We start from the raw sequence: 71,225 nt of genomic DNA on the forward strand, positions 1-71,225 counted from the left end.
TACATAAATTAGAAATCATTTGGGCAACAGATCATCCTCTCAACACCAAAAGAATAAAAGCATTTCGTCTGTTTCGTATTTTAATTTTTATGAGTGGGGCTCTCCTCATCTCCCGACCCGAGCTTAAATATGAACAAAACTCAACTGAGTACCAATTCAGCGCCTGCCAACGGAAAACACCTCGTGCTGGCTACAGGCTCTTCTACAAAACCCAGGCCTTGGCCCCGCCCACTACAAGTCCCTCCCCTTCCCCAACTTAAGTATGCAATTGGCGCAGATCAATGACGTAAGCCGTAAGTGCGTAGCCAGGCGTGCAACCACCGCCTCTGGGAGTTGAAGTTTCTGGAGGAGGACTGAGGCGTGGAGCGGCGGGCACTTCCGAAAGGCTGTCTGACCGCACCGTGGCGTTCCCCAGCGGCCCCGCGGCTTGGTAAATATGGCCCTGCGGCTGTGGCGCGGCTGCTCTTCGGTATCCTTTCGGATGCCAAAGGAACGCGAACCACGCTGCCCTCCGCTGCAATCACGGCTTCCGGGGGGAGAGGGCAACAGCCTGGGAAGTAGTTGCCTGGTCTCCGAGGAAGTGACGTCAGGTGGCGCGTCCCACGCGCTCCCCCGCGGCCTTCCTGATTGGTCGGCTGCGTGCGTCCGCCGCGTCCGCGCGCGCACGGCCCCCGGGGGCGCGCACGCGGGCCTGTGTCTGCGCGTGCCCTGGGCCCGGGAGTTTCTGGGTGTCTGTTGTTCGTGGGGGTCCGCGCCGGAAGTGGGACAGGAAGGGAAATGTGGCGTCTGCGGGTCGAGCGTCGCCGCGCTGCGTTGTTGTTAGCGGGCCAGGCGCCATCCCTGCCTCTCCTCGTTCCTCTCCCCTGCGGCCGATGGGCCCGGCGGTCGGATGTAGGGAGCCGAGGGCCGGTTGCTGCAGATGCGGCCGAGCCTCGTGGTGAGCCGAGGATGAGTTTAAGATCCACGAGTTGCCTGATGTCACTGAAATACTTTGTGTTTGGAATGTGGCTATATGTGCAGAAGTGTAAAGAGACTAGTAGGAGATTATCACTTAAAATAACAAAACTGCCCTTTAATATTTCCTCCCAAGCGAACCCTCTGGCAAAGGGCTTTGACAACTGAACAAAAGGCTGTTTTTACTGCAGAACTCAGCAACATGTTAAAAAACAAAACAGAATAAAACCTGTTACCGGCAGGCTGTTGATTCCATTCTGTCGGTATTGCAACTTGGCAGTTCCCGAAAACAAAACTTGAAAGCCACGAGGGTTTTGTTTTAGCCGATGTAATAACAGCTGAGGTTTTTGTCTTTGGCCTTCGATGATGTATGCTTTCTGCACACCAAATACCATTAGTCATCGTTCAGTTCCAAATTTTATAATCCCATCTATAACCTATATCCATAAATTAGCCATCCATTTTTAAAAAATTGTGCTTCAGTAAAATTTCACACTTTGATTCTATAGTTTCTATAAAATGTTCTTAAATACTTGATTAACTTGTCTTCGTGGATGAAAATGTACCGTGAGCATCACTGCCGGTCAGGGAGGATTCCCATGCTCTGCCATAGAGACTTACGTCATGACCCAGACTAAAACAAAGTTTCCTTAAAAGTGCCATGTTTTGCATAACAGATAATTGCAGCAGATTCGTACACATGTGTTTATTGTGTAGTAGACAGTCGGAGCGGAAGCTATCTTGGTAAAGTCTAGCCAAAATAAGATTTATTTATGATGCCTTGTTTCATAGGAATGATTTAGTATCTTTTCAATTCTGAATAAATCATCTCACGATGGCTTGTTTTTAAAGTAAATCTAATTACAGTCAGCTCTCATGAGGTTGAGTATTAAGTTAGGTGATACACTACCAAACACAGGAACTATTTGATAATACTCTCATTTCCATATCTACTCATTTTTCCTGTCAGTATGAAATAAGAATCAGCTAAATCTCAACTAGTGTTCCACTGTACTTTGAAAGAATGTGAGAAAGGTGTCTCTGGTTTACTGTAGATCACAGTTCATTATTGAGGGAGGTCATAGCAGGATCTCCAGCAGAAACCAGAGTATGCTGCATGCCGCCTGACTCCATTGCTCATGCTTAGTTAACTTTTTTATGTGGCCCAGGACCAGGCTTAGGGATGGGGCTACCCACAGTGGGCTGGCCCCTCCCCCATCAATAAACCATAAGACAATTTCTCACAGATCTGGCCACAGACAAATACCATCTGGGCAGTCTCCCCATTGATCCTTCCTCCCATAACCCTGGGTTATGTCAGCTTGACAGCTGAAGCTAACTAGGGTAGTATCGGTAGATTACAGCTCTCAAAACACAACCTGTCTCTGGAAAGACTGTGCTGACCTTAGTAGTATATGTAAACACCACTTCTCAGCCCTTTACCAGTGCTGCCAACAAATGGTATTTAACTCATGTTTAACGCAGTAAAAGATCCTTGCCAATAAATGGAATTTTGCTATCTAAATTGGTATTTTTTTATTACTGATAGAGTTTGACATTTGTTGGCATCTGTTGGCCATTTGGGTTATTTTGCTTTGTGTTTGTAAATTATCTGTTCATGTAAAAAATGTTGCTTTCCCAGTTTTCAGAAACAACAAATATGTCATCTGAAATGCTGCCAGCAACTCTCGAGAATCCTAACATGGAGAGAAAGCCAGGTGTGAGCGAAGAGGAGGGGCAGAAGCCAAGACTAGACGCGGGGACTGAGCCAATATCTAAACGACAGATGAAGAAGCTGCTGAAGCAGAAGCAATGGGAAGAGCAGCGAGAACTGCGCAAGTACGTACTTCTGAGCAGGCTGCCTCTCATTCAGCAGCGGGTACTGCGCAAGTACCCTGCGCAAGTGCGTACTTCTGAGCAGGCTGCCTCTCATTCAGCAGCGGGTACTGCGCAAGTACGCTGTGCAAGTGCGTACTTCTGAGCAGGCTGCCTCTCATTCAGCAGCGGGGTGTCAGTTCCTGTGGTAGCTGTCTTCATTAAAACCGAAGCCATGAAAACCTAATGTTATGCGCTCTATTAGCCAACACTGAGTTGCTGTTAAAAAACTGCACATGCTTTGAACTGTGACTTCATATTTTGCAATACTGATAATGTTAGGCTCGGCGTCTTTCCTCTCCTTAAACTGCCTTAACACAGGACACCTGTTGGAATAGCTGAGACAAGAGAGCCCACATCCGTGTCCTAGATATGGGTTAAAAGAACAACACAGGAAGGTCAAACATTGGCCCGACATAGATGTGGCTAACACAGGTTTTCATGAAAGCATCTAGGCTATAGCCATTGTCTAATGCCAAAATGTATAAGAGATTAGAAAAACATTAGTCTTTTATTTTTGTTCATTTAGTAAATTTAGTGAAATTTTCTTTTAGTATTCCCAATTATTGAACCAGATTATTGTTTTAGGGGATGAGTTATGAAAGTAAAATTCTTCATAAATCTTTAAGTTTTTATTTTTTGTTTTTTTAACTCAAGTTTTTTCTTAGGCATAGTATATTACGAGTAATGAAACTGTTGAATAATATATTTAGTTATTCATTAGAGAAAGCTTTATATTGTCTTTAGAAAGTCATTTCCTCCATGTGTAGTTATTGCATGCAGTAAATAAAGCAAATAAAGCTGCTGATTCTTGTACCCATAGAAGAGGTGTTTTCTAGAACCATGGCTGTTTACAAACATAATCAATCTTTTGTTTAATCAGAAGTCTTGTGAATGTCTAAATACACAAATAACAAAATGCTTTGTTTACAAATTTTAGGGAAAGACGAAAAGAAAAGCGCAAGAGAAAGAAATTAGAACGGCAGTGCCAGCTGGAATCCGGCCCAGATGGAAGTGACAGGAAACGCGTTAGAAGAGACGCTGTTCACAGCAGGCTCCGCCTCATCATTGACTGTAGCTTCGACGATCTGATGGTGTTAAAGGTGTCACAAGGGTCCTTTATGTGAACTAGGAGGAGTCACTCTGATCCTCATATGTAATATTACACATGTATTAACTGCATCTTAAGTTTTTCAAAATTTCTTATTCCTAAATTAAGAGCTTTGATATGTATATGCATATTTATGTATATGTTTATATATGCATAGGTACACATTTACCCATAATTAGATAGTAAAACATTATAGCTATATTTTAGTTATAAAAATCTATGGAATTGCTGTGATGGCACATGTCTGTAATCACTTGGGAAACTGAGGCAGGAGGATCTCTGAGAGTTTTAGACCAGCCTAGGGTATATAGCACATTTGAAACAAGCCTGACCTAGTGAGATCCTGTTTCAAAATTTGTTTTAAAAAAGTCTGTAGCATGACTGGAGATAGGGCTCAGTTTTGTTGACAGAGGTTTCTGTCCCACTTGGTCCTGCAGCCATTCAGTCCCAAAGAAACACACAGAAGCCTACATTAATTATAAACTGGTTGGCCTGTTAGCTCAGGCTTTCTTATTATTCTTTTTTTTAATAGATTTTATTGAGCTCTACATTTTTCTCTGCTCCCCTCCTTGCCTCTCCCCTCCCCTTCAACCCTCTCCCAAGGTTTCCATTTATTAACTAATTCTTACATCTTACATTAACCCATAATTCTTGTCTGTGCTAGTCATGTGGCTTGGTACCTTTTATCAGTGAGGCATTCTCATCTTGCGTCCCCTGTGTCTGGGTGTCGACTGCAGAGTGATTCTTTCCTCTTCCCAGAATTCTCCTATTCTGGTCGCCCCACCTGTACTTCCTGCTTGGCTACTGGCCAATCACCTGTATTCCTGCCTGGCTACTGGCCAATCAGTGTTTTATTGACCAGTACGAGTGACAGGTCCTTACAGGGTGCAAGACCATCGTCCCACAGCACTTCCCTCCCACTTTTTTTTTTCAGAACAAGAACTCTGAATGGAATCTCCTTTGTTTAACTTTTTCCTGACCATTATCCATAACAACTTGAAACCAAAACACTCTAAACAAAGACAAACATCCATAATTCATTTTTTTGGGAATGTGGGCATAGTTTTCTAGCTACTTCCTGCTGCTTGGGAGCATTTATAATCTTATTCGGACCTAAAGAAAATTTAGGATTATGGTTAAGTCCTGACTGAATAAATGAATCCACAGCCTCTCGTTTCCTGTAGGAACAAAAGCAAATCCTCTTCTCCAGAGTAACATATCTTTTGACTTAAATTTTGAAATCAAAGCATTTTATATATATATTTTAAATATATATTTTATATATATTTTATATATATATAAAATGCTTTGATATATATATATATATATAGTATTAATCCAGCAGCATTTGTAATCAGATATCTTTTAGCAGCTGTTGTTCCTTCCTCAGCCATCAAACAATTCAAAGAGAACACAATAACATACAGCATCCAGACTCTGTGTATTTTCCATCTTTACATGGCTTTATTTTTAAACTCTATTTCTTTTATTTTTAATTTTTGGTTTTTTGAGACAGGGTTTCTCTGTGTATCTTTGGCTATCCTGGAATTCACTCTGTAGACCAGGCTCTTCTTGAACTGACAGAGATACCCCTCCCTCTGTGTTCCAAGTGCTGAGATTAAAGTTGTATGCCACCACACCCAACTACTCTCTTTCTTTCGTCTTTCTTTTTTAAAGGATTTTATCCTTTTTCTTTTCTCTCCCGAGCCTACATTTATTTTTAAACACACTGTAAACCGTTTAGAGGTTTTTTCCGCCTGAATCTATCTTTACTATATACCTCTCTTTTTCTGACCACATGGAGTCTTTGCTAAGCAGTATGGCTAGGATTAAAACCGTGGCTTTGACTGCTTTATCCACCCCATTCCTTAGCTTTCTGAGAGTCTAGCTTCAGGCCAGGGTACTTTATTGCCACAACTCTAAAGTTTAAAGGTTTCTGTCACCACCAAGAAGCATGCTGTTGGCTCTTCATAAACACTATTGTGTTTGGTGGCAGGGACTCTTAAAAGAGCTGCAAGGTTTTTTCAGCTAAAGCTGAGTCAGGAAGCCTCTCTTAAATGAGACGCACTTGCCTCTAGCAAATTGCGCCCACCTGAGAAAATGCTGGTCTTAACTCTGTTCTTTGTGTCTCGACTTCCTTCCCAAACTCTCTCAGGTTTTAGGTGGATTTGGTTGTCCATGTTGGTGCTGTTTTGCTGGTGTTGCAGAGGACTCAGGTTTGGTTCCCAGCATCCATGTGGTGGCTCACAGCCACGTGTAACTTCAGTTTCAAGGCATCTGACCCTCCTCTTCTGGCCTCCTGAGGCACTACATCTACCTGGTGCACATACATATACCAAGCGTGCAAACACGCACAAATTTTGTTTTAAATCTTGAATTTTACCAGCGATACTGGGGTAAAGAGTGGAAATAGTATGGTCTAGAAAGAAGGTATTTTTGTTGTCTGTTAAGACAGCGTCAACTAGCATTTTGAATAGATAGAGACTTTAAAGGACAGGACACGTTAACTTATAGCAATTTTTTCAGTATGTAGGAAAATCAAACGAAAACTATTCACAACAGTGGTACTTTGAGACAAGGTTTTTCTGTGTTGCCCTAGCCGTCCTGGAACTAGCTTTATAGACCAGTCTGGCCTCAAATTCACAGAGATCTGCTTGCCTCTGCTTCCCAAGTTCTGGAATTAAAGCCATCACCACCTCTGTGCCTGCCTTTACATTTTAAAAAAATATTTTTGCCTACCTAGTCATTTCTTCGCTTATTCTGTTCCTGTAATACCACAGAATGGCCTTAGATGATTTTGATAATTGTTTTTTAAATTGTGCTATTTTATAGGATATTAAGAAGCTTCATAAGCAGATTCAACGTTGCTATGCAGAAAACCGACGAGCATCACGTCCTGTGCAGGTGTGTACAGAAGGGGAAAACGCAGTCTTCTTTTCCATCTCCCATGACAAGAGGCATGGATTGTTCCAGTTGCCCCTACCTGAGAGTCTTAGAGGTTTCTTGTATCACCAGTCTTGTACATTTTCAGTGTGTGCTCACTGCTGTGTAGTTGGGTATCTTTGTTTTAGGGCACGTGTATGTTTTCACACCAGTTTCTCAGCTTTGGACTCCCTCAGCCGGGGGGAGTGGGAAAGGAGGGGGGGTAGGCTGCCCCTGTACTGATGTGTACAGCTGGGCCTCTTAGCGGTATGTTTGTTTTACATTTCCTTTTGAGTCACTGACAGTTCTGAAAAGGATTTCTTAAACTTAGTTTAAGTGATTGTGGAGACTTTTTGACTACTGTTGTGACAAGCCAAAGAGCTGCCCAAAATGCTGTGCTCGTATGTGTGTCTCACCACGTGGGAGCAGTGTGGACTGTGTTTTCCTATAATTCTCTACCTAGTTCAGTGACAGGCTTCACCTTTTTTTCCTTCACAAGGCCCTCAGCATCCTGATTCAGGTATAAATTGGGTGTCAGGGAAGGCTCTACAGCAGCAAAACTAACAACTGTAATAGCGGCAGCAGCACCTTCCCCCGGGGAGGTGGCTGAGAACCTGATCAAGGCAGGGAGTTTGCAGGGTGGTCCTCAGTGGCAGAGAGGGAGGCAGAGGTGCTGGGATGCTGCAGCCAGTGGGTTAGCACACGTCCTTTCTACCACCTATTCCAGGGTTGCTCAGGGTTGATCACAAGTTCTTTTTTTCTAAATCAGTGAAAAATATTTTGCCTTCCACTGGTGATGAGATGAGTGATGAGGGAAGTAAAATATTGAACTAATCGGATCATTTTCCTTCTTTTTCTCTTACCAATTGCTCATCAGTTTTATCTGACAAGCCATGGAGGTCAACTGAAGAAGAACATGAATGAAAATGACAAAGGATGGGTTAACTGGAAGGTAGTGGAACAGTCCTCTCTCGTGTGATTTCAGTTGCTGCTACCCTGCTGGAAGGCCTCTGTTTTATCTAAGTAAATGCCGTGCTTCAAACCTGTGTGCCATTACATCCAGGGAGAAGTGGAGAGAAAGAATGACATGTCTGCTCATTAGTAATCACTCTCATAAGTCATGTCTGCTAGTTTAGAGCTACTTCCTTATAAAAGAAATATCTCAAAACCTTACTCTAAAATTAGAGTGTCTCTACATCTAAATCCAATCACCAAACGCGGCTGTAAACTCCTCAGATGTGAACTTCTGGCTTGTGAGTTGGCTTGTGCTGTAAATGCGAGATACCTGCTGGATCAGGAAGCGGGGAGCAGGGATAGGACATGGGCATAGTACGTTAAAATATATTTTTTATTTTTTACTTTTACTTTTTACTTTTCTAGCAGATTTAAAATTTATTTGTGATGTATAATTTTCCTGTTCTAGGTATTTATAAAAATGTGGTCAGCTTGGCTCAGCACCAGTGTGGCTAGCTTGGCTAGGTGCAGATGTGGCTGCTTGGCTGGGTGCTCTTCTGTTGACAGGAGTGCTGTGCTATGCCTGTACATGTTTGCTTACTGTTGGTTTTCAGCTCTCGGGGTCCAGCTTTCCCTCCTTGTGCCTACTAATCTAATAGCTGCATTCATTAAAAGCATATAATATGGACATATGCAAGATTATCCTTAGCAAATCTTTTAGACGCTTGTCTCTTTTTCTATGAAATAATGAATACATTAGACAGGCATACTTTATAGTTTGTTTCTTGCCAAGCTTCTATTTACATCCTTACTTTTCTAGAGAAACACAGACTCAGTGGCATCTAGTTACTCAGATGCTTCTCGAGGCCACTGTTAAGTGCAGCAGTCAGATTCCTCGCATACTGTTTCCAGAAAAGGAATTATATTAATCAATAGCATACAATTTAAGTGTCTGTGTCAGTGGATTTTCTTTAAGATTATTGTATAAAAGTCAGGGTCTGGTAACATATCGTTTAGGCGATTCATGTGACTTGAAAAATCCAGGCTGGCAGTTCAAGTTTGTCTCCTTATAGAAACAGACACATTCAGTTGATTAAGCTGGCAAGCGTTTCTGTCTGTTGATTCACATAGGAGATGTTATCGGAAAAGGCATTTCTTGTCTGGAGAACACTGTGATCAAGAAGGCAGGAAAACACATTTTTATTGTTTCCTGTTGGAACAGAGAAAATGAGAAAACTAGGCTGGTGCCTTATTCAGGAAAGAGTTCCTGAGTTGACCCTCCAGGAGAGGGCTGCAGGTGACATTTAAGGAACTTAGCTTGCCATCAGTGTGTGGGGTTAGTTAGGGACTGAGGCCCAGCCAGAGAACTAAGGTTAGTAGAGTAGGTCGGTGCCTGAGCTGTGCGGTGAGGACTTGGCTATGAATTGTAAATGCTGCTCTGGCAATAGCCTAGCAGACTCTCAGATGCTTTTGGACAGGTTTCTCTTGGGAAAAGAGGATAATTATTTTTAGTCAGCTTTCATCATATCCTGCTTCTCTTTTTCTTTTCGAAGGATATCCACATCAAACCAGAGCACTACAGTGAACTCATAAAGAAAGAAGACCTGGTTTATCTGACGTCAGACTCTCCCAATGTCCTGAAGGACTTAGATGAGTCAAAGGCCTATGTGATTGGAGGGCTAGTGGACCACAACCACCACAAGGTGCTGAGCCCCGCCCCTGCCTCCGTCTGTGTTTCACAGCGACAAAGCCCAGGAACGAGCACCTGTCACTGCGGTGGTTGGTGACCTAAGCGAAGCAAGGGCTTCACGCTACCTTCTTGACCCCACCCTGCGGCTCAGAGAGCTCAGTGCAGTTGCTTTCTACATTCCACACATGTAGGAACAAGAAAATGAAGCCTAACGCCAGCCATGCTAGGTGGCAGAGCAGATTAGTGGAGATGACGGATTGCTGCCAAGCCTGCGTGTGTACGCTGTGCTATGTCACTAGGGGCTCTGGTATTAATGATGTGCTAAGCCATTGAAGTTTTTATCAATTTTTTAAAAAGTAGTTTTTATCTTATGTATATGAATGTTTTGCCTGCATGTGTGTCTGTACCATGTGCTTGCCTGATGCCCTTGAAGGTCAGAAAATGTCATGACCTCTGGAACCGGACTTGCAGACAGCCGAGAGTCACCATGTGGGTGCTGGGAAATGAGCCCAGTCCTCTGCAAGAGCAGTTATCTCTCCAGCTCTATAGTAGTTTTTAAATATATGATTTCTACAATTATTTTTCTCTCCTATCCTCCTTTCCTCACCTCATGTTTTTATGGAGATAAGAAGTCGCATAACTCCGCTTTCTGACGAGAGCGTTATTGTGTATGTGTTCAGTCCATTCTTTCTTTCTAAGAAATAGTGTCAGCACAGCATATGAAGGACTGTGTATTCTTCGGCAGCAGTGTGTAGATCCAGTTTCTGCCATGTCACAGGTGCCATGACCACATCTGCCTGTCCAGCAGTGGCTGCACAGCTATGGAGTACCACAGTGTAATATGGCAGAGATTTTTTAAATTATAATCTTGAGGTTGCCAGGTGTGACTTGCCATTGTGTGAGCAACTCTAGAATATCAAAGGAACCCTGTCTCCAACCTTTCTGTTGTTCTCAGTGGAACATTCTAGCTTATAATTTTTGCAGATTCTCTGCTCACGTTGTAATAAGCTAGTTTTCTCCCAAAGCCCCTGGCTCCTCTCATCTTTAACCCTGCCCCCAATATGCTAAGTACTTGTTAGAAAATTCAGCTTACCTTTCCTGCATGGCCTTCTGGGAATTTTCATCTGGGATAGACATATAGACTTCAAGCATTTTATGTTTGAGAAAATACAAAATTCCTATCTGTTTGTAGTTGATGGAAAGGAAAAGAAACTATAAGGACAGTTGAGATGCTTTCCAGTCAGGATCCCATTTCACTGCCGTCTGTGCCTCAGTGTGTGGGTGAAACTGAACTTCCTTTGTACATTCTACTCTCACGGAAAGAAGGATGGTGTTTCCCTCTGAATTCAGTTGGAGAGTTTAACTCTGTGAGGAATGGGGCTGGGGCTGGGAAGATGAGAAAACAGACCTGCTAGGATTCCTTGTTCTGCCACTGAGAGGCTTCTAACTGCTGGGAATGCCGTTTTTTTCTCCTCTGGGAAGTGAGGTGGTTAGACCTGGGTCCTCTTACTGTCCGCTCTTCAGATAATGTTTTCTACACTGAAGTCCTGCAGAAGCCGTGCACTCTCATAGACTGGATAGCATCTAAGTCCCAGTGTCTGTATTGCAGGGACTCACGTTTAAACAAGCGTCCAGTTATGGGATTGAACATGCCCAGCTGCCTCTGGCTGACTTTGTGAAGATGAACAGTCGGAAGGTCCTGGCGGTCAACCACGGTAAGCCGCAGAGGTGGCTGAAGGTGGAGCTGAGGGAGCTGGGAAGGAGACCGTGCGTCTCCCATTGCAACAGTAGGAACAGGAAGTCGGTTTATTAGAAATAGAGTGAGGACTTTAGGGATTTTTGAATCTACCAAAGTGTAAAAACAACAAGCTCTATCTCGTGACGCGCAGATACTTGTTATTAGCTTATGGGGTGCTTCCTCCCAGATCTTTCCTGTGGCGGGTCTCTCAGCATTGCTAATCCGGGGACCTGTCCTGTCCCTCACTTGATCATAGTTTTGATGAAGCAGTTGATCATTAGTGATCATGTGATATTCCAGCCACTAAATAGATAATCATGTAATCATTCTCCCATTGTTGAGTATTTTAAACTTGGATTGATTTTTTTGAATAGCACTGTGATATACCACTGCTTAGATATAATTCATTGCCTTAAGTTTTATTTAAATTATAATTAAAATTTTTTTTGAGGCAGGGTTTCATTAAGTTGACCAGGTTGGTCTTGAACTCAGAGAAATATGCTTGCCTCTTCTTCCATCTTGAATGTTGAGATAAAAGGCATGTGCCACCATGATACCCAGCTTCAATGATTTTTTAAGATTTATTTTTATTCTCTGTGTATGAGTGTTTTGCCTGCATGTATGTATGTATACCAAGTGCATGTCTGGTGCCTGTAGCAGCCAGAAGAGGGAATTGGATCCCCTGGAACTGGAGTTAGAGGTAGTTGTAAATCACTATGTGGGTATTAGGAAATAAATCCCAGTCCCTTGTAAGAGCAGCCAGTGCTCTTAACCACTGAGCAATCTCTCTAGCCCCTTTAGTTCATTTTTTAAAGGAACAATTTTAGTCAGTACACAACAGTTAAATACTTTTTATGTAATAGGCTTTATGGGATTAGAAAAAATGAAATTACTTATTCAAGGACAAATTTCTTTGAAAACCTTTGATACTTAGTGGAAATTACTTTTCTACAAAATTATCTAGAGAGCCCTCTCATAGTGTGGTGAACTTAGGGACGGTGTGGTTTCCTTTCTACTAATGTGAAAGCAAAAGACTCCTTGGAGTGATTCTCTGTAGGGAAGACAGAGTAAATGCAGCTGAATGCCCAGCATTTGTCTTCGAGTTGTCTGTTTAGTACATAGAGATGGAGAATAATGGGACTTCAAAATGTCCTCTCTTGATTGTAATGGACAACCAACCTAGTAAGTTTCTGGAGCTTAAGAACTGACTGAGAAAAGCTGGAAAGAACATAAGGACTAGAGAACTGTGGTGCAGTTTGTCCCTGGTAGCCAAAGGGAGGAAGGAGGTGGCACAATTAATAAAAACCCAGAGACAAATACTGGGGGTTAACCTGAAGATCAGAAAAGCAAAGCAGCCAGCCACTGACTCTTACCTCTATCTCAGAAATAGCAGTCCTGCCTCCAGGAATCTCAGAATGAGATTGAGCCTGAGAGCTGTCTCTTATATTCCTTATATTCTTTTCTGGGCCTGGATTAAAGGTGTGCACCACTATCACCCAGTTTCTATGGCAGACTAGTGTGGCTACTGGGATTAAAGGTGTGTGTTACCACTGCCTGGTCTGTAAGACTGACCAGGGGCTGTTTTACTCTCTGATCTTCAGGCAAGCATTATTTATTAAAATACAAATGAAAAATCACTAAAGGAGGAGGTAAGAAGTTGGCAGTAACTAGGGCAAATCAGCACGCAGCACAAGGGTCGCATTGTAGACAGTCTGCAGCATCGTGGTGACTGCGATTTGTCCTTGTTGCAGTGTTTGAAATTATCCTGGAGTTCTTGGAAACAAGAGACTGGCAAGAGGCATTTTTTACAATCTTACCCCAGCGGAAAGGAGCTGTTCCTGCACACAAAGCCTGTGAAAGCTCTCCTCAGGACCAGCAGCCCCGGCCAGAAGGATGGGACAGTTCCAGCGAGGGAGAGCATTGCGGGAATGACCCCGACTCACCACAGAAAGAAGAGCAGGACCAGCAGGGCCAGCAGAGCAGCCCAGTGTCCTCAGTGAGTCCTGTCCCACAGTGACCAGTTTCCCTGGCTGACCTACACTTTAGGAGAACCCAGAGAGTGTGATACCACCAAATGCTCAGATTACAAGAAAATCCATTTTCTCTCATCAGTGTTGTGGAATTTGAAATCTTGTCAAGAGTCAACGATAATGAAAACTCTTTAAACACCAAGAAAGGATTGTTTGGTTTTCTGTGAGAAGACTTAAAGGTATCATTTCAAAATTGTTTTAAGCCTCAAATCGGAGTCGTGGAGAATGTTACCGTAGTCTTTGGCCTTTATTCTCCTTCATTTGCTGGAGCATCTTCTTCAGAATGTGCCTTTTGACCTTCAGCTTTGTTGGTTTATGTTCCCATCAGTGACTGTTTGTCTGATTCTATTGGAGCAGATTTCATGTGCGTTCTGTGTGTCTACTACAATGTTGAACTCAGAAGGCTGCCCTTCTGTGTGTAACTTTTGTGTTTAGTATAGTTTTTTCTAAGAAATAAGTTAATTCTAGGAGAAATACCAGTTCTTTGCTGGTCTCAGTAATTCATTCATTTTGGATAGTGGAACCTATTCTTGTGCCTCCCTTGTGATGCCTTCTCATACTTCTGAAATAATTACAAGAATAATCTTAAATCCCTTAATGACAGTAATTAATTCAGTTACAAAGTTAAATTTTTTCTGAATAGATTATTTTACAATATTATTTTTTGAAGGATCAATTTGTCTTTACCCCAATTTAAAGCAAAAATCTTTTCTTTCTATATATTTTTCATGTAAATAACATATCTCCATATATGTTAGCTTTTAATGTGAATATTGTGCATCTGCCTCCTACTATACTATCCCAACTAATGTAAATGTGTGTTTGTATAAACAACATAAGCATATATGAAATGTGCACGTTTAGCTCTCATGTTTTAGTCCACAATTACAGCCCTGTAATCAATGTATCGCCGTGGAATAGTTGTGTTGAATGCACTAATGCCCAAATCCAAAATTAAACAGGAGTTTGGAAACTGATGAGGAGGGAGCAGAGGGGAGCTGCCCAGCTTCTGCATGGTGATTCCAGAGGCGTGTATGCACAAGTGCAGCGGGAGCTCCCAGTTTATTATATAATGTGTATGTGTGCTAACGTCACACTTAGGTGGAAGCCTATTAGATCAGTAGTGATGTTCACTGTCTCTTTTGTTGCTGTTTTCTTAGTTATCTGTTGTAGCTAGTTATTTCAGAGCCTATAAACAATGGATGTAAATATCCATACTACAGTTCTGAGAGAATAAAGTTCATGTTGTTACTGTATTGTCCAAGGTTTGTATTTTGTGAGAGTTCCCTGTGCCCGTGTTTGAACACTTGGTCTCCCCTGATGGCGCTGTTTTGGAGGTTGTGGGAACTTCGGGAGGTGAAGCCTTGCTGGAGGAAGTGTGTCACTGGGGGTGGGCTTTGAGGGCTTATAGCCAGTTCTATTCTCGTTCTGTTTCCTTTGTTCAGGTAAAATGTGACAGGTGCTTCCTAGCTGCCAGGCCAGTTAGGCATGCTGCTGGCCTGCCCTTCCCCTGCCTTTTGTCAGGGCATCATTCTGTCATGCAGCCAGAGAAGAGTAACTACTACAGTGCCCCCCACTGTATATGGATTCTATATGGAATAGAACCCTATTGAATGAAAGTGAAGGAAGTAATCTCAATTTCCATGTGGTTTAGTTTTTATTAATTGCAAAAGCTCTGTATAGGTTTTTGAGGTGTACTGTAAGGAGTCAGCACAGGCCGAGTGAGCTAAAATAACCACAGCTTAGTCTCTATAGCTTCAGAGGCTGCATCTTCAGAATCAAGCATGGTAGGGCCACACTCCTGCCTGCCAGTATTGCAAGGGCACCCGCACACAAGTGGCACACACACACACATTTAAAACAGCAGATCTTCTTTCAGCATCAGCCAGAAGACAGTAATCAGTACTCACTTTCAAATAACCAATTTCTGAATTATTTAAAGATTGGCTCTAAATATAGCATTTAAAGACCATTGACAAAAATCTTAATGTGTCCTTTTCTCTCACCTTTTTTTGTATGGAAACAGGTAAGCAATAAAAGGAGAAAAGAACAGGTAGAGATGACTTGAACTAGTGAGCACAGAGGGCTAGTCAGGGACTGAACCAACCCATGGAGATATCCGTCCCTCTTTCTCTAGCTCACTGGGAGCATGTGCAGTGGGTTAAAATATTCCCAGGAGTCGGCGTCAGGGTGAAGAGTTGGGATCATTGCTGGGAAGATTAGGAAACTGGATGAGGTTTGAGCCTTGGGACTCATATTTTCATTGTAAAACACCCATGCCAGCAAACTCAGTGTCCTTACTTATGTGACTGTTAGCACATTTACCCTGAAGCAATGGGAACGTGGCGATGCCTTCTCACACTGGCTTTCTTCCTTGACGTTGCCCTGCTCTGAAAGAGCCCTAGACCAGCTGCAGGAGTTCCTTTGGAACACAAGCCTTGACAAGATTTTTAAAATGGACTTTCTGCCAGCACAAATAAATATTCGCAGGGCAAAAAAATATATGTATCATTTATGGAAGCCTTTATTAAAACAGTAAAAACAATGCTAACATAAACCACAGTCAGGAGAGAGCAAACCTTTGTGTGTCTTCGTCACACCCAGCGCTGCTCTACCTCACAGCACAAACTGAGAGATGACTCGGACGGTCACATGAAGTAGAAATACATCACTATAAGGAAACTAAATCATTTTCCCTGTGCCACGGCAGTGAAAATATCTAAAAGGTAAATATGTGAGAAATCGGAACACCATGTATAATTAATAACAGGTGTATTAGATCAAGATCCATATGTTGAAAATAAAAAGAATTTAATTTGCGTCCCATCATCTGTAGGACATTTCTAAAAGTGATTATATTGGACTATCATGGAAAGTACTTAAAGGTATCAGGTTTTCTGGTTATAACAGTGCGTCAAAACTTGAAGTCTGGAGAGACGGATCAGTGGGTAAAAGTGCTTGTCATGCAAGCATGAGGACCTGAGTTCAAATCCCCAGAACCCACATGAAAAAAGCAAGACACATTAGCGTGAACACCTATATGCTAGTGTTCCTACTGGGAGATGTGAAATGAAAACAGAGTCCCCAGGAGCTTGCAGGGCAGCTAGTCTGGCACACAAAGGGGAAAATTCACAGATACCCCATCTCACAAAGGTAGAATAGGACTGTTACCCAAGGGCATCCTTTCACCTACATGTGCAGAAGGTGCCTGTAGAATGTGCATACATGAATGCACACACACATATGCTGTGTATACAAGTACATGTACATGTGTGTATGCACACACATAAAGAGAACTTTTGAGATAAGAGAAAAGCCTCACTACAAAAAAAAAAAAAAAAAAAAAAAAAAAAAAAAAAAAAAAAAAAAGCTAAGTGACCGGAAAGAGGAAATCAGACCTGAAAGTAATCACTTTGCTCATGGAACCATTTTCATAGACCCCCAGTGAGATGATCTGTATTAGTCTGGAGAACAGGCCCAGTGTGGTCTTTAAAAGAAGCAGGCAAAGAGTGTCTGACTGATTCAATATAAGAAGTGAACTACTTGTTCTATTTCAAGATAGAGGAAAGCCATGGATGAAGGGGTGTGGATCACCTGTAGAAGACAAAAAACCAGACTCTTCCCAGAGCCTCCCAAAGGAAAATTATTTCATCTTCATAATAGCCCATTCCACATCTCTACCTCCAGAATATGATAGAATAAAATCATGTGGCATTAAATCACAAAGTCTGTCATGCTTTGTTACAGCAACAGTAGAAAATTTAGTACTTTTCTCTGGTCAAATTCTCTTTGGCCTGCTGAGTACAGTTGGCAGTGATACCCTAGATGATTATTGAGCCACAAGGTGGAAGGATCCTGGGCCTCTCAATCAATAAGCAATGCAAAGGGATCCACTGCATATGAAAATTAGCCCTGAACTCTTATGTAAGAAGTAAACCCTGTTATGGTTGAACCATAGCATGTTACAAACTTTTACTAAAAATAATTGATGTGGCTCAAAAATAGTTAATTTAAAAAACACAAAAAATCTATATTGATTATTAACATCCACCATTAACACTGAGTGGAAATAAACTTTCTGGCTTATGAATTAAGGATAATTTTTATACTTTCTTCTTTTTGGAGAGGAGATGAGAATTTTTCCATAATAGTTTTCAAACATAGAAAAGTTATAGGTTGCCAAAACTGGCTCAAATGTTAAAATTCTTGAGCAATTTCCCCCCACTCTGGATTGAGATTCAGCACTCATCCTGATTACGGATGGCTTTCTGGTATTACCGCTAGGCTTAGGTACTATTATTAGTACAGGACAGGAAATGGCATTTAAATAAGAATTTCTTTGATGTGTATTAAAACTAAATACAAATAGAAATAATGTCTTCATTAATATTTATTTCTAGCATTATATACACGTGTTTTTGAGACTTACATTGTCACCATATGGAGGACCGTTTAGTTATTTTTAAAACTATTCTGGATGTTCTGTCAGTGTGAAGCTCGCCTTTGTGAAGGAACTGGCCAGTGCTCATCTACTTTTGGTGTGGTTAAGGGGTAGATTGCTATTTGAGTGCTGTGTCCTCGCACACTCCTCGCTGACACTGGTTTTGCTGACCCACTGTCCTGAGTAGTGGGCCTGAGAGGAGTCTTTGGGTTGCTGAAATAATCTGTAACAGGTATTTTTGTCTTGTTTCTTCTTAGAAACAACTGGCTCTCAGCCCCTGAAATAGGAAAAAAAATGAATAAGACTATAATTGAGAGACTGAATATAGCTCTTGCCTTGTTTTATTAGTGAGTGGTGTGGGGTTAAAAATAAACCAAACATGAAGGTTAGAGAGTCAAAAACACTCCAAAGTCACAACAGAATCTATCATTTGTACCACATTCACCTTCAATGAGAGATTTGTGCTAACATACATGATCTGTTTTCTCACTCTTAGAGGTTATGGTGAGTGTTGTAGACTGTTAGTTAAAGATGTGTTGTATTTATGCTGGGGAACATTTGTTTAATGATACAAAGATGTGTTGTGTTCTTTTATGTTGCATTTATTTAACTCTGTGAACTGTGTTACTTTGCCTGTCTAAAACATCTGATTGGTCTAATAAAGAGCTGAATAGCCAAGAGGAAGGCAGGAGAAAGGAAAGGCAGGGCTAGCAAGCAGAAATAATAAATAGGGGGAGATCTAGGAATGGGAGAAGGGGGATGAGAGGTAGACTCCAGGGAGCAGTCACCTAGCTGAACAGCAAGCCACAGAGTAAGAAGTAAAGAAAGGTATACAGAAGTAGAAAAAGATAAAAGCCCAGAGGTAAAGGTAGACAGAATAATCTGAGTTAAGGAAAGCTGGCTGGGAACAAGCCAAGCTAAGGTTGCACATTCCTAAGAAAGAAGAAGACTCTGTGTGATTTATTAGGGAACTGGGTGGTGGGTCCCCAGGAACCCAAGAGCAATGAGTAAAAACAATCAACTACATTTTGGCGTGCCAACGTGAGGCTCATATTTCTTAGACGGCCTGAAAAGCTAGAAAATAAAAATAAAAAGATGATACAGCTGCTTTAGGAGTTTCTGCCAGGCAGTGAGCCCTTGAGCACATTAAGTAGGAACCAAAAAACTAAATAGAAACACCTGCCATGGTACAGGGCATTGGCATTCTAGAGTTGGGAGGTCACACGCCTCCAGCAGGACCAGGAGCTTCAGACATGGCTCTCAGGAGCCTAGAAGTGGGCACAGCCAGCCAATAAGCTGTAGCTTAGTAGTTTAAAGTTTGCTCACAGGGTCAAAAAAGACTAGGGATACGCCGTAAAAGAGGCCCAAACGGAAAAATCCTCTAAATGGGTTCTAGCATGTTTTACAATTTGTCTATGCTTAAGAGAGAAAAAGGGTATGGAAAGTCATAAAAAGAAATGAATAGTTTAAAAATAAGAAAGTAAAGTCTTTAAAGAGAGAGTAAAAGTAATATAAGCAAAAACAAAAAGCCACGTAAGATGGGAAATACACAGGGAGTCTGGATCCTGTATGTTGCTATATTGGTTTTGAACTTTTTGACTGCTGATGGACAGAAGACAGCTGTTGGGAGACATGAGATTGTGTGCAGAACTGCAAAATTGAACCTAGATACTTTAGGGCTATCTTAACTTTAAAAAAGTAGTCAAAATATATTTGTCAAATGTAAATAAAAAATGCTCTGGGAAAGAGGTTTTGCTTTTGTTTCCACAAGAAACAAAAGGCTGTGGATTTTTTCCAGGTTAGTTTGGATCCGGTTTGGTCAAGGGAGACCTCCTGAATCTTTTGTTTTGTTTTGTTTGAGACAGGATTTCTCTTTGTAACAGATTTATCTTATGCAAAATTGAGCAGAAGGGCTTCAGAAGAGTGGGGCTGAACACACCCTCACAGCTTCCCTTGACTTGGCTCTAGGGGCATCTGATGCCCTCTTCTGTTGCAAGAGAAAACAAGAAAGTGTTAAGTCCGGGGCTGAAAGCCACTCCTAAGCCTCACGGATTGTCCTTAGGAAGCTAAGATCCTTAGCACTCGTGTCCCTAAGTAGTCAGTACCTACTGATTTCCTTATGCCGTCTGCAATCACCACAAACTGTACTTACCTTGTGAGACTGCCCTATTGCCTTCAGATCCTTGACTTGACGTTCTAAATCAATTGGAGAAAGAAAAAGAGTTGGAGAGATAGCAATAGACTATAGTGTCAGTAAACTATTGGTGTCTATCTTAAACACGCTGTTCCAGCCTTGGTTTAAATTACGTGACAATGACTGTTTACTATGAGCAAATATCTAGTGGGACTATAATAAGCCACTAACTGAAGAGGAAGTTGTCAGCTCTTACCAGGCCCTGCTTTCTGACTTCATGGAAATTTAACAGGGCACACAGTTAAAATGTATACTTTTAAAAGTGATATTTTTATCATATTATTTCTGTGACTTGACATTTAATCCAACCTTTTATTTTAAACCAACAGAATTTTCTCCCCCAGCCTAACAAACATTCCTTCAACATGTTATACATAAATAAATATACATGTGTTTCTTTTGTTTGTTTGTTTGTTTTGCTTTGGAGACAGGTTCTTGCTATCTTGTTCAGGCTAGCTTTATATTTTAAATGTTCAAACTCTTGCTCTAGTCTCCTCGGCACTGAGATTACAGATGTTTACTGTCATACCCAGCTGTTTCTTCTTTTGTTATAACTGCATGGTTTAAGAAATGCTGCTCCTAAAATAATTCCCAAATGGCTTAGTGATTATTTTCTCTCTGAAACTTTCCAGGAATATATCAGTGAAAATCAGTTGAAGTGATTTTATTTTTCTCTTCATTGCTTTACATTTAAATCCATACCTGTATAATACTAGCATTTAATAAAATATACAAAATACGTGTAACACTAATAATAGTTTCAGACTCTTTTATGGTTTGCATGCTTAAAGGTTTTTAAAGCCCTTGGAGCTAGAAAGATGGCTCAGTGGTTAAGAAAGCTTACAGTTTTATAGAGGACCCAAGTTTGGCTTTCAACACCAAGAGGCTCACAACTTGACTTGGCTATAGGGGCATCTGATGTCCTGTTCTGGCCTCTCTAGGTACTGCACTTGTACACACACACACACACACACACACACACACACACACACACAATTTTAAAATAACCTTTAGAAACCCCTTTAAAGCTTTATATTTTCTTAGATCTCTAGATATACTTTACCATTAGAGGAAAGGGAATTTTCTTCAGAAGAGAAAGGTTATTAGCTATAGAACATACCCTCTGCAAAAAATGGAACTGAGAACAACTTTGTTATTATGTGTGAAAATGAAAGAAAACAATTTCATACGTGTGGTCTCTTAGTAGGTAGAGTTGAGACTTAAAACCTCAGCATGATTAGCAGTTGACAGATAAAACAAGAAAGTGTGACGTCTTTCTGTACAGAGGTACTCGGGGTGACCTCCACATTTAATCACCTGGATGGCTGGTGTCCGTCTCTGAGTCTGGTCCGCACTTTCGATTGTGCAGGTGTATTTTGCATCGATTTGGCTGTGGCGGGTGTTACAGTCATGGATTGCTTCCTGGGCTCTGCCATTGGTTCTGCTGGGGTATTTCTTCCATGCCGAGTCACCAGGTTAATCTCAGTTAGTTCAGAATGAACCAAAGCTGATAACCACTCCTTTTCTGATTGGTGGAAAAGAGGTTGGAGAGCATGAAAGCTGCTATTGTGGTATTGACCAGAAGAGCAGGTTTGTCCCCTTTTAGGTCAGTAATGGGTTCATTATTGCACCGTTGTACATTTCTGTCATTTCAATTTGTTCTTTCTCACTCCCCTTTCTCCTCCCATCTCTCCTGCCTACCCCTGCTGGTTCACTGTGTACTATGCATGGATGCACTTGCTTCCACCTCCCCCCCACAAATATATACACTTACCTGAGTAATAACATCTTTTGTAAATGTGTGTAATTTATTAAATGTCACATTCTCTTAAAAGCCCAATACTACAAGTTGTTATGGATAATGGTCAGGAAGAAAAAAACTAAACAAAGGAGATTAGATTCAGAGTTCTTATTTTGAAAAAAAAGTGGGGAAATGCTGTGGGATAATGCTCTTGTACACTGTAAAGATTTGTCACTCAACTTAGTTTAATAAAACACTGACTGGCCAGTAGCCAGACAGTATAGGTGGGACGACCAGACTAAGACAATTCTGGGAAGAGGAAAGACAGCGAGTCAGTCACCGGTCAGACAAAGAGGAAACAAGTTGAGAATGTCTTACTGAGAAAAGGTGCCAAGTCACATGGCTAAACACAGGCAAGAATTGTGGATTAGTTTAACTTGTAAGAGATAGTAAAAAGCCTGAACTAATAGGCCAAACAGTTTATAATTAATACAAGCCTCAGTGTGTTTCTTTGGGATTGAATGACTGCAGGACCGGCTGGGACAGAAACTTCCATTTACATTCATGTTTCCTACTTCTGTAATAAGTTTAGTTTGAGATACACTAATTGTTTGAATGACCAACATAAATGTAGGTAGGTATACAGGCTTAAAGGGACTCTGGGCAAATACTTTTGCCATATTCATTTGCAAACCTCAGGTACGAGTCTTCAATTTGTCACATTCATCAGGTCAGAGCCTGCAAATGCTCATTTTAACCTCACCTTTGGAACTTGCATGAAGCAACCACTGCAGAACCTCTCCCAGAGAGTCAGTGTGTAAAATGTCACAGAGCTTTGACAGGATCTGCCAGGGAACAAAAGTGAGGACGTAAATAGCACCAGGCTCGTAAGGTTTCCTTCTCTTTCTTTAGAATTTCATCTTCCCAAATGTCACTCTAGGTACGTGATACTTGGGTCTGTTGGGCTCTAGTTTGAGAGCTCCATTCGCAACAGCACCAAGGGGAGTCTGTACAAACATCGCCAGTCCAAGTGTTGTTTGCTGTTTGTTGTGCCATTTTCATCCTACCATCTGGCAGAAGCAGCTCACTTCAGAAAATGGACCCCTTATGCAGGTTTTGGGAGGCTCTAAGAGGAATCTGCTAGTCACAGAAAGTCATCCATCTGGCTGCTGCTCTCCTTAGGCTAAGAAGGATGTCACTTGAGCTGAATGGTGCCTCAATTTTTTGAATACCGTGTTGGGCCTACTGAGACAGTGAGACAGGAACCTAAATCCCTTCAGTCAGTGAGACTCCATACTAAGAAGTCAGCAGTCCTCGTAGCAAGGTATGTGGTGTGTCTTCTTTCTCTGGTCAGCTGGATTTTGATGCTTAGAAGCAATTTACATTGATTTTATCTTTCTTAGGCTTAAGTTTCTGTCAGCTTTAGAAGAACATTATCTGCTAACTCTCCCCATAATTTGTATGTTCTAATCTTTACTACTGAGACCCCAGTTAACAAATATTAGAATACTCAACATATTCTTATAGTACAATTGGCTTATTTATCTTTTATATCGAGTTTAGATAGCTTTATTGCTGTGGATTTAAATTTGTTAATATTGATCTATATGGTGTGTGTGTGTGTGTATGTGTGTGTGTGTATGCAAGCATGTGTGCACATACATCCACATGCATGTGGAAGCCAGAAGTTGACATTGGGTTTTTTTTCAGTCACTCTCTCCGGTTGTAGGATTAGAATGACTCTATTCTTCAGGGGTGGAATTTCTGGGTCTCGTCTGAACTATTGGTGTATTAAACAGCTCTCTGCAGTCTGATATGTGTGAATGACAGACAGCAGCTCCCAAGAATTGTTCTTTTACTCTGTCTTTTCTCCAGGACCTCTTCAGTTTGCTCTGTGCATACAAAGTTTAACACTGGCCCAAAGACTCAGTGGGGTCCTGTGCATATTTTCGAAGCTTGTTCTCTCCATAGAGGTTTCTTCTTCAGCATCTTACTTTACAGATCCCAGCCACCTTGGCATCCTCAAACTGTAAGCCATTTTCCCAGAGTGAAGCCCACTGCACTGTTATCAGGAATGTGCCCTAGCGGAAATCTGAATGTAGTGATCATCCAGTGTCATGTCATGGAGCTGTACCGTCTGTAGCCAAATACCGAAAACCTGCTCGTTCATATATTCTTCCTCTTTCCGGGACGGCTTCTGAGGGAGGCTAAGTCCTGAGTGAATCTACCATTTTATCGTCTGTTATCCATCAGTACCACACACTCGTGACATTGCTGCTCACTATCCTGTGTGTGTGTGTGTCTGTGTGTGTGTGCGTACTGTTTCCAAGCCATGGTTTTTAATAAACCATTCTCTTACTTTTATCTCCTGGTCCAGATAGTTTGGTATGCACACAGTGTTTTCATTCCCAGCCATCTTGGTGTTCATCACTGGTGAGGGCAGTGAGCCAGCAGCAGAGCACGTCCGTGGAGCCAGTAGTGGCTTTTTGGCTTTAAATTCATCCTATATCAAAGAGACAGTATGATTGGCATGCATTTTTGCACTTGTAATTATTTACATTTTTAACTTACATTTTTAAATTACATTTATTTGGCTCTCTCTTTGTGAGTGAGTGTGTGTGTGTGTGTGTGTGTGTGTGTGCATAAAAGCAAAAACGATGTTAATAATTTTGAGAGTCCTTTAAACTCTACCAAACATTTGTGTCCAGAGACAAAGCCGATAGTGACGTATTATTGACTTTGGTTGAAATCATTAAAGCCCTTGATGAAACTCAAGATAATAATCTAAACAGTGAACATGAAACGTTTTTGCTTATGGTTGTTCCAGGCAGCAGTCAGCTCTGACCACATGAAGTTTGTGCTGCACTGGGAAGAGTCATTTAACCACCAGGAAGGCAGTGAGAAGATTCATGCTTTGTCTGTAACGAGGCTTTGTTATGTAAGCTGTACAATGTTCTTCTCTTTATTAGCTCAATAGGAAATAAAAGGGCCTGTTGTGGGGTGGGCTGGAAACACGGTCTGCAGTGTAAGCAATGGCAACAACAAAAAAGTATGGGAACTTTGAGTCCAAAGTGCTACAAACAGCCTTGGATCTCAGTGCTTGCTCCAGGTAAGGCTTATCAATCGCCCTCAGCTGTGGCCAGTATTGACCAACACACCAGGCTACTGAGGAAACGAGTTGGCAGGACTTGGCCAGAGCGACAGAAGAGCTCTTAGCTGCTGGCAGTCTCGAAAGCAAGGCTGTGTTACATTCAGACCCATTCTATGAAAACTTCTCATGCATACACTACTGCTTCCCTCCAATTCTCTCATTGAACATAACCGAAATACCTGGTGGGAATTTTAAAAAATGAAAGACTCAGAATGTATAGCACAACAAGGAATTAACAGGTCAAAAGTAAACAGGAAGTAAGAAACATAAGCTCATGAAATGTAGTAAACATTTTTGCCTTGAGATCATTGTATGATAATGAAAAATAAGAACTTTTCTTTTTGACTACCTGAAACTGTCTGAAAGACAGATCTCAAAGCTCAGAGCACAAGGACAGCCACCTAAGAACTATGTTGCCAAGAGTAAGGTGACTTAGCCATGTAACAGTCCTTGAATAAGATCAATGAGATAGAGAAAAACCTAAAACACTGACGATAACTTATGGAGTTAAACATTTATTCTTGTGGAAGATAAACAGAACTTGTAAGTCATTGTGCTAGCTGGTTTTATGTCACCTTGACACAAGCTATAGTTATTGGAAGGGGCGATCTCAACTGAGAAAATGCCTCCATAATATCCAGCTATAAGGCATTTTCTTAATAAGTGATACATGGGGGAGGGCTCAGCCCTCCCTAGGTGGTAATCCTGAGTTCTCTCAGAAAGCAGGCTGAGTAAGCCATGGGAGCAAGTTAGTAGGCAACACTCCTCCATGGCCTCTGCATCAGCTCCTGCCTCCAGGTTTCTGCCCTGTTTGAGTTCTTGCCCTCACTGTTTTTAATGAAAACTGTTATATGTAGTTGTAGGTGAAATCAACCCTTTCCTCCCCAAGTTGCTTTGCTTTTGGTCATGGTGTGTCATTGCAGCAATGATAACTAACTATGACACACAGCAAGGATGAAAAGTCATGGATTACCATTATTAGGGACCAGAAGGCAAACAATTATGCAGGTATAAAATCATGTAAAAATATTTTTTGAACAAATGTGTCAGTAACTCTTAAAAGTTAAATGAAATAGAGCAATCCCTTGAAAAAATGCAAGCTGCCTGTGCACACTAAAGAAGAAACAAACAACACATAAAGCAAATTTCTATGAAAAAATAAATTGAATTCTTATTTTAAAACTTGTAACTGGAGGGAAACATCAAGTCTAGATGACTTAAAGATTCTAGTCATTAACTCTGTATAAAATCCCTCAGAGTATTAGAGTTCCCAACTTTTATATTGCTCACATTTTATATTATAGTGCTTACATTGTTCTGAAAGTAAATCAGAAAAAGATACTATAAGAAAATGTTTTGTAATATAAATATTTGAATATATTACATGTAATATTTAACATTATATCAATAAATATTGACACCATTAATATAATGTGACAAGTATATTATATTCTTTTTATAACAAATATTTCTCATAAATTTTATACAAATATTTGTTATAAACAAACTTTACAGCAAATGTTGCTCACAAACAAAAACATACGAATATTGAACAATATTTTATAAAATGTAGTACTGAAAATAATAACACACTTTACTAAGTAGCATCTTGAACCAAGAATGCAAGGATGGTTTAATACTGGAAAATGAACCTATGTAATTCACTATGCTAATAATCTAAAAAAAATCATAGTATCATCTCAAATGCTAAAAAATTGCTTGGCAAAATTCGTCCTCCATGTCTAATGGAAATAGAAGGAAGCTCCCTCAGTCTTCTGAACATGAGCATCTGAACAGAGAGAACCAACATGTACTTAGGACGGGCAGCCTGGATACTCTCTCTCATGAGCGTCAAATATAAGGCAAGGCAGTCGGCTCCCACTGTTTCTAGTTAACACTGCACCAGAGGTTTGGCCACCACAGTAAAACACAACAGAGATGGGCAGCATACAAATTTGAAAACATAACAAAAAATTAGAAATTTAAGTCTTGCCCAAAATAACATTTTTAAAAGAGATCTTGAAACAAAAAGGCAGGGTTCAGATTTAAACAAAACATCTGTAAAACACTTGTAGCAAAAGATTTACATAGATTGTAGGAAGCTTTCATATCATAATCGCAAAGAGATCAACAACTCAACTTCAAAGACAGGCAAGAGATCTGAACATCCACATCCCATAAAAGGTTACCTAAATGACCGGGAAGTCATTTAGTCATCTTCATCAGTTATGAGAAAAAGTCAAAACTAAAACCATGCAAGGAAAACACTACTACACCCCATCAACCCTGTGTGTCTGTGTTTGTTTTTTTCTAATTTTTAATTGTGTGTGTGTGTGTGTGTGTGTGTGTGTGTGTGTGTATGTTTGAAGGCAGCAGTCAGGATTCCACCTCCTTCACGCTAACATGACAAAACACGAGTACACTTCACTTCTATTAGCTGAGAACAAAAACCAATCATTCACTTTCCAGGAGGAAGTGGAGAAAGGAAACTCTGCCAGGTACTACGGAAATGGAAAGAAGAAAACAACTTGGCCATTCCTTTAAAATGTTGACACTAAAGCACTGCTAAGAGTCAGCTATTGTATTTGTGGGGACTGACCAGGAGGGATGCACAGGAGCACACGAAGACTTGTGTGTTCCTCTTAGCTTTATGGAAACGTGGGCATGGCCCAGATGCGCCTCAACATGAGCCCGGGTTCGCGGCTGTGAGACAAGCAAGCCCTGAGTCACTTGGCATTCAGAAGAATCAACGTAGCAAAGGAGTGGATTTTAGAATAATCTTGCTGAGTGAAACCAGATTTTGAAGGAAACTTGTATGTGGCCCCATTTACATAAAAATTAAAAGTCTGTGCCACTTTATTGACACAAAGCCCATCGTCATTTGTCTTTGGTAGGGCTGGGCTCCCGAGGAAACCCATGGAGGTGGTAGACGCATGCTTACTCCTGACTCGGTTCTACTTTGCCAGGGTGTGTAGCTGTCCTTGTCAAAATCCATCTAATTGTGCCTTTGGGATATAAACATCCTATATCATAAAGCTATACTTTAATAAAGCTGTAGAAATATTGTGAAAGAGACTTCTCAGAAGGATTGTAAAGCAGCGCCATCTACTAGAAGTCAGTCAGCTAGCTGCAGACAACATTGATTAAGTCAATCAGTTAGCTGTAGGCAGTGTTGATTAGAAGTCAGTCAGCTAGCTGCAGACACCATTTGTTTACCTTCTTAATCACTAAGGGATTGTCGATGGAGGTTTTGAAGCATTCATTCATAATTTTACATGGCTCTGAAAGAGATTAGGGAAATATATTTAAATATCAAAGGAATTTCAATACATGCTTTAAGTATTAGTTGCTGAAATAAACGAGTCTATTCGAACCTAAATTGAGGTCATGTCAGGCCTATGTATAGATAGGAGGAAACTTGTGATGGAAAACTGTACTATAATAACATTATATAAGTGCATTTATGTTTTGAGAAAACTCTGCCTGCCTGCCTTCCTCTCTCCATTTCTTCCCCTTCTCCTGTCTCAGGCTCACACCACTACCCAGGCTGGCCTGTGATCCCCCTGACTCAGCTTCTCAAGTGAGTAAGACTGCCGGTCTCTTTCAGCAGCCCTGGCTAACCAGTTTAATTAATGCAATTAAACTGCTTATAAAAGTGGACTCTTATGGTATGTTTCTTATCCATGTGTCTGTCACTTGTGTTTAATAGACAGTTTGTGTGTTTTGTTTGTCCTAAACACAGAAGATATGCACTGGGTTGGAATTGTAGTTTTGATTTTATTTCTTTCTCAGCCTTAAATCCCTCTTGGCTTGATGCAGTGGCATTTCCATCTGTGTTTTAAGAAGTAAATATTGCCTGAAAATCAGAGAGTAAAACAGCCTCACTGGTCAGCCTTACAGACCAGGCAGTGGTAACACACACTTTTAATCCCAGTAGCTACACTAGTTGCCATAGAAACTGGGCTGTGCATGCCTTTAATCCTAATGGTGCATGCCTTTAATCTCAGCCCTAGAGAGGATCATAAAACAGGAGGAGACAGCTCTCAGTCTCATTTTGAGATTCCTGGAGGCCAGATCACCATTTTCAGACTGAAGTTGAGGTAAGAGTCAGTGACTGGCTGTTTGGCTTTTCTGGTCTTCAGGCTGAACCCCAGTATCTGTCTCTGAGTTTTTATTAATCATGCTTCAGCTTGACATCAGCCACAGCTTTGTTCGGCTTCCTCTCTACTTAGTGGGTTTGTCCTCTTGAAGCCTTGCTCCTTTACCAAAGCTGTAGCTGTGCACCGTTTCTTCAGTACACAACCCCTATAGTAGCTAAATTCATCAGTTCTGTTTGAAAAAAGATTGTTACCTTCTGATAATGAACACAACATTATGGCTGGTGACCATGTTCAGGAAATGAACCCAGTGTCATGACTGGTGACCACATTCAGTTAGTGCTCCCGTGCTGGGAACAGAAACTAAGAAAAAAATGAGTGGTACAGGGAACTGAGCATGGGGGAGCTGGGGTGTAAACATTAGTCTTGAGGTCTAGAAATCAGTGACAGCCTGACTCAGCCAAGGGAATTGTCTAAATCAGGTTGACCTGTGGACGGGTCTGTGAAGGAGACTAACTTGGTTGGTGTGGGAAGACCCAGCCTGAAAGTAGGAAGAACCTCTCCCTGGCTGGGTCACTGAACTCTTTCACAGTAAAAAGGGCTAGCCGAGTACTAGTTATGCATTCTGTTTGCGCTTGACTGTGGATGTCACGTGACCAGCTGTCTCCAGCCCTTGCTGCCTCGATTGATTTCCCCGCAGTGATGGACTGTAACCAAGAATTGTGACCTAAAACAAACTCTTTCTTCCCTTATCAGAGTATTTCATCATAGCAATAAAATGAAACCAGGACAGGAATTGGGACCAAGGGAGTGAGGTCATTACTTTCATAAAGCCCTGGGGTCTGGAGAGATGACATCTAGGGTAAGAGACCTAGATGCCCCTGCAGAGGACCTTGGCTCAGTTCCAGCAGGCGCTTTGTGGTTTACAGCCATCTGTAATTCCAGTTCCGGAGGATTCGATGTCCTCTTTTAACCCCTTGTGGCACCAGGCATACATATGGTACCCACAACATGCATACAGGCCAAACATTCATACATATAAAACAAATATGAAAACAAAAGCTTTAACAGAGTGTCCTGCTTTTATACTTTTGGACCGTTTTGTTGGAAGAATGTGGAAGCTTTTGATGTATTGATCTAGAAAAGCCACTGCATGCTGGAGACAGTTTGATGGGCCAATCTAGTGGGATCTTGGAAGACAGTAAGCATCTATTAATTTATTTAATCAACTACTAAAGACCAGAAATTGCATGTTGTATGGACTGGAGGGAAAAATAAGTGGGTCACGATCACAGAAGCCCATGCCATCAGGGCATGAACTTATGGAGGTGACAGTCCCAAGGGAAAGAGGAACACACATTCCCATCCTCATTGTGTTTACTGGACCCCCCTTTTGTCTGTTTCCTACCAGTGTTGGCTAGCCACTCACAGCTGATATCTCTTAGCAACTTTGTTAGTAATTTTTTTCACCACAAATATCCGACAGAAGCGTATTAGAGGGGGACAGACTCATTCTGGCTCATGGGTTGAGGGTCTACAGCCCGTCTTTGTAGGGAAGGCTTGGCAATGGAGTGCAAGATAGCTGGAAATCAGGAGGCAGAGAGGATGGCTGTCTATGCTCAGCTGGCCTCTCTCTCCCCTCTTTTTTGTTCAGTCTGGGACCTCTAGCGGTGTGGAGTGATGCCACCCACACTCCCTGCCCACCCACATTCTCCAGAAACAGCTTCCTCAACAGGCCTCCAGGTGTCTCCATACTGTTTTAAATCCAGCCAGGAATTGACATTTGACATCAGTCATCACACATACCTTTCTAATAATAATAGTACGTGCTGTTCGTGTCTTACTGAATTGTGTGGTTAATGGAACGTAAATTGTCTATAGTGAATAACCTATCTTATCAGTCACTGCAGCTATTTAAGCAATCGGAGTTTTTTTCCCCCCAATCATTTGCAAGAGGCTTAAGAACATATTCCATTTCTTTATAGGGACTCACCAGACTGAGGTCTTGCAAGACCTTTGTTTCGGACTGGTGTCAGCCCTCCTGCGGGACTCTGCAGGATTGCGGTGCTGGGAGGGTTACCAGATTTGGCTAAAGGCATCTCGTTCCTCTCTAAGTGGCTAACCTGGCCAGGGCTCCACAGCATTCTAAGTGGGATCTCATCATCATTCACAGTGCAGATTGGGATGTTGTTCAGACCTGGAGGAATAAGGATAACCATTTATTCATTTGCAGACAAGCCTGTCTGGATCATACCCCACGGTTCGCTCCTAAAGCCCTTACCACTAGTCTAATTAAATCTGTGTGCAGCTGCTTGGCAGAGCTGCATTAGAATGAGAGCCTCGTGGATGGGCGTCTTGCCCCTTTGTTTACTGACTCTTGCTAGTACCTACATCAGAGCTGGTGAGCTCTGATGGTTGAACGAATGGCTGGTTAACACAACCAAACATAAGGCTTTTATTTGGTTAAACACTTCATACTTTACTAACAGTAACTTCCTAGATAGAAATGAGAATTCTTTAAGACACTATCAGATGTTATCATTATATTTTAAACAATAGAATGGTGATTGGCTCAGATACACAGTAAGGAATTACATAGCAAATTAAATATAGGCAACCTTTCACACAAATATGTGTATTGAAACTCCTGGTTTCTCTTTTAATTAGGATTTTCGAAAGAAAGCATGGTATATGTATTGTGTATGTTGAGGACTTCACAGGGGAACAGACGTCTCCATTCCTACCCTGTTTCCTTCTTATTATTGCTTGGCACTTTTCCATATTCACATACAAATGGACACACCTGGTAATCTTGTACCAGACAGAAATAAAAGGGAAGAATTCAGATTCCAACCATCCAAGAGTTAGGTAAGAGTTAGCCAATAAGAAGCTAGAGTGAATGGGCCAAGCAGTGATTTAATTAATATAGTTTCTGTGTGGTTATTTTGGGTCTGAGCTGCCGAGTGGCCGGAAGGACCAAGCGGCCCACTTTACAACACACCTTAAGCTCCCTAAATGACTTCCCAGGCTCTGAGTACCCCCTGTCCCAACACAAGCAATCTACGGGCTAATGTCTGGCGGAGAAGGTACCCACAAATGTCTACAAGCACTAGGATCTGACTGCTTGTCTCTTAGCCCCTGCTCTTACCAGTGACCAGATACTTTAAGCAAACATTACAGATGTATACAGGGAATAAAAATATTTGAGTAGATGAAGTCCCATCACCTTTGATGTGGCAAACTCGTCTGGGATGAGGCGTGTGCCTGACTAGGAAGCAGCTTTCATTTCTCGCCATTGCGTGGCTGCCCTTGCCCTCCGAGTGCTGAGAAGATGCTGTGGATTTGAGGACCGGGTTCATGGCTTGTTGGTTTCCCTCTCCACAGGTGCCGCAGAATTCTTGCGATCTAACTTGATTGACTTCACTCATGGATGGGCCAAAACCTTAAAATCACAGAACGATAATCATCCTGAGAAGACATCCTAGACATTCACTTGTCTATCAAATATGTCTCCATTTTTGCATTAAAACAACAAACAAATGAAAAAGAACAAGGGGGGGGGGGTCTGTTCTGCTGACAAATCAAACTTTTATAAACTTTCCAGGCCTGAATACAACATAAGTTCCGGGGGGAGGTGGGGGAAACATCAAAGTACTTGTGAAAATGATCTATATTTTACCTTTTAATTGTATTTAAGATCATTGTTGATTTATGAGCAAATATTTACATGGTTGTTGTTTCTTTTAATGAAGGAAATTTAAATTAGACTTTTAAAATACTATATCTACAAAATGCTTTACATTAAATTGGTTTTAAATAAGGAACTTTTATATTGTACTTTTAAGAAACCTAAATTTTCAAATTTAGATCATCCTCCGAACAGATAATAATGCCACCTAAGAAAGTAAAGATGAGGGAATGACACAACACATCCAGCTGGCAAGCTGCATGACATTTACTAAATCGTTTGCAACACCCAGTATATTAAATGTTCTTTTGATCACTAATTAGCACCAATTTTATATCGCAGGTCTAGCACTTTAAAATGTTATGATTCTTGATTAACTCACAAACCAGATAAGGGGAAAAATCTGGATCCAGAATATATCAAAGAATTATTTAAACCTTCTGGAAATGACATACTATCTTGGAGCTGGAGAGAGGGCTCAGAGGTTAAAAGCACCCGCACCTTTTTCAGAGAACCAGGATTTGATTCCCAGCACTCACATGGTGGCTCAAAAAGCACCTATAACTCCAATCCCTGGAGTTCTGATGCCCCCTTCTGGACCCTTCAGGCACTGTATGCACATGGCACACAGACATAAACCCAAGGAAAACACCCACATGCATAAAATAAATAAATTAACACAGCAATGCAACTTTAAAGACATGCTGCTCTTTAAATATAATAAAACCATTTTTGATAGCTATAGTATATTTTCTATGCTCTAAGTAAACCTTATTCGTCACATCAGAACAGGCATGGCAAAGAAACATTTCTATTCCCATTTTTTTTCTGGCCAGAATCAAGATGGCTGTCAGCCATCTTGTGCAGCTGTCACTCGGGCAGGAACACCACACTCCCACTCCTCTATCCCGGAACACACACCACAGCTGCCCCATGGTGCCTTCCCTTGCTGGATTAATTTCTCCGGTACACACTTTCTCCCAAAGGTGCCCTAACTCCTCTCTTATAGTTGTTTTCATGGTCCCCAGCGTCTGTCACTTTCTCTTTTGCTTCTTGAGATCATTCTCAGAGTCCCTCCCCCTCCCTGTTTTTTGTTGTAATGTCCCCTCCTCAATGCTCCTTTCAGTAGAATGTCTGTTTTCCCCACCACGATTTAAATGCTAGATGGCCACATGGAAGACGTGTTCCCACCACAGGGGCACACATTTCAAATCATGGGAAAGCAAAATAACTATAAAACTGCCAACTGAGCCGCGGTGAGGCTTGCCAAAGCGGCACCCGTGGACCCCAAGTTCAATCAAGTTAGCACTAGCAACAGAGAATGTTCTGGAACTTAACCTTCTTTTAAATAATTTCTACTGAAATGAGATAATTTGTAAACATAAGAACATAAAGCATGTCATCAGACACGCCTTGATCTAACCTGGTTTCTCATCTTTGTTTTCCTACCTTGGGCACGCACCTGCTACATGGTATAAACTCAGTAACTGCCGTTCATTTTCCCACAGAATAAATGTCTCTAGTCTATGACCAGGGCAGTGCTATTAGTATGAGCTCCTTAAAGATAAGTGACTAACTTTAAAAGATGACATCCTTTTCCTCAAAACGACTTACTTAGTTTTTGTATGCCTTAAAAACTATATTTGAATGTTTTAAGTAAAGCGTACCTAAAATGTTAGCAAATTATTCTAATGATGAATAAAAGAAAATTGTACCTGAGGACAGTTTTTAAAGCAGGTAAATCAGGTCTGTTGATGCCCCTCCAACCTCATATCAGGACTAGACTGAATATTTGTTACTTACAAGTCTCAGGACTTAAGCTAAGAAAATTTTGCTGGCGGAAACAGCCGGCTAATACCCTCAAAAGAGCCCAGCTGTGTCCCCCAAGTTTCTCCTACTCTCACTCCAAAGCGCCCAGGCACCTGCCTGGTTGTTATGTGATAACACACAGCTTAGCAACCGAATAACATTCTGGGAAAATTTGAGTTCCAGAACCCTGCACCCTTGCTCTTGGGCCTCTAGTTACCACAGTTTCAGTAGCATAGCCCAGAACGTCTCTTCCGGGTTTAGACGTCTGGTAGAGGTGCTGTGGACCTAAGAAAAGAGAAAGAGAAGGGGGAAGAGACGACAGCAACACTGCTCAGCGCGTCTCACGGTTCTGTTTGATGGACATGCGCTATATGACACAGCAGTAGGGAGGCTGGGAAAGCCTCCCCATCATTGGAATAAAGAATCCTGGTGATATTCCGAGGAAAGAGGATGTCTTAAGGGATGGCGAGGCAAAGAGGAGGAAATGAGGAGGAGGAGAACTAGCTGAGGAAGGAAAGGGGACAGAAACGGGAGAGAGAGGGAGATGGTGGGAAGGGGATGGTGGAAAACATACACAGAGCAAGGTTTGTATAAAAACCCTATAGTGAAATGTATTGCTTTGAGTGCGTAATTTAAAATAATTAAGGAGAGGAAAATCAGATGGAGAAACTGGGCATGGTGACCCATGCCTCTAGTCCCAACATCTGGGAGACTCACAGGGGTTGCTGTGAGTTTAAAGCCAGCCTGGACTACAGAATAAAACCCTACGTCAAAAACCAAACAACAGCAAAAACGGGTAGAGTTCCCAGAATGCTAATAAGTTTATCAGTGGTGAGAAATCAAAGGCAAGAAGCGCAGCTCTGGCGTCCCGTGTTCTTCTGGAGCTGGGCTTCCCTCTCTTTGCTGTTTACTAACTGGCAGTTTGTTCGCTCCCTCCCTCTCACTCCCCCCACCTGCCCACCATCCTTTTAATGACATCCGCCATGAGGAGGTCTTCATAGAGTTGGCAACATCCTGTTGCAAGTCAACCTCCAGAACCGTGAGCTGAATACACCTCTTTTCGAGTTAGTTGGTCTCTTACTTTTTTTTTTTTTTACAGCAACAGGGAAATGATGCAGAAAATACATTAAGTACGTTTATGCACGCCACATAAACAACTCAGTCGTGCGGCATTCTCCAGAGAAGACTGATTGAGCACAGGTTTAAGCCAAGAGAAGCTCTTTGCTAGTAAGCCGGCAGCTCCACTGGGTGTTTGGGAGTCCAGTATTGCCCAGAGCCTTTCTCGGGGTGAGCTTTTAAGGACAAAACCCAACCCAAACCACCACAACAAAACAAAAACAAACAAACTGAGTTGACATGCTTTAGTTAACAAGAACAGTTAGCCAGAAGCGGCACTCCAGAAGGCAGAAAGCATGGTTAGGACATTTAGAGATGTTCCCAGAACTGTGGGCTTTGATGGATTAGGTCTTTGTTTTAGTTCTGGCAAATGGTGCCGCCCATGTGCTGAGTTTTCCAGCCTGAGCACTGCTTTCATCATGAAGTAAGCTGTGCTAAGGCCTGGGGCCCCGTTACAACAGGAAAACAGGTGAAAGTTGTGAATAGGGGTCTCACAGAAGCAAAGCCATGGAGATGCATAACACACAGGTCTTCATCGGTGACTAGCAATGGGCAGTCTGAAACCATCTGAGAACACCAAGGATTCGGGAGTGTATGTAGATCCCGGGACTCACATCTACTATTACTAGAACTGTAAATTGTTGCGGTCACTTCTAAATCCAACCTGACGCTCTGGGTATAGTTGAAAGCCCAAAAGCGCCACCTCAGCTCCAACATTTACACTCATGCGTAGTCATTTATGGACGAAAATGGCATAGACCCAATCTTATCCTAACAGGCAAATCTGTCGTAGGATCCAAAGCCTTGAGGAAACTATACCAGTGACATGATTACTATGAATGCATTTGAAAAAAATTATGTGGAAAAGAAGCTGAAGAGCTTATGAGAATTTAAAAAGAATCACAATTCTCTGTAAAATTGTTTGCAAACACATACACGTATAGGGAATCTACTGAGAAAACATAAAATTTAAGGAAACGATTCCCTGGGAGGGGAGAGAGAAAGCGGTGGGGGAGGGGTGCAGAGCGTTAAGTTGGGACATTGAGAGCAAGCCAAACAAAGCAAAATTGACATATAAACATATTTTCCCATAGATTTTGTCACAAAATACTTTGGTGGAAGTTCTTATATTTGGACTATCTCATTTGTATCAATATTTTAGTTGACATAATTTGATGTCTTTATAGGACGCATGGTGCTGCTTTGATCCATTGTAAAAACTGATCAACGGCCTCTGGGCAATCAACATACCCACCAGCTCAAATTTGTTATTACGTTTATTTGATTATTCGATGTGAGTGTGTATGTGTGTAGCCGGAAAACAAGCAGAGTCGTTCTTGCTTTCTCCCAGGTGGGACCCAGGGATCAAACTTGGGTCTTCAGGCTTGGTGGCAAGCCTACTTAACTGCTAAGCCATCCATCTATTCACCGTGCATGCATGTGTGCGTGCGTGTGTGGGTGTGTGCGGGTGTGTGTATGTGTCGAGACCATCTGATTTTTTTTCTTTGAGACCGTCTCCATGACTAGCCCTGGCTGGCATGAACCTTGGTCTATAGATCAGAGTGGCCTCAAACTGTCGATGACCCTCCTGCATGCCGTGGCTTCAGGTGCACCACCACACCTGACGAAAATCTCATGTACCTTATTTTGAGCACACGGAATTCGAGGCCCTCTTTCTCCTTCTTATCTGCCCCCACCAAGTTTAGGTCATCTTTGAATCATTTGCCCTGAGCGCTGTCCTTTTTGTTGTGTCCCGTTGTGTTCTGTTTTGTTCTGTTTGTGGTTCTCGGGCTCAAACACAGGTCCTTGCACAAGCTGGGAAAGTGCCCTACACTCGGGCTGCATCTGCAGCCAACACAAGCATCTTTGAAGTTCTGGGGCTTGCACGCTGGACCTTGCACACTCTAGGCAAGTTCTCTATCACTTGTATCCCTTAAGAGGGTTATAAAGTAAACACTTCAACAACTCAGAAACAGCTATGGAAAATAACAATTTAGTATGCATTTGTTTCTTGTGGCTCCTTAACAAATCTGTTCTAGTTAGTAAATTAAGCTCACAGAAATGTATTGTCTGAGTGTTCTGCAGGCTATGCTCCCCCAGGCACCTGTAGGAGCACACGAGCTCCACAGGCTTGACCAGTCTGGCCTGCTGTCACTCTGGGTGTGCCTTGCCTTGCTCAGCTGATGACATTGCTGCCTCTGCCGCTCTTTACTGTTGCCTGTTTCTGTGAGACATCCTCTGTGTCTCCACGGGCAGTTTCTTTTTGTGTCGAACTAGGACACTTATTACTGGATTTTGGGATTAGCTGGTAAGATTGGATCATCTGATCACATGGTTCTTAATTACATCTGTAGACACCATTTTCCAAATAAGCCCACAATTCATAGGTTCCAGGGAATTGATATCTGTTGGAGAGGGAGGGTAACACTTAACCATAGTGTGTGTGTGTGTGTGTGTGTGTGTGTGTGTGTGTGCATGCACACATTTGTCTCACACACACTCAGTGTGCACATGTGCAAAGCATGCATATGTACACAATAGGGCTCATCTTCGAATCGTTTTTCAGTGTTCCTAATCTAAACCCAGAAAGCACTAGCAGGCCCTCCAGGGTCATAGAGTGAGGACCTGGCTTGTGTTAGAGCCAAGGGGTAAGCTGCATTGCCAGCCTGGGGACTCTGCTAACCTCTTGAAATCCAGACTGGCTGAGTGATCATGTTTCTCACCTGAGCAAAAGGAGTCACGTTTGTGGAGTACCAGTGAGCAAAGGTAGGATGGGCAGTCCTGCTCTGGGTTAGGACCCACCAAGACTGGGAAAGGGACAGCTCTGCTGTCCAACTTAACCATCCAATGGCTGCTGACTCTCTCCACGCATTCTCTCTCTCTCTCTCTCTCTCTCTCTCTCTCTCTCTCTCTCTCTCTCTCTCTCTCTCTCTCTCTCTCTCTCTCTCTGTCTCTCGGCAAGTTTCTGGGCAATCTCCCCCCCACCCAAGGGCAGGCTTCCAGTTTGCTTATTAGGACTTACCTTTCTCTTCCATTGCACATCCATACAAGACACTGGACAAGCCGGGCGGTGGTGGAGCACGCCTTTAATCCCAGCAGAGGCAGACGGATCTCTGTGAGTTCAAGGCCAGCCAGGTCTACAAGAGTTAGTTCCAGGACAGGCTCCAAAGCCACAGAGAAACCCTGTCTCGAAAAACAAAACAAAACAAAACAAAACAAAAAAAAGACACTGGACAGATGCTGCGGAATTAAAGTTATCTTTTTTTTTCTTGTGTAAGCTGTGGCTAGAGAGGGTTGGGTAGATGTCTCTGTTGATACACTGCTTGCCACACAAGTGTGAGGACACGAGCTCAGGTCCCCAGCACCCTGCCAGGTGTGGGAGAGCCTTCCTGTGCCCCAGTGCTCACTGTAGGAGGGAGGATCTGGGGCTTGCTGGCCCGACAATCTAGACAGCCTGTGAGACCTTGTGTCAAAAAATAAAGTGGAGAACCACCAGACTGTATTCTTTCATGACTGCTGCAACCTGCCACCCAGCATAGCAGGTCCAACCCCAGGCTGCACAACCTGGGCAAGGACCAGGGGCTGGTGACTCTACAGGCACTGGCCGTGGGTCTTCTGGTTGGCCCCTCTGTCTTTAGACTCATGTCTGGAGCAAGTACACACATCTGTAGATTCACTACAGGTATGCTGTGTCAATCTGCCATCTGAAGAAGGGAGAAGCATAGCCGGGACCAAAAGTAGAGTGATTCCCTGCCCCCGATTTTGCAGGGAATTTAGGAAGGACTGACTTAGAGGAATCTTTTCATTTGATTTCTTTTTTTTCTTTTCTGTGTCTAGCAACCATTATAATTGACTTAAAAATTTAAAGTGGAGAGCGATTGAGGAAGATAGCCAACATTGACCTCTGGCCTCAACTCATGTGAGCACACCTCCGTGTGTACACGCTCCCCCTCCACCCGTGCACACACAGAAGTGCACACGCGTGCAAGGAGGAAATGTGTGACCAGAGAAAAGAAAGGAAAGGGGCCCTGTCATTCCCTGCTTATTAAAAACAGCAGCTGCTTTCAAAGCTGTTGATATTAGATTCATGGCTGTAAGTGTCAAATGTACCGCTAGGTGGCGCCAAGGGGCTGTAGTATGACAGACAGCAGTGTCTAAAACTAGAGCAGAGAAAAGGGTACTTTCGGAGGCGGATCTTGCTGTGGACATTCCGATCCATAAATAATGCCCCTCTCAGAGACGAAGGTGTCAATGAGGGGTTATGTACAGGCCTTGCATTAAGCTGCTGGATAACCAGAGTTAATGGTGGACACTCATGCACAGACGTTTGCATGGATGGCTTTTTTCTTGGAATGTTCCTCCGCGCTGATTGGCTCCCTCTTCGTTGAGATTGAGCTGCAGATGTTCACTTGCAGCGGTTCAGGATGAGCAGAGTGAACAATTGGTTCCCACGAAAATGCCTTACAGACCCAGAGTGCTACAGAAATCTGAGCTGACCATTGGCTCAAGTGATTACTCCTGAATGAGAATCCTGGGAAGGGTGATTCTCAGACCTGGGTATAACAAGGGGTCACTTAGGGACTTTTTTTTTTTAAAATAGGAGATTCCACAGACATATGGGTGGAATTCCCTCTCTGTGATAGTTCCATGTTTACGGAATGAGTGAATGGATGGGTGGATGGATAGATAGATGGATAGAGAGATGGATAGATGGATAGAGAGATGGATAGATGGATAGAGAGATGGATAGGTGAAAGGGTGGATAGATAGAAGATAGATAGATAGATAGATAGATAGATAGATAGATAGATAGATAGATAGATATACAGACAGACAGACAGATAGATGAGTGAATGAATGAATCACAGGACAAGGGCGGAACCATGAGATGGAGTCAGAGTCTTCTAGCTGAAAGATTGACAGAAGGTAGGAGAGACAAGGGCCAAGGGCCACAGATAATTTCCAGGCTTTGACAGATACTTTACATCCAGGTCACATGGAGCCCAGCTCCTGTGGCAGCCCAGAAATTCCTGACACTGCAGACCACGTGTAGAAGTCAGTACATGGAGCATTTCCCAGGGAGATGGACTATTCTCACCTGGAGGGAGATGGAGAGCAGGTGGAAGACACTGTGCTCACTTTCAGTCTATGCCAACAGCCTGCCTTGGTGACGAATGTGAGTTTATTTAACGATCTGCTTTCTTTGAAGGTTGATATGATCGATCCTTTTCTGTCCATGGAGAAGAGTTACAGGGCAGAGCTGGGCTCCCTCTGCCCAGGGTGTTTCCAGTGCTTGGTCTAATGCCTGCCCCAGGCTGAATAGCAAGAGTAAGTACCCAAGAAGTCTCACAAAGCATCCCTGGACTCTAAAGGCCAAGCCTGGAGTCCATCTGGGGGCACAGAAAAGTGACTGCAGCACTGGCCTCCAGCAGAGACTCACTTCCCAGGTAAACGGCTCTGAGCACTCCACATGCTGCCAGCCCGAGCCCTTCTCATGCTGTCCTCCTACGATGTCTGATCTTTCATGTCTCCACCATGGCTTGATACGCTGCGCTGTGAAGACAGATTCCACAACCAAGCCTTCCATGCGTGGTCAGCTGGGTGGAGATCGTTTTCTGTTTCTTGGTGTAACAATATTGTGTTCATGCTCGTGTGTGTGTGTGTGTGTGTGTGTGTGTGTGTGTGTGTGTATGTGTGTGTGTGTGTTGTGTCTCTCACACTATCCACCTTATTTTCTTTTATCTCTGAGATAGGGTCTGTCACTCGCTTGGGGCTCACCAATTTGGCTAGATTGGCATGCCAGTGGGCCCCAGGGACCCACCTGCCCATCTCCTCAGAACTGATATCACAAGCACAGACTACCTCGCTTAGATTTTAATGTAGGCACTGGGGCATGAAACCCAAGTCCTTAGACTCTCTCTGTAAGCGTTTTATCTAGAGTCTTTTTTTTTTAAAAAAGCTTTATTTATTATCTATACAGTGTTCTGCCTGCATATACAGTGTTCTTCCTGAATGTATGCCTGCAGGCCAGGAGAGGGCAGCAGATCTTATCACAGATGGTGAGGGTACCACATCTCATTACAGATGATGGTGAGCCACCATGTGGTTGCTGTGAACTGAACTCAGGACCTTTGGAAGAGCAGCTGGCGCTCTTAACCGCTGAGCCATCTCTAAAGTCTTCCTTTAAGCTCCTTATCACAACGTTGCTATAAATGGCAACATAATTTGAACAGTTTCTGTGATCTAGACTGAACAGCTTGCGTGCATGTAATCCCTTTACCTACCCCAGCCATCACAGGAGCCAGGGACTACCGTAGCCTTCTTTTACAGGTAAGGAGTTTGCATGCAGAATCACAGAACTTAGGTGATTGCAGTTAGGACCCACACCCAGAGCTGTTTCAAGCCAAGGGTCCTGTGTAGTCATAAATTCTCCAGAACCCGTGATCATGTTGGCTCTGGTGGAAAGTCCATGGGTGAATTTGATTAATAATAATATCCTTAATCTACCATCAAAGCAAACTGAACGAAATTTAGGAACCAGTGTAGAAATTAAATGATTTTGTCATGTTTAGTTTAAGCTGAAAATAAATGGTATCTTTAAGTTAGAAATTGATAAATTATTAACAGATCCCTGGGCAGGACTTTAGGGGCAGGAGCAGGTGGGCAGTGGGGGCAGTGGCCTTAGAGAGCCAAAGGTGAAGGAAAACAGGATTCATGTTTTTTTACTAAACTGTTAATTTTATAGCATGATTATTCAAATATTAAAAATGTCTGTATATTCAACCTTCTCTTGTTTTCTCCTAAAAAGAACTATGTATGGGATGTGGTCCTGCTCACAGACTGCCCACCAGCGGGGCATTTTTTGCCCGTCTCCTCCATCCTCTGTAATTGCACGTGGCCGCTGGCTACTGAACAGGAAGTGGGCATCTCACACAGCGGCAGTCTAGGGCTGCACAGGCAGCCCTGTTCTCGTGGAACGTCATAAAGGGACTTGACCAGGATGCTGTCTGGGAGACTGTTTCCCCCAAATAGAAAGCAGGGGGTGAGTTGGGCTACTCTGCCTGTCTGGATTCATGTTTTGGGACGATAAGGTAGCGTCACGTTGACAGCCATCCGACTAGCAGAAAAACTGGACAATGGCAGCCCCACCCCCGCCATGCTGGGGCCCTGGGCCGAGGCTCTAGTCACCAGCCTCTGCAAGCTCTGCCTCATGGGATTAAAATAACCATTCTCATTTCAAATATCCTGTTCCTGGCAGGAAAACAGCTTTCTGCCTGTCATAAAGGACTTACGAAGGCCGGTCTGAACTGTGTACTTTAGGGATTATAGGCTAATGTACCCAGCTGTCACTGTATGCCAGCACAGTGTCCTCCTGAGCACCTTTTTGCAGCCTCATCTTTTCCCCACTGGGTCCCTCAGGGACTCCCTTTCACAGAAGCAGAGAGAGAAGTCACTAACTTGCAATGGTCAGCCAGAATCCAGAACCCACTCACACCTGTTAGACGGTGTGCCAGACTTCTTAGGACTAACTTCCCAGGACTCACATCCTGGCCTAAGCCAGTACTAACTTCCCAGGACTAACCTGGTACTAAGCCAGAATAACTTCCCAGGCCTAACCTAGGACTAACTTCCCAGGACTAACCCAGTACTAACTTCCCAGGACTAACCCAGTACTAACTTCCCAGGACTAACCCAATACTAACTTCCCAGGCCTAACCTAGGGCTAACTTCTCAGGACTAACTTCCCAGGCCTAACCTGACTGAAAGCATCACGTGGTTCAAATAAGAGTATGGAGTTAGCAGCTCTCTCTCACCCCTGCCTTTATCTCTGGGTTTCCATTTCCCCATGCCTAAGAATGGTCTGAAAATGTTAATGAGGCGATTCCTACAATGAGCCAGTGAGTGGCTTCTCTGCCCTTTGCCTCCCGCCAGCTGCTGAGGGAAGTAAGCCCACGCCAGAGTGGCTTCACACCTTCCACTGCATGTTTGATTTGCTGTCTGTTGAATACAGCTGTTTGAATTTGGTAAGAAAATTTTCTCAGGAAATTCCAATTCGAGGTCTTGGTAGGGCATCCTAGGCAAATTTAAACAAATGAAAGATGTCATAAAAAAATGAACAAAGGAATAGTTTGCACCCATGTATGGCCTTGGCCACCCACTCCTGACATTATAGGATGCCAGACACCTGCTCTCTTGCTGTCTCCTGGAAAGTAAATCCTGAGGGTTTTATCTGGACTCTTTGGTACCCACACATGGACACATTAGTGGGTCTTCGGCACTAAGGGTTCTTGTTCAAGCATTACCCTCGCATCTCTGCCTTCATGAAGCAGCCCAGAATTACCTTTGTGGATTTTTGAGGTTCTCCCCCTTTCTCTCTTCAGGGAAGATTCTCCTTTGTCCTGTTCTGACTTTCTCCTTCACTGAGTCACGTGGATGCAGCACCTAGTCTGCCGCTGCACCTGCATGTTCTCAGGCAGCATGCTTACAAAGACACTGATTGTTGAATTTAGGTCCAACCTTGATCAAACGTGACTCCACCTTAATGTCTTACATAATGTCTTAAATCGTACATACAAAATATTTTCTAGCAATATCACAGCCTGGCAATTGGCTGGATATGAACTTGAAGGTTGACTTTATTCTACTTAGTATACCCCCTTTTCTAGCAAGTTCTCAAAACCAAACCAAACTAAACCAGGAGACAGTCATGAGATAGCATTCAACCTCTGGTTTTTCTTTGTTTTGTTTTGGATTTTGTTTGTTTGTTTATTGTTTAATTTAGCCCATACCATCAGCCTTTACTTCTGAATGCTGCAGCTTTGTCTTTCTAGAGAGAAAAGAAGGACAAGTTAACTTTGCAACACTTGTAAACACATTTAAAGTGAACAGTTCAAGAAGAGTCACGTGAACGGAAATCACTCAGTGCACCAGGTGATGCTCAGTAACAGTAGCCGCCACCTGCAGGGAAGTTTCCTGAGTCACTAGTGGTAATAAAACTAACACCTGTTGATCAGTTGCCACCTCTCAGAGGGTCTGCCAAGTGTCCCCTAGGTTCTGTCTCTTAAGTTCTTCTCACAACGCTATGAATGATGTGCTATTACCTTCTTTTCATAGATGAAGAAAACAAGGCTTGCAGAAATCGGGTAATACATAAAAAATTACAGTATGTTTAAAAGTGGGTCAGAGTCCCGAGACTGCACTCTGAAGCACTGCGGAGTATTCTCTGGATATAAGAGGAATCTCTTCTCCATTTGCAGATGAAAAAAATCAATGTAGAGAGCAAGAAATCATTTTCCTGGTCTCACATTTGGTGAATCCGAAATGCAAACCCTGGTTTGATTTCGTGTGACCCTAGATTCCTTTTGCGGCACCTGTCGATTTGACTCAGCAGGGCCCCAGATGATGACAGAAATGATGGAAAGAGGATGATTGGCCCTGTGGAGCACAGCAGCTCACAGGAGGAGGAGGAGGAGGAAGAAGAGGAAGAGGAGGAGGAGGAGGAGGGGAGAAGGAGGAGAGGAGGAGGAGGAGAGGAGGAGGAGAAGGAGGAGGAGGAGAGGAGGAGGAGGGGGAGGAGGAGGAGGAGGAAGAGGAGCTGTGGAGAAAGGCGTGTCCTGTTTGCCCATGCTTGTGAAACCCCTGCCAGCCTGAGTGTGCCTAGTCGTGCAGGACTCTTCACTTGGTGACTGTGAGAGAATGCACACGGGTGAGCAGGATGACACCGGCTTCACACTTATGTTCCTTGGATGTGGGGTCTCCCGGCTTTGTGCACTGATAGATGGAACTTGTCTTAGGGTTCAGAACACTTTTCTCTCCACAGATCCTTCCCCCTGCTTTCCATTTTATTTTACTTTACTTTATTTTATTTTATTTTTTAATCCCCCCTCATTTTGCTTAGATATATTTTTTAAAGATTTATTTATTTATTATGTACACAGTGTTCAGCCTCCATGTATGCCTGCAGGCCAGAAGAGGGCACCAGATCTCATTACAGATGGTTGTGAGCCACCATGTGGTTGCTGGGAATTGAACTCAGGACCTTCAGAAGGGTAGTCAGTGCTTTTAACCTCTGAGCCATCTCTCCAGCCCCCTGCTTAGATATTTTTTTAAAATATTTATTTATTTATTATTATGTATGCAATATTCTGTCTGTGTGTGTGCCTGCAGGCCAGAAGAGGGCACCAGACCCCATTACAGATGGTTGTGAGCCACCATGTGGTTGCTGGGAATTGAAATCAGGACCTTTGGAAGAGCAGGCAGCGCTCTTGACCACTGAGCCATCTCTCCAGCCCATAGATATGTTTTAAATATTTCAACTACCCACTCATGTCCCAGGTCCTTCAGGTAGCTTATCATTGCTTTTCGAGATTACATATGAAGTTGTATTTCAGTCTCTCATCTTCAAAATAAATAATATTACTTGGCTTGTCGGGGTTTCATGATTAAATTAGATAATGATTTAATGAGCCAGTAAGTGTTACATACAATTGGCTGAGGGAAAATTCACAAAGTCATAAGGAAAAATGTTCTGCTTGACTGAGGTTATTTCCAAACACATCACTTCAGATGTAAAAACATCATCTTTCTTCTTCACACACTGCAGAAATTTGGGCCTATCTCTGGCTTTCAAGAACTTCCCTGATATAAAATCTCCTATGCTATTTTCCTAGAAAGTATCAAAAGGTCTCAGAAATCACTACAGCTGAATGCCAGAATTAATATTTCCAAGACTAGCTCTCAACTATGAAAATGAAGCCACCACCACCAAACCTAACCTCATCAGACCGTACAGTGGCTTCCGTTTGTCTCATTCATTCATTCTTCCATTTATTCTGTGTGTATCCCTTGCTAGCCCGGAATCATGATAAAACAGGCTATCCTCAAACTTTAGGCCCTTCTGCCTTTGCCTCTCTAGAAGGTAGGTGAGCAGCACCATGCCAGGCACACTTCTAACGACAAAAACAGATTTAACACAGCTTGGGCATAGTTAAACCATGTTTATGCCTGAACTTGAAATAATCCAGAACAAACTGTAGACTTGTCCTCAACTAGGCCTCTCTAATAGGATTACACTTCAGGTCCCAATTTGCCTCCAGCCCTCTCTCGTTAGGTAATAACAGGTCCCACTTTCAGTGAAAACTGTTGCTCCATTTACAGCAAGCTTGGATGTAATCTCCATCCTTTGGTAAGGTGACTTCTTAAGTTATAGGACTTTCCTAAACACAAAGTCGACATCAGAGAAAGGGGTACGAGCTCTTTGGTAAAATAAAATTTTACCAAATGGATAGTATAGCTTGCTGAGCGAAACAGAGATAGACCGGAAAGATGTGGTTACCTACTCTGAGTCTTTGACTACTTAGGATTTTATTGAAGGTTAAGGTGGGTCAGGCTGCTGCAACTTCTGAATTTGAAAAATCCACCCATCAGGGCCTGGGGGAGATGGTTTAGGCAGCAAATCATTTGCCTTGCAAGTTTGACCTGAATATGGGAGTTTGTATTATCAGCACCCACATCAACACTTAGAGGGCAGGGTGGCTCCCAGAGTGCAGAAGGCAGAGATGGAAGAGCCCTGAAACCAGCTCACAGGTAGCCCAAATATGAGCTCCAAGGGGTTTGACAAGTGGCCTCATCTCAACATGTAGCTAGAGAGTGATCATGGAAGACAGCCTCCACCTGCGTGTGTACACTCATGTGCCCTGAAGAGAAAGAGCCCCCCACAGTGGAGTTCTCTTTCCACCCTTTCATCGTAACCTGAGGTGTCCTACAAAGGCCCTTAGCCCATCTAACCCCTTCAAAGAGGGATGCTGGGATACAAACAAGTCTTTTCTATTTTTCTCCGAGCCAGTCTCCAGCAAATTCATTTGTCTTCTCTTCATTTCTGTCTCCTAGCTTTTAGGCAGAGAGCTCACACGAACCTTAGTCTGTGGTTTACAGCACTCTCAGACTGGAGTAGTATTGCTTGCAACCGTGATTGCTCATGGTGGTGCATACTACTTCTAACTGTTAGAACACACAAAAACAACTCTCACATAACCTTCTTTCAGTTAAAGGTGAATTATAGAAAAGTTTTCCAATTGATTCCATGAGAAATCACGAAGCTGATAGGGCAAAACATGTGAAGCCGCTGGGTAGACCAGCAAGAGCAGAAAGAGCTGACTCATGGTGACAGCAGAGTTCTTGCTCTTGGAAGGTCCAGAGAGCAATGGAGCTTGGATGAGATAAAAGAAAACAAACAGTTCGATAGTGTTGTGGGGTTTGTGCATTTTATAAAGTATGGGGAAATCTGTGCTTCTCTTTCTCTCTGTCTCCATATTCATGGTCCTTGCAAATGATCTCATATTTCAGCATATATTAGATATGATTATTTTTTTTAAATTTTTTTAACATTTATTTATTTATTATGTATACAATATTCTGTCTGTATGCTTGAAGGCCAGAAGAGGGCACCAGACCTCATTACAGATGGTTGTAAGCCACCATGTGGTTGCTGGGAATTGAACTCAGGACCTTTGGAAGAGCAGGCAATGCTCTTAACCGCTGAGCCATCTTTCCAGCCCCCAGATATGATTATTTTTAAGGAGTTGGACCCTCAGGGTCCTCCTGCTTTATCTTCTGGAATATTTCAGGCTTCACGGGCATCCCCAAACAGCCAGATATGGCAGCGCTGGTGAAAGTCACAATGACCTCTGTAGGCATAAGTCTACGTGGGAGCCGTCCTTGCTACCTTCATCATTTCTAGTATTCAATCCGTGTGCAGATAATAGTGACATCAGTCCTCCCTTCCCCAGTGCTGAAGGAGTTTAGCAGTCGCTGTATGTAGGACAGAAGTTAGAATGGGTAGTTGTTTTCTAGAAGTACACCGTGAAGAATTGTGGAAAACAGTAAAGAATCTTTGTGGGAAACAGTCATTGTTTTCCATGCCTGTACAATTGTTTTTCTGAAAGTTGTAGTCTTTGCATGACTTTGGTCACAAGAAGCCTCTAAGGTGTTAGGAATACTCCTAACACGAACTCTCTGCCGACGCAAAAATCTCAATCAAGCCAAAGCACAACAAGCCAAATTCTCTATTTCAAAAGAAAGCTCATCTCAAGAGTTCACACACCTTTCTGCGTCCACGATTCAGAAAGCAAATGAAGTACTTCCCTTTTCTTCTAGAAGTCAAAGGAACCTCTTCTAAAGGAAAGACTTGTCTACGTAAAACAGGTTAAAACAGAAGTGAGAGCTTTAATGAGTGGTGGTGACTGCTGCCACTCCATGCTCACCATCCACCATATAATTGTGGCCCTAGGTACTGCAGGAAGGGACTCTGAATAGGAACTGAGAGCCTCTACAGTGAAGACATCTACAGAGGCTCTGTCAACTCTCTGGGCTCCTATTCACAATTTTATTGAGACGAGCCCCGAGGGAGCGTTAGAAACAGGTGTAAAGAGAGAACACATCATGAACTTGCCTTGTTGGCCTGATGGACACTCCCCTGGGTTGTATCTCCTGCTGCTGGGTTCTTAGTGGGCTGCTTTCCTTGTTTTTCACGTGTATTAATTAACACCCATTTTTCTCTGCAAGGAGCAGCTTCTAAGCTCAGTCTCTGAAATAACGAGTAGATCTCGGAAATCAGAAGCTATTTAACATGCTTTAGCCAGACACACAGAAACACTTACCACCACCTATGCTTACCCCCGTGTGTCTGTGTGTGTGTGTGTGTGTGTGTGCGTGTGTGTGTGTGTTTCTGTGTATATATATATGTATGTGCATGTATATTTAAAGAACAAAAAACAACTTTGATTTATTTTTCTCCTCAATTCTTGATCTCCTCAGATTGCAGTTCTCATCAAGCAACAGTTAGTTGGTAAATGAGGTGTTTATTCAAAGCAGATGTGACACCCCTTTCTTGCTTCAAAAGAAAAATCCTCATTAAAATTCTTTGCTCGAGTGGGGCGTGCATGTAAAAGCAAAGATGTTGGACCTGACAAGTGTGATCTCCACAGCAGCCCTGGGAGCTGGAATCCAACACCTAGCAGAGGATAAGCCTCCCACATCAGATAAGGGATGAGATGCTTCTACTGCCCCGCCCCTGGCACGCCTCATCCCCACAGGGCCTGCCACAGCTGAAGAGGGTAGGGGAGGATGAGTTTCAGCTTGCAACTGGTTGCTTACAGCTTGTGTTTTCGTCATAGGACTGAGAAAATGTGAGAAACAAAGTCTAGAAGAAAACCCCACCCTCAAGGTTTGGGGTTTGATAAGGTGGATCAGAATCCGGCAGTGTTCACTGTGATTCTGGGTGACTAGGCAGTCCTGTGCCCTTCGGTAACTACAGTGCCACAGCTCTTTCTGCTATGAAGACGAACTCAACAGGACATTGGTTTCCATTTCCATGTTCCTGCAATGGCATCTCCCTCTCGGAACCCTAGAAATAAGACTATTTTCATTTCACGTGCCGCTACACGTCTGTCTCACTGACACCTCTCAAGAAACCCCGGATGGAAACATTTGCTTCTCTCTGTGTTTCCTAAGTACATAGTGTTTCCCCTTACTGGCCACCACTGGAGCAGATGTTAGCTAGCTCTTCTGACCTCAAAGGCCCTTCTCTATTCCTGCTGTCCCTGTGGGACATGGAAACCAGAGTCTTGGATGAGATAATGGAAAGAAAAGGAACAGTGTCCTGCAAAACAAGAGCCAGTGACCCCATGCTAACACGGCCCAGTGGAGCTCATTCTCCAGGCAAGGCAGCTTGAAATAGTGACGATCAATTGGTTTCCATGTGTCTGGGGCTCTCCTTGTCAGGGCACGGACAGTTCTGCATTCTGGAACCTTCCTGCTGCTGGACAATCTGATGGGTGATCAATCTGTGTGAGGACCACAGTGTTCTCCTTTAGTTCCGAGTCTCAGTAGTAATTCTCTGTTCAGAGGGGTCTTACTGCCCAAACTTCTGGAAAATCCTGGAGGCTTCCAGGACCTCGCAGCTAAGCGATGTAAGCACATCATTTTCTCTGAAGTAATTATATCTCAAATATTTTAAAAATCCAAGCACTAAATCAGAATAATAATCGCTGTGACTAGAATCAGGTTAACCACTGGCATTGCTCCTGGCTATGAGTGAAGCAGCGCCAGGAGCTGGGTGTCCCCACACCGAATCCTCAAGACGCATGGGCATCATAGCTACTGTCTCTCCCACTCACACATGTGCTACATGAGGTCACACAAGTGAGAAGCCAGGCCCTGAACCAAGGACCCTGAGTCCCAAACCTTTACTCTTATAGCAGACTGGATTAGACAGGTCCTTCAAGATAAGCCCTTTTCATGACAGACCATCATTAACTCTGGGATGGAACAAAACTCCATCTATGAAAATGACCGTGTGATTTCTGCTCTGAAGCTACACCATGCGATGCTTATTGATCTGCATATGTTGAACCTTCCTTTCGTCTCTCAGTGATACCAACTTGTTCATGATGAATGACATTTTCAATGTATTCTTAAATTCAGTCTGCAATCATTTTATTAAAGATCTTTGCATCTGCCTCCATCAGGGAAGTTGATCCATATTGTTTTTGTTGTTATTACATCCTTATCTGGTATCGGTATCAGGATAGCAGCCTTCGTAGGATGAGTTTGGTGTGTGGTTTTTGATTTTATGGAATTGTTTGAGGAGGACTTCTGTCAGCTCTTTTTTCCAAGGGTGGTGGAATTCAACATGGAATCCTCCTGTCCTGTGAATTTCCTTATTGGAGGAATGTTATTATTTCAATATTTTTGCTCATTACAGATCTGTTTAAATTGTCCATATCTACTCAGTGTAAATTGTACAGGTCAGATGTGTCTCTGAACTTATTCAATTTCTTCTAGACTTTCCATCTCCTTGGACTTAGGCTTCCCAAGTATGTTTCCAAGATCCTCTCGTGTCTGTTGTAATGTCTCTCTTTTCATTTCATTACATTGGGCTTCTCTTTCATTTGGCTAGTTTGGCTAAGGGCTATTTGGTCTTTGTCTTTTCAAAGATTCCAAGTTTTATTTAATCCATTGTTTCTATTGTCACTTTAGTTTCTATTTCATTGATTTGTCTGCTTCCTCTGGGTTTGACTTGTACTTGCTCTCTAATGCTTGAGGTGAATCATTAGTTTAATTATTCAAGATTTTTTTCTTGTGTACACTCTCAGCTCTAAACTTTTTTGTTTTTAATTAATTTGTTTTCATTTGTTTTATATACCAATCACAGCTTCCCTTGCCTCCTCTTCTCACATTCTCTTCCCCCTCCTCCTACCTATGCCCCCTATCTACTGCTCCTCCATGCTGAGAGGGTGAGGCCTCCCATGGGAGTCAACCAAACATGGCATATCAAGTTGAGGCAGGACCAAGCTCCACTCTCTCTGCATCAAGGTTAGGCACGGCATCCAAGCATGGGGAACAGGTTCCCACAAGTCGGCTCAAGTGCCAGGGACAGGGATAGGTCCTGATCCCACTGCTAGGTGCCCCACAAAAAGACCAAGCTATACAACTGTCACCCACGTGCAGAGAGCTCATATGATCCGTCCACCCTCTCTTCAACAGAGTTTGCGTATCTTGGCCCAGTGCTTGGCTGTGGATCTCTGTATCTGCTTCCATCAGTTACTGAATGAAGGCTTTCTGATGACAATTAGGGTAGTCACCAAACTGACCCCAGGAGAACTGCTAGGAATCTTAGCTGGGGTCATCCTTGTGGATTCCTGGAGTTTCCCAGGCATCAGGTTTCTCCCTAACCCCCATAATGGCCCCCTCTATCAAGATATCTCTTTTATTGCTCTACCTCTCCATCCCTTCCCCAATTCAACCATCTGGATCCCTCATGTTCCTAATTCCCATCTCCCCTCCCCACCCCACTCCACCCCCTGTTTACCTAGGAGATCTCATCTATTTCCTCCTTCCAAGAAAAATTCTTGTGTCCCTCTTTGAGTTATCATTGTTATCTAGCTTCTCTGGGACTGTGGATTGTAGTATGAGTATCCTTTACTTTGCAGCTAATATTCACTTATGAGTGGGTACATAATATGTTTGTCTTTTTGGATCTGGGGTTATCTCACTCAGGATGATTTTTTTTCTAGTTCCATCCATTTGCCTGCAAATTTCATGATGTCATTTTTTTTAACCACTGAGTAAAACTCCATTTTGTATAAGCTACCACATATTCTTTATCTATTCTTCAGCTGAGGACCATCTAGGTTGTTTCCAGGTTCCGACTACTATAAATAATGTTGCTATGAACGTAGGTGAGCAAGTGTCCTTGTGGTATGATTTAGCATCATTTGGCTATATGCCCAAGATTGGTATAGCTAGGTTTTGAGGTTAACTGATTCCCAATTTTCTGAGAAACCTCCATACTGATTCCCAAAGTGGCTGTAGCAGTTTGCATTCCTGCCATCAGTGGGGGAGTATTCTTCTTACACTACGATCTTTCCAACATAGGCTGTCATTAGTGTTTTTGACCTTAGTCATTCTGACATCTTCAGCAAATGGTGCTGGCATAACTGGATGGATGCCCTTATATATAGAAGAATGCAAATAGATCCATACCTATTGCTCTGCACAAAATTCAAGTCCAAGTGGATCAAAACCTCAACATAAATCCAGTTACACTGAACTTGACAGAAGAGAAAGTGGGAAGTAGCCTTGAGCGCATTGGCACAGGAAACCATTTTCTGAATATAACCCCAGTAGCACAGACACTGAGATTGACAATTAATAAATGGGATCTCCTGAAACTGAGAAGCTTCTGTAAGGCAGTGGACAAAACAGCAGCCTACAGAATGGGAAAAGATCTTCACCAACCCTACGTCTGACCGAGGGCTGATCTCCAAAATATACAAAGAACTCAAGAAACTAGGCATCAAAATGCCAAATAATCCATTTATAAAATGGGGTACAGATCTAAACAGAGACTTCTCAACAGAAAAAAACTGAAATGGCCAAAAGACATTTAAGGAATTGCTCAACCTTCTTAGCCATCAGGGAAATGCAAATCAAAGACTCTGAGATTCCATCTTAAGCTTACTTCTAAAGCTCAACTCTCAAGATGGTACCTGGCTACTGCTCTCTAAGATGCTGGGTGTGGCAAAGTGGAATCCCTCTGCACAGCTGCCCAGCAAGCAGAAGTCACTGCCTGGACAGAATCCCCTACCGGATTCAGGCCCGTGGCAACTCCTGGGCTGTCCCCTGGATAGGACCATCAGTCACTTTTCTGTCGCTTTTCTTTAGGATGAGGAGTCTGTGCCATCAGAGAGCCACGTTTTAGCCATGTGCTGCATTCCTTTGCAGTGTTCTGCTAGTTCCCAACTTTTTGGTTTCCTGGTTCAATCTTTGGGCTAGCCAGAGCTCACCTGTCTCTCTCTGCTCGCAATGCATTCTACCCTTCACCATTTGACTCGTCTTGTTTATTGCACTGCATGGAGGAAGCGTCTAGCTTGATGTCTCACCCTGGAAACCGCAAGCCGTGCACTTTAAGTCTAATGTTTAATATAATGTTCTTATTTATTCTTTGAGAATTTCACACATGCATGCAATGCATTTAGACTATATTCATCCCCCTGTTCCCTCCCTTCACTTCCTGGATTCCACCCCTGCCCTCACCCCAGCACAATCATTTTTCCAACTTTCTGATTTTGATAGTTTTTAGCCAATCAATTCTGGGTGAAATGGAGTAGGAGCATAAAAACTTATTTACATAAGTTATAAGCATAAAAACTTATAAACATCACCTGGTATATTAACTTGATAATATTTTACTTTTCAGACAAATTTGTTATGTAGCTTGGCAAAAACCCTTAAGGGGGTCATCAACGGAGCAGTTTTGCCTTTGTGCAGGGTACCACCCTTGTTTCCTTTCTGCTGCCTTTGTGTAGGCACCACCCATGATAGTACTCTTCTGCCTTTGTTCAGAAGTAAACAAGCTTATGTGGCTGAGCTGGGGCTTGCTCTTTGTTTCCTTTGACAACTGAGACTCAGAATGTCTGTCCCTGTCCGTACCTGCCTAGCTCTCTCCTACTGTGCCTACAACAGAGGCTGGGTTCTCCACCCTTGCTGCTGAATCAACGGCACTTACACACAAGCCTGGTCCATTGGCAATGCTTTACCTGCTGGATTTAATTTGGTCAATGCACCAGAATTACTGGTCACGATCACTACCTCTGAATTTATAGAAATGTGTTAGATGGGACTTACCGCACGTATGGCGTTGCGCTGAGAGCTTTCTGTTTGTCAGAGGAAAGGGTTTTGTTGACACAGGAGTAGCTGAACAACAAACTCTCTCAAATGTCTTCTGGGTTGGTAAGAGCCTGTATTCTGTATTTCAGGGCTGAAGAGTTTTGTCTAATGATGAAAGCCTGACTCGTCATGCCATTTCACAGTAGTGATAGCTTACTGGCAAATGGAGAGTTCACTGGAGACTGTGGTGGGTCAGTGTGACCCACCACTGCCAAAGATGGGAAATACCTCGAACTCCCTGTTATCAAAGGGGAAAGTAGTTCAAGAGGGTATGGTGTGACTGTACATTAGAAAATAGTGTCTTAAAATAGGGAAATGGCTAAATGCTTGCCCAAATGATTTGGGGGCAGGGGATGAGGGAATGCAAGGGCCTTTGTGTATAGTAGGATTCTAATTCCCTGGGAGTCCGGATACCTATGTGTGTGAGCAATTCTGGGAAGATACAGATTTTACAGATTTCTTTGCATTGATTACATACATATATTCATACATACATATCATTATAATTGTGTATGGGGGTGGGAGGTGTGCTATGTGTGTGTTTGTGTCTAAGGAATGAACCCAGGAAAAGACATGGGCTCTACCACAGAGTCATACCCCTAGCCCTCATTTATATTTAAACAGGCCATCCAGAAGCTATATCAAGTCTGCAGGATAGAGTGCAAAACCAAATGCTTAAATGCATCCCTAAAATCGCTGCCCTACATAATAGCTTGCACTTAGAAGCACTCTATTCATTCTTTATCAATGGCACTGAGCTGAACTAATCTGACCTCTTTTTATATGCTCCAAAATAAAGTAGGTAAGAAGTGCTTTCTAGCCCGTCACAGTGGAGTTGACTATCCAGTTTCTGTTAGGGGCTTATTTGTTGTCTAATCCTAACAGTTATTTTATTTGTATTCACCACTTGATTTGCAGGAGGGTGGAGCTTGGGGTTGGAAAAGTTTCAAGGTTATGAATCATGTTGCTGAAGGCAGGCAGAACTTCCAAGTCACGCTATTTATTGAAGGCAGCAGATGCTGTTATTCATGACAGAGTGAACTGAGCATCATCACTCAGAAAGCAACCCTGTTTGCAGACCCCAAACCCAAGAGAGCCAGGATGGGCACTGCTGGAAAAGTAAGGGAAACATTTTACCTTTCTTATTCTCTCGAGCTAATAGGGGAATGGGGGGGGGGGCACTACTTCTGTGACCTTTGAATCCAGTAGAGTAACTATATGTTCAAGGATGTTCTTTGAAAAAGGCGAGGCTGTTGTAAATATGGGGGAAACATGGGGAAATTGTGTCAGAATGCCAATAGCAAGCAGCAGGATTTGATTGAAAACCACATGCGGAAAGTTCTTCTAGAAGGCAGCAAAGGGAAAAAGAGAACTGTGGTTTATATGGGCATTATTCATGATTTAATTTCAAGCCAGCCATTCACTTGCTCTAGAGAGCAAACGGTTTCCACAAGGAGACTTCCATAGGGTCAACTGTGTGTACTCAACTCATTTCTGGAGTCTAATGGGTCCAGGATCTCCTGTGCAGCTGCAGGATAAAATGCAGCCCACTGTTGAGGATGGGGAAGGCTAATTATGGAATGTAAAGTCAACAACTAAGATACCATACTTTTCAAGTCTCTGAGGACATGTTTTGTCTAAAAGTGTAAGAGTGGGCATTCTTAGAAAATAGAACTAGGCTGGAGGTAAAGCATGCTTATTCCTTCAGAAGGTAACAGCGCCCAAACAGTGGCAGTAACTGAAGAAATAAGACCGTTTTTCTTCCCACTCGAAGACTGGGATAGGTTGGCCCTTGTCTTATATGGGGACAGAACTGCTTAAGATATTGGGCACCTATATTTGTATTACTTTTAAACAACTTTGCATTTAGTCAACTGAAAATTTTAGGAAGATGAAGATGATGTTTAAAATTTGGGCAGCGTAAGTGTCTCTGAGGCAGTACTAGGATATTAGAATATGAAAAAGCTTTCCTCACAGAATTGAAGAGAGATAGAACAAAAACCTCTTTAGGTTGAGTCAGGAATCCTGTAAAAAACTGATAATCATGAGAATTAGTTTTGTGCTACAGAAGCCAGTACCTTTTCTCATAGAAATAAATAGGACTTAGAGTTGAAACAAATCTTCAATTAGTGGCAACTCCATACAACCAGCTCTGTGGCCTTCATCATGTGACTCACAGTCAGGAAGAATTCAGAGACTCCAGGCAGCATCTCCTAACTATAATTAAGAATACAGCACATAAAATAAATAACGCAATGGACTTAGAATTTTCATTTGGCAATGTTATACAGTAGGGTCATTCATAGGGGGTTATATGCTCCACAAAACTGTTCTGGCATTTCCATGCATCTCAGAAAGAGAGGTTTGTAGTAGGAAGGCTGCTTGTTCGTTCCCGGCTGCCCAGACTTGAAATAAGCACACAAAAACTGTATTAATTAAATCACTGTTTGGCCTATTAGCTCTAGCTTCTTATTGGCTAGCTCCTATATATTAATTTAACCTATTTCTATTAATCTGTGTATTGCCACGTGACTGTGGCTTACCGGCAAGGTTCTGTCTGGTATTTGACTCTGGCGGGGTTACATGGCTTCTCCTAACTTCGCCTTCTTTCTCCCAGCCTTCAGTTTAGTTTTCCCCACCTAGCTCTACTCTACCCTATCACAGGCCAAAACAGTTTTTTTATTCATTAACCAATAAAAGCAACACTTTCCACTCCAGAGGTTCCCTTAAATCAGTCCTCCTCTGTTAATTTTTTGCTACTTCATTTTTTAAAAGATGATCATATTAATTTGCTAATGATACCACAACAAATACCAGGGACTATGTCACTTAAAAAGCAGAGATTCATTTCCTCATACATCTGGGGTCTGGGATCCTGAGAACAGATGTTGAGAACATTGGTTCCTTTTGGAGCCTTGTTTAAGAGGTGCTCTTCTTGCCATCTCTACATGACTTTCCCTTCTGTCTATGTCTTAACCTCATTATGAAAAAAATACTATTGGACTGGACTTTATTTATTGATTTGGTGAATCTGTACATCCAACAAGGTGACCTTTCCCATTTTATTTTCAGTATCCTCTCCCAGGGCATATCTGTGTTCTACTTGAAAAATCTGTTGTCCCTCAGCACACAACACTTTCAGAGCATCATAGATTTCCATATTCTCAGCACTCAGGTGGTTGTTAAGTTAGGGACCAGCCTGAAGCCTGAGTTACATAGCAGGATGAGACAGTGGGGGATTGTCTCTGATGAACTATTGTTTCCTTTGTGACTTTTTTTTTTTACTGCCATTGTTAACTATAAAAGTTACTCCATGCTCTCTGTCACTGCCATCAATGTGGTGTGAAGGTTCTAGTCTCATGTTGGCCAGATTATGCTGTAACTGAAAGTACTTTCCCTAGCTAGTCAAAGGGTACATGTTAACTGAGATACTGGTGGCTTTCTGCTACTTATCTGTTTCTAGTGTAACGTTCCCCACATTTAATCTCTGAACAGCATTGAGTCATCTAAAGGAGCTTGCATGAGTTGGCCAATAAGTCGAGGAGTAGCTTGTGTTGTATGCAAAACTTTTTCTTTTGGGCCACCAACTACCTCCTGAGCCTAGATTTCTCCTCCTATCTATTCTCTGTTTGGCAGCCCTACCTTGCCTTTCCCCTGCCTAGTTATTGGCCATTAAGCTCCTTATTAGACCAATCTGGTACCTCAGGCAGGCAAGGTGAAACAAACGCAGCACATCTTTACATAATTGAACACACGTCATTAAACAAATGCAGCATAAACAAATGTAATACATCTTTGCCTAGTTAAAATAACATTCCACAATATTTCCCCATTTTGTCTTACTAAAAAGAAAGGGTTTAACTTAAATTTAGTAAAACTATATACATTAAGAACATTTATCAAGTAAGAATTACATTTACAATCGCCAGTCCCTTTGCATTTGGCAAATTCAGAGAAATCACTATTATCTAGTCTATTTTGATGAGTCTAAAGTTCTGTACTCAATATATCTTCTATCATAACTTAGGAAAACTGTAACTATAACTATCTAGTCTTCAACTTCATCAAAGACCCCAGAAGGATATCATATTACCTAAGTAGAAAGGAGGTATAGTTTCTGCTTTCAAAACTATAGAAATGACAAGAGACATCTGGCCCCCTGGATAGTCACTAAAGGTTCCTCTGCAACACTGTGGAATTCAATCTTTGGCCTACAGGCCTAGAATATCTGGCAGATTCTTCTTTGAAGCAGGAACTTTGAAGGACTTCACATTTTGTTTCGGCAAAGTTCAGCAGTTACTTTCCTGTGTGTCCCGCATGTCCAGTTTGTACAGCATACCGTCAGCAGTCAAGGCAAGGGCAGTTTCTTGCTCAGTGGCGAACTTTGCCACATGAAAGCAAACTCCATATGGAATTTCTTCAATTCCTATCATCTTCTCAAAGTAAATTGGTGCTGCTAAGAGAAACGTGTCTCATTTTCATGAAAAGTTTTAGGTTATTAAACATGTTAAATGCTGTATTCTGTAAGTCTTTGGGGTGTTGAAGACCATCTATCTATCTAAATATATCTGCTTATATATTGAGATATATATCTGTTTATATTTATAGATATTTAGATAGATACCTGTTTAACCTTGAAAACATACCTATTATGACTATAAGTTTTATTATTATAGATTAATTACTAACCTCATTTAATTATAATTTCATTTTTAAATGAGTTGCATAAGCACATTACTCTAACAGGGCAGAGTCAGGCAGATGCCATGTAGCTGCTAAAGAAGCAAGAGGTAACAAACCACGAACCTCATGATAAAATGTAAAATAATATAAATGGATTAATTTAAGATGTAAGAGTTAGTTAATAAGAAGCCTAAGCTAATAGGCCAAAGAATATGTAATTAACATTAAGCCTCAGAGTGGTTATTTTATAAGTGGCTACATGAGCTAGTAAGTGAGACCAGGTTGATGGAGAGAAACCTGTCTAGGAGGACCAGTGTAATGGAGAATATTTGTAGCTACGCCTGTTCTCAACAGCTTTTCTTATTCTTGGAGGAAGATTCTATAACCCCTTTCTCCTATTATCATTGACTCTAAAGCTAGAAACATGTGACTGAAGTTGTCAAGTTCTGCTGCTTGGTAGAGCTGAATCATGGCCCCCTTCTTCAGTTATGTATTTACCAGCCTTCTGCTTTCCATGGTTTCCTCCACTGCCTAATCTTGACTATCCTGGAACTCAACCTGTCAACTGGGCTGGTCTTGAACTTAGAGACCTGCTTGCTTAAATTCCCAGAGCACTGGGATTGAAGGCATGTACCATCACACCAGCTCGAAGCTTTCCTTTAATGCCTTTCCACAAATTGGACACTTAGCTGTGTGGGATCTCACCATGAAGTCGCCACACCCTTTATTCTATTTCTTAATCTGTTTATATCCTTGAACACAGGTCCTTGCTCCATTCTAATTTCTGAGGTTCCTTTTGTCCTCAAATTGTGCATTTTGTATTTTTCCTTGCTCAACTTGCTCCTTTTCATTTTAAATCTTTACTAGAGTTAGCACTAGTAACCATACAACAGGGTCTATACTGTCTTGAGATTTTCTTGGTCGATACAACTAATACAAAACTTTTCACTTTAGCCTCAGGCAGGCTTTTCAGACAAGGCAAAAAGCAACCACATTCTTCACCAAAACATCCGAAGAATGACCAATAGGCGAGATACTAAAAATCTTCTCTGAATCCTCTTGAGCCAGGCCCCTACAGTTCAAATCACCCTCATCATCATTGTCTTCCATGCTCCTACTTTCATGACCCATTAATCATTGCTTAAAGTGTCCCACTGTTTTCCTAACCCAAGTTCCAAAAGTCCACATGCCTCCAAACAAAAGCATGGCCAGGCAGAACTTTCACAGCAATACCCCAGTCCCTGGTACCAACTTTTGTCTTAATTAGGGTTTCTATTGCTGTGAAGAAACACCATGACCACAACTAAAAACTTCATGGCAGGACGTGACAATGTGCGGACAGACATGTTGCTGGAGAAGGAGAATTCTTCTTGAATTTTCTATGTGCCCCACTGAGAGTAGCTTGAGCATAGGATAACTCAAACCCACCCCCACAGGGACACATTTCCTCCAACAAGGCCACACCTCCTAATAGTGCCTCTCCTTTTGGAGGCCATTTTCTTTCAAACCACCACAGCGTCTTATGAAGTGAGTTGCCTCATTGCTTCACCATTGCTGAGTGAGTTAGATGTAATTAGAGACGGTTAAATTCTCACAGAATTTTAAAGACTTGGCCTTCATTAATAAGCAATACACAGATGACAGTTGCACTCGTTTATCACACCTGAAATCATACCAATAGACTACTGGAATCTCAGCCCTGACCTTATGTGCTGCGTGTCCAGGGTCTGTCGTTCCATGTCTCCAGCCTGCATTTTTCAGGCCATTACATCAGACAAAGGTCTACAGAAGATGATCTGGAAGACTTGAAGTTCTGTCTTTGAAGGAAAGCATTCTTTAGAAAATCGGAGTGTTACTTCTGACTCAGGGAGTCTGTGCGTATGACTAACACCTGTTATGACTCTTGACTTCTTAGGTTATTAAGTGCAAAGCCGCTGTACTGTGGGGAATGAACCAGCCCTTCTCCATCGAGGAAATAGAAGTGGCCCCACCAAAGGCTAAGGAAGTTCGTGTGAAGGTAAGAATGGGGTTTGGAACACATAAACCTTAAACACGATCTTATTTACATACAGAAAGCCACTGTTGTGAGGCTGGCTGCCTGTTAGACTGTTATGTATTTACTATTTTATGTGTGGAGGGCTATAGAGGTTTACATTGGGGTGCCAGCCCCCTTAAACCTCTCAGGATTCAGAAGGAAAGCTATAACAAGCTAAAACTGACTAGAAGAGGTCTGAGGGTAAACAAATCAACTCAATACGTCTTTTCATCATGTCCCATTTTTTTTCTAACTATGTTCTCCCCAGTGCTTTTTCAATGTTCTCCTGGTGATCTCTCTTGATTTTTTCTCTCAATCCCCACAGGGTTTCCAGTTTATATATCCACACAGACATAATCAACAATTCCTAATTAAGGATGGGGCTTTAAATCAGTACAGAATTCTAAGAAGAGGAAAAAGAGTGGTTTATGCACTAATTACATTTCTTAAGTGTGATTAATTATGCAATGAGTTTGTAATTAGAAATGTAGAGAAGAAGGGGAGAAAAATACTACAGTGTTGTGCACTCTTTAAGTACTTCCTTTCCAGTGATGGCTGGAAACACAACATTTCTGGTAGCTATGACAACCAGTATAAGCTTCAGAAGGAAAATGGATGGTCAAATGCTAGCTGATTAAGGGGAATAGAATCTCTTAGCCCCAGAGATGACAGCTAAGGTAGTTAGATCAAAGGGGAAACTGTGGTAGTATAAGATCCAGAGCCTGGCATTTCAACCTCCAGGCCAAGCCATGGCTTTGTTTCTGTTGATGCCTGAAAGAGACGTATTTGCTTTCTCCGAGGCCTTTTCCAGAACCCAAGGTACCTAGTATCTATTTTATATATCAAGATTATAAGGGCAAATGAAAAGTCATCCGGTTGCCAGTACAGAAAGAAGTTATGCTCAATGAATAATTTATACACTGCAGGGATATTTGGGGATGAATTCCACTATGGAAACAGAGAGGCACTATGGCTTCATAAGGGTTTACAGAAGTGACAGAGACTTTTCAAAAGACAGATGTTCCTAAAGCTCTACAAATCGGGTTCCTCATTAGATTATACTCCTGTGAGTTAGTCTATTGATCTGTCAGCTATACTTCACTGTATAATGCTTGTGGTCCACAGCAGAGGGTATTTATCTGCATGCATGTCTGTACACCACATGTGTTTTTAGTGCTGGAGAAGGCCAGAAAAGGGCATTGGATCCCCTGGAACTGAAGTTACAGAGATGCCATTGTGAGATGTCATGTAGGTACTGGGAATCAAACCCAGGTCCTCTGGAAGAGCAGCCAGTGCTCTTAACTAACTAATGAGGCCATATCTTCAGCACAGAGTTCGAGTTCTTAGAAATATGTTTCCCAACTAATCCTCCAACCAATTCATGCATATTGTTAGGGAAGCAGCCAAGCTGGTTGTGAAATTCACCAATATTGTCCATTAAGAACAACAATGCTAATTTAGCTCATTAAAGAGAAAATTTGTTGAATTTTTACTGATGTAGTATTTGATAGAAATCAACAGCATGACCAAGAATTGTTTTAAAATCTTCTGGGATTCACAGTGTATTGGGACATGTATTTATACATGTACATATGTATATTTATTAATGTGGTACAAGAAACGGAACCTTGGCCGGGCGGTGGTGGCGCACGCCTTTAATCCCAGCACTCGGGAGGCAGAGGCAGGCGGATCTCTGTGAGTTCGAGGCCAGCCTGGTCTACAAGAGCTAGTTCCAGGACAGGCTCTAAAAAAAAAAGCTTCAGAGAAACCCTGTCTCGAAAAACAAAACAAAACAAACAAAAAAAAAGAAACAGAACCTTGGGCATCATGCATGCCAGACAACCACTCTGGCAAGGAACTATATCTCTAGCCAAGTTTTTACCTCCTGCTTGGAGACAGGGTCTAAGTCACATGGGCTGACCTTGAACTCACTTTGTAAGCAGCCTGGGCAGGATGTGAACTTTGTGATCCTCTTGCCTCTGTCTCCCAAATAGATGGGATTGCAGGCTTGTGTCACCAGGGCTACCCAGAGGACTTTCACTAGGGACTCATTTATGGCTGAGAAGCAATAACTTCCTTCAGTAACCCCCACTTTTGGATAGCCCTTTGGTTCAGATGCCCTTGTTATGTAGGCTTTGGTGCTAATCTGACCTCTTCCCTGTAGGAAAGAACCAAGATCCAAGCAGGAAGGGAAGCAGCAATGCTGTGTGTCCCAGAAGCAAGGGAAATTAGCCTGATGCTTGGTTTAGGCTCAGACTGTCTTAGTATCAACACTGTAATACGGGAAAATGATACAGAGTTAAAGAGAGCGAGTTAAATAACATCCCATTGTAAAATGATCCGCTTGCTGGTTGGGCAATGCTTATTGTTATTGTTTTGTTTGAACAGATTTTGGCCACAGGAATCTGTCGCACAGATGACCATGTGATAAAAGGAGCAATGGTGTCCAAGTTTCCAGTGATCGTGGGCCATGAAGCAGTTGGGGTTGTAGAGAGTGTTGGAGAAGGGGTCACTACAGTGAGACCAGGTACGGAAGCCTGGGTTATGCTATGGAAGGGAGCAGCACATCATAACTGGGGGTCAGCAGAGGCGTAACCCAGCTTACTGAGACACAAGGAGAGCAGTTTTAATGTTTCCAAGGCTAGCCTGAAACTCACCACAGAGCCCAGACTGGCCTGGCAATCTTCCCGGGCCACCCGCCACTGTTATAAGATTGCAGGCATGAGCCCCCACACTGCCTTACTTCATAGCTCAATGCAAACGAATGACATCTCCCGTTGCGCTACTTTCCTTCTAGGTGACCAAGTCATCCCCCTCTTCCTACCACAGTGTAGAGAATGCAATGCCTGCCGTAACCCCGAGGGCAATCTCTGCATTCGGAGCGAGTAGGTGCCATTTTTCACTCTATCACTCCAGTTCCCCACGATAGCTTCTGAGTTGACTTAAGTAATGTGTGCATTTGCTGTATCGAACAGTCTGACAGGCCGTGGAGTACTGGCCGATGGCACCACCAGGTTCACATGCAAGGGCAAACCGGTCCAGCACTTCATGAACACTAGCACCTTCTCGGAGTACACGGTGCTGGACGAGTCTTCGGTAGCTAAGATCGATAGCGCGGCTCCTCCCGAGAGAGCCTGCCTCATTGGCTGTGGGTTTTCAACCGGCTATGGGGCTGCAGTTAAAACCGCCAAGGTAAGAATCTGGGCTGTCTAGCGTAGCTTCTGCCTTCCTGCCTGTCAGCCTTCCAGAGGGTGGTTTTCTTCGAACTCGAAACAATCTGAGTGAAACATTGTGAAAACATACACGAGGCCAGATGAACTGGAAGAAAAAGTGGGGGCGAAGAGAGGGTGTCAAAATAGAAACTTTATTTCTAAATCTATGGAGCTACAATTTCTGGATCTGTTTTCTATTTCTGCAACATCTCTAGCAAGTTAAATCACTAAAGTTAGTATTCAGTCCTGAAACGAACCTCTCTTTTCCCACCGAAGGCAGACTGGCGTTGGTATGTTAGTTTACTGGGGAGATGGTAACAAGGGCTGCAGACTCCATGGCTTAAACAACAAAGGTTTATTGTCCGAGTCCTGGAGATCTGAAGTCCACGGTCAAAGTGCTGGCAGGGTTGCTTCCTTCTGCGTGCCGCCGTGGGAGGACCTGCTCTTCTTGCTAAGTCCATGGCTGTCAATCTCCCAGTTTTTTCATGTCGTCTTCCCAACTGCTTTGTTATAGCCAAATTTCAATGTTTGAAAAATAAGAACACAAGTCACATTGGATTGGGGATGTGCTAGTTGGTTTTATGTTGCTGTAACGACATGCCCGAACATAGGTATGTTAAAAAGAAAACAGGTATTTGAGGACCAAAAGTTCTAGCTCGCATGGCTCCATCTCTTGAGCCTCTGGCTAGGGACCTCTACGAGCCACCTCACATCACAAGAAAACAACCGGAGACAGCAGCGTAGAGCAGAGACCAAGTGTGCCACGTGACCTCACGCAGCCCACTCTCCAGGGAACTAACCAAGGTCCCCCACGAATTAATCCCTGTGGAGAACAGCCCCTTCAAGGACCCCACTCACTCATCATGAGGCCACATGGGTTTCACAGCCACTTGCATGGTGGCACTGGACACCAAGTCCCCAGCATACAGCCCATGAGCCATAGCTCTAACTACATCTAAGCCACAGCAAGGCGTTTCCTAATGACCTCATTGTAACACGATGACCCTTAAATAAGACCAGCTGCTGAGGTACAGAAAGCTAACATTTCCACACATGGGTTGGAGGGCACAGGGAAGACCAGAACAGCTTCCGTGTAACCCCAAAGCCTAGTGAGTTTCTAAGCCATCATTTGGATCCAATCTTAGTTCTTCTTCTAGCAGGGAAGTGGCTAGGGGCTGAACCCTTCTTTAATCTAGCAGAGTACTAGGTAAAGACCCCAAAGGTGATTTAAGAAGAATTTCTTCCTTGAGTTACCCATCAACCATTGAATTACATATCACACGGAGGTTGGACTTAACTGGGGCAAAATAAGACAATAGATCTCTAAATGACTCAGAGTCATGGCTATTCAGACACTACCAGTCAGACCAAACCTAAAACAAATCCGCATGGCTTTTTGGATGGACAACAGAGAGAACTCAGGGCTTGTGTAATCCTCCTGTGAGGGCAGAGGGGGTTGTGGGTAGGGCTCCGCTGGCTACAAAGCCTGCTGGTCTCTGGGTAAGCCTTTGGCAAGGGCTGCAGGTGTTGCCTTGGCTTTGGCAAATCCTTCTTTTCTCAGACATTCTTCTCCTAATTCTTTTGGTGTCAGTGCCATCTGAGTAAGTCACTTGGAGTCCTGGCCCAAGTCATGGCCATCCTCTGAATTTTGTGTTCCTGACAAGGAGACTCCTTGCCAGGTTTCACTGTTAACTCCTGAAGGAACTTTCCTCTCCGCAGGTCAGCCCTGGCTCCACCTGTGCTGTGTTCGGCCTGGGAGGAGTTGGCCTGTCCGTCATCATGGGCTGTAAGGCAGCTGGCGCCTCCAGGATCATTGGAATTGACATCAATAAAGACAAATTTCCAAAGGCCCTGGCTATAGGCGCCACCGAGTGTATCAGTCCCAAGGACTCCACCAAGCCCATCAGTGAGGTATTGTCAGACATGACGGGGAACACCGTGCAGTTCACTTTTGAAGTTATTGGCCGTCTTGAAACCATGGTAAGACTCAAGAGTCAGGGAGCCATAAAGTACCCAAGCTATAAGATGTATTCAGGCTAAAATTCATTTTACATCGCATTATTAACCATCAACAGGACTGGTGAGATGGCAAAGTGGGCCAAGGTGCTTGTCTCCAAGCCTGATGACCTGCGTTTGATTTTCAATACTTACATGTAGAAAAGAGAACCAGCTCCCACAAGCATGTCCTCTGATCTCCACGCACACTCCATGGCAAGCCCTTGCCCACACCCACGAACAAATAAATGCATAAAAATGCGATGAAAAATATAATGATAAACACATAACAATTTTGCCTAAAAGTCACAATCTTAAGGTCGGTTTTACCTGATCGTGTAAGTATCATGTTATGCCATTTTCGTGTCGTTAGAGCCAGCCTGTGGCCCATTGTTTTTCTTGTGTGCCTGGGGGGTCTTGGCAAAAGTGATTCCCTGTCTTGAATTTGTTTTGTGATGAGAACTGAGGAGAGCTAAGGAGGTGTTGTTCAGAGTGTCTACACGTGGCTACCTTCCTCCAAACCTCCCCTTGTTTGACCCAGCTCAACCATCCTGCCTCTCAGTCCCCAGCACACACAAACTTCAGCACTCTGAACAACACCTCTTCTGAGGCACCCCTTGGCTGACAGCACAGAGTTCTTGTAATTACAAAGCCACGGCCTTATGTAGAATTAGGAGTCCTGGAAACTGGACAAAGCCAGTCTTACTCACAATTGCTTAACTGGTGAAATTTGCTCTAAGGCATTTGGTAATTGAGAAGAAACCTCCAGTTCATCATCACCGCCACAACCCCTTTTTGGTGTCACCTGGGATGTGTTCTGTAGTGACTATGGCATTCTAGGTTGTACATTACAGAGCAGTGAGCCAGACAGATACATTATGAGGTCTGCTGATTCTGAGGTGGAAGCTTGAGGAAGTGCCACCTGAAGACACTTTCGGGTGTTGCTATCTACTGGGTATTCAAAAGTGTTATTAATGAATAACCGAAAGGGCCAAGGAACAAAAACGTGGACCTAGTCCCAGAGATGTTGCCAAGAAAAGAAACTCCATTGCCTCATATTTTAGGATTTGTGCTTAATTTTCATTTGAAAATTTCAAACATTCTAATTGATTTAATTTATCTAATTGATTTAGCTCAAATAACAACTAAGGCTTATCTGAAGTCTTCGTGTTGGTATGAATGTTAGTCACTGAAGGTCGACTAAACATACTAAAAACAGTGACAGCTGCAATGGCCACAGTAAAGGCTACTTGATATCCTAAGAGGTATATCTTGGTAGGAATTATTAAGGACTAAAGTTGCATTGAGAAGTTTTAAATCAAATAGAAACCTGAAGCGTGGATTTGGTAGTTGGAAACCATGTTAACTACTGGAACTCTGACTACCTGTTGTCATTTCTGAGCCCATGAACTCCATAAACAAACAATCTCTCCATTTTGAACTCAGGTTGATGCCCTCTCATCTTGCCATATGAACTATGGAACCAGTGTGGTGGTTGGCGCTCCTCCATCAGCCAAGATGCTCAGTTATGACCCAATGCTGCTCTTCACTGGGCGGACGTGGAAGGGTTGCGTCTTTGGAGGTGAGAGCAGCTGGGCCCCTGGGCAGCAAGTAGGAACTTTCCTTCTCCTGCCTATCAAACAAGAAGTACTTTCTTCCAAGGATGAGTGGCAAATGACCCCCAAGTGGAGCTGCCATAGCAATCACAGCAAAGACAGCCATCTGTTCCATTAGTGCCTCAGGGCTAGCACCAGGGGCACAGTTTAGATCAGTATCTGCAACTCCTGTGACCCAAAAGCCTGAATAAAAGGCATCAGACATGTCTCCACCAGGATGACTTCCATGGCAGGAAATTCTTATGGCATCCACTGTTTCCTCCCCCTTCCCTCCCCCCACACACAAGACACTCACTTACAACAGAGAGGTTGCTTTACTTGTGAAGACCTTGACAAAAGTTCTGTGCCCAGAGCCCAAATAAATAAACAGCTGGAATGCCACATTCCATAGGGACAGTTCAACTCCCCTCCCCCCCAACAACAAAGAAGCTGTAAGGATTAGGCCAGAATCACTCTCCTGCACTAGGCAGAATATTGACATTTTCAATCCCTTCCCACGATGTCTCGTTCTCTGGTACCTTCATGCAGCACTAGGAACTTAGGGGGTACTCCTCATATTAGACTCTGTCTTATACAGAGAGAGAGAATAATAACTATCTGAGTGCCTGTTGAGAGCATAAGAAGGAAAAAGATGATTGTTCTTGAATTAGAGAAGTACATAATCTGTTGGAAAATACAAACAAAATCTGAATGGAGTAATTCATAAAAAAAATTAATGTTGCAATTAAATTGATGATGATCCATGTTTAGATTTCCAGACTGCAGAAGGAGCAAGTTGGGGACTAGTGGGAAGGGGATGGAAATCAAGAGTGGTCACATGACATTTATATGGCTATCATTTACCACTGTTACTCTACACCTTTCTAGGGTCATTTAGTGTTGATCCTATGGTGACAACGATAGTCGCATGTTTATAGTACAAAATCCAATGTTGGATATATTGTTAGGCCTTCTGATTTTCAGATACTTTGAGGAACACATGCTATAGATAGGCTGCTGGCTATGCGTCTGTCGTTCAAGGAAAGGTCTCACTAGAGACAGACACAGAAATGTTGTAAATATAGCTTATTTGAAGTCTTTAGACTAGAAGCGATCACCCTGAGAGACACAAAGAGGGGAAAAGGTAGAGGACTAAGCCCTGGGACACAGTAGAAGTCTGGGAGATGTGGAGGTTTCTATCTTACAGAACGATCTTTTCCTAGCTGAGGTAGGAGAAGGAATGAGGAATGAGGGTGATAACGTGACAGGAAACAAGTGATCAGAGTGAGGGGCAGGGGGCGTCAACCACCAAGACTCCCCAGAGTGCACATTAATACAAGAATCCTAGTCGACCGTCGTGACAAAATGGCGGCGGGAGAAAGCTTGGCTAGAGCTGAAAGAGTGGTGTACTAGAGTGTAAACGCATGCAGGGTGAACTCGCGAGAGAATCAAAGGGACCGGAATCAGAAAGAGTGCAAGGGAGACGGTTCTCTGTGGTTCTGTGCGACACAGAGGTGTGGGACAACGGGAAGGAGACACGGGAATCCAGAAGGGGTTCGTGAGCCGTAGTTTCTTAAAATGGGAGAAATGTAGCTCATTCGTATGTTGGGAACGACTCAGCTGGGGAGGTGGAGAATGCATAAGAGAAATGACACAAATAGAAGGCCATAAAACGTGAGGGTTGCGTAGCGACGTACGCGGAACAAGCGCGAGTTTACTCACAGGTTGGAAGAGCAGAGATGATGTCCCTAAACTGGTGACTGAGTTCCTGGAGAAGAAGTTTGACCTGGACCAGTTGGTAACCCACACCTTGCCTTTCAAAAACATCAATGAGGGATTTGAATTGCTTTATTCAGGGCAAAGGTATGTTTCTTATGGTGTCTTTTGACGCTTCCCCACTTTTAAAAATTAGTATTTATAAATATACCCATTTCCTTCCCTTCTTTTGGATCATTTAAGCTAGCCAGAGAAACATAGCTACTCTCTTAGAAGGTCAGCCCTATACGAGCTCTTTAAAATACCCTAGGCTTTAGTTTTTCACAGAAGATGGATTTCACTGACCATTTTTTAAAACATAAAGCTGCTAGAATTCTCCAGCAGTGCCACAATGAACATCTTTATAGTTCCTCAAACTCTTTTGCAACTTGTTTGCTTTCTGAATTTTGTTTCTCGGATGTTATTCTTGCCATATCCAGCTGGTGAAACTAAGGTTACAAAAGGCAAATAAATAATATCTGGTCTCACGGGAGCATTGCCAGGGTGCACTCTGTTCTCACCCGGAGCTCCATAAGCCAGGCAAACAGTGGGTGTTCCTCTCGCCCTCTTCTTCCTCCTGAGCACTGGGCACCGGGCAAGAGCAAGGTGGAGTGGGAAGGAGTCACAATTGAGCTACCCTTTCCTTATGGAGTCTGATACCAGCCTGTGAGATCAGAATAGACGATGTTCATGGGTTGTGTAAATATCGAGCGTCCACAGCGTGCAGTGGGTTTGGATTCTGCTATAACAGGAACTAACTTTTCCTTTCCTTGTTCTCTCCCTGCCTGATGCAGTCAACAGAGTCATAACATTATGTACATTGTTCAAATTTTAATCTTTAAACAAGTCAACAATGAATGGGTTTCTACTCGGAGAAAAGTCAAAATCTATTTATTTACATACACAGAATAATATTTTAGTATGGTTCAAAAAATAGGTGCTAATTGTTTTCCAAATAAACAAAGCTGCTTTTGGAAATCTTACTTCTCCTATCTCCCTAGTGCAGAAACTTCCCAAATGATATTCGCAAGCCTGAGCCCTTCAATTTCCATGCCCCCCTGCACAGGACCCCCGGAGTGTTCCATTTCTGTCTAGTTCACCAAACAACTCTTGCTTTTCTGCATCTAAGCAGAGGATGACACTTGTTCTGCTTTTGTAGAGTAGAAACCACAGCTCTGCGTCTTCATTCTCACTCCTGCCCAGTGTGTC

General features: G+C 42.8%; 3 protein-coding genes across 5 annotated transcripts in view; 2 read left to right on the forward strand and 1 right to left on the reverse strand.

Moving 5' to 3' along the window:
- The first annotated feature begins 285 nt into the window (after nt 1–285).
- Trmt10a (tRNA methyltransferase 10A) lies at nt 286–14,530 on the forward strand. Of its 3 annotated transcripts, none has more exons than XM_038311502.2 (8): nt 286–430; nt 2,597–2,793; nt 3,770–3,932; nt 6,773–6,844; nt 7,740–7,814; nt 9,370–9,519; nt 11,116–11,221; nt 12,996–14,530. In XM_038311502.2, the coding sequence occupies exons 2-8, from the start codon at nt 2,615–2,617 to the stop codon at nt 13,259–13,261; spliced, it is 1,011 nt and encodes a 336-aa protein (XP_038167430.1). In that variant the 5' UTR covers nt 286–430; nt 2,597–2,614; the 3' UTR covers nt 13,262–14,530. The 3 variants fall into 3 exon arrangements, with proteins under 3 accessions (XP_038167430.1, XP_038167428.1, XP_038167427.1); XM_038311500.2 differs by lacking the exon at nt 286–430 and adding an exon at nt 630–937; XM_038311499.2 differs by lacking the exon at nt 286–430 and adding an exon at nt 630–831.
- A 3,164-nt stretch (nt 14,531–17,694) lies between these two features.
- C14H4orf17 (chromosome 14 C4orf17 homolog) lies at nt 17,695–32,326 on the reverse strand. Its single transcript, XM_038310861.2, has 8 exons — nt 32,125–32,326; nt 30,892–31,095; nt 28,018–28,082; nt 24,010–24,153; nt 22,414–22,495; nt 21,227–21,434; nt 19,868–19,911; nt 17,695–17,992 (listed from the first exon to the last, which is right to left on the reverse strand). The coding sequence occupies exons 1-8, from the start codon at nt 32,324–32,326 to the stop codon at nt 17,760–17,762; spliced, it is 1,182 nt and encodes a 393-aa protein (XP_038166789.2). The 3' UTR covers nt 17,695–17,759.
- A 23,380-nt stretch (nt 32,327–55,706) lies between these two features.
- Adh7 (alcohol dehydrogenase 7 (class IV), mu or sigma polypeptide) overlaps nt 55,707–71,225 on the forward strand; it is a 17,393-nt gene continuing 1,874 nt past the window's right edge. The window contains exons 1-8 of the mRNA XM_038311687.1: nt 55,707–55,860; nt 61,340–61,441; nt 63,848–63,986; nt 64,257–64,344; nt 64,435–64,651; nt 66,391–66,651; nt 68,113–68,248; nt 69,986–70,124. Coding sequence (XP_038167615.1) covers nt 55,843–55,860; nt 61,340–61,441; nt 63,848–63,986; nt 64,257–64,344; nt 64,435–64,651; nt 66,391–66,651; nt 68,113–68,248; nt 69,986–70,124 — 1,100 coding nt within the window. The 5' untranslated portion in view covers nt 55,707–55,842. The remainder of the gene's footprint in view (nt 55,861–61,339; nt 61,442–63,847; nt 63,987–64,256; nt 64,345–64,434; nt 64,652–66,390; nt 66,652–68,112; nt 68,249–69,985; nt 70,125–71,225) is intronic.

Source organism: Arvicola amphibius, chromosome 14 (genome assembly GCF_903992535.2).
Source record: "Arvicola amphibius chromosome 14, mArvAmp1.2, whole genome shotgun sequence".
Taxonomy (NCBI): domain Eukaryota; kingdom Metazoa; phylum Chordata; class Mammalia; order Rodentia; family Cricetidae; genus Arvicola; species Arvicola amphibius.

What these genes read in the sequence shown, in the direction of transcription:
- C14H4orf17 (XM_038310861.2), bottom strand. Translation starts at nt 32,326, where the DNA reads ATGAGTGAAGTCAATCAAGTTAGATCGCAAGAATTCTGCGGCACCTGT. An exon ending in GACGGACACCAGCCATCCAG is followed by an intron (nt 19,912 to 21,226) that starts GTGATTAAATGT and finishes CAATTGATTTAG; the next exon opens with AACGTCAAGTCAAGGATCTG. An exon ending in CAATAGGGCAGTCTCACAAG is followed by an intron (nt 17,993 to 19,867) that starts GTAAGTACAGTT and finishes TTCCTATTTCAG; the next exon opens with GGGCTGAGAGCCAGTTGTTT.
- Trmt10a (XM_038311499.2), top strand. Translation starts at nt 778, where the DNA reads ATGTGGCGTCTGCGGGTCGAGCGTCGCCGCGCTGCGTTGTTGTTAGCG. An exon ending in ACGATCTGATGGTGTTAAAG is followed by an intron (nt 3,933 to 6,772) that starts GTGTCACAAGGG and finishes GCTATTTTATAG; the next exon opens with GATATTAAGAAGCTTCATAA. An exon ending in TGGACCACAACCACCACAAG is followed by an intron (nt 9,520 to 11,115) that starts GTGCTGAGCCCC and finishes TCTGTATTGCAG; the next exon opens with GGACTCACGTTTAAACAAGC.